Here is a 71,757-nt window from a genome sequence, read left to right as displayed (position 1 = left end):
GCGGAATCGGAGATGGGGAATCAGAGGCAGGGAATCAGAGGCGGGGAATCAGAGGCGGGGAATCAGACGCCGGGAATCAGATATGGGGAAACAGAGGCGGGGAATCCGAGGCGGGGAAACAGAGGCGGGGAATCAGATATGGGGAATCAGAAGTGGGGAATCAGAGGTTGGGAATCAGAGGCAGGGAATCAGAGGCTTGGAATCAGATGCAGGGAATCAGATGCGGGGAATCAGAGGCGGGGAATCAGAGCTGGGGAATCAGAGGTGGGGAATCAGATTTGGGGAATCAGAGGCGGGGACTCAGATATTGGGAAACAGAGGCGGGGAATCAGAGGCGGGGAAACCCAGGCGGGGAATCAGATATGGGGAATCAGAGGTGGGGAATCAGAGGCAAGGAATCAGATGTGCGGAATCAGAGATGGGGAATCAGAGGCAGGGAATCAGAATCAGAAGCAGGGAATCAGAGGCCGGGAATCAGAGGCCGGAATCAGATGCTGGGAATCAGAGGCCTGGAATCAGAGGCGGGGAATCAGAGGCAGGGAATCAGATGCGGGGAATCAGAGGCGGGGAATCAGAGCTGGGGAATCAGAGGCGGGGATTCAGAGTTGGGGAATCAGAGGCGGGGAATCAGAGGCGGGGAAACAGAGGCGGGGAATTAGATATGGGGAATCAGAGGTGGGGAATCAGAGGTGGTGAATCAGAGATGGGGAATCACAGGCGGGGAATCAGAGGCAGGGAATAGAAAGCGGGGAATCAGAGGTGGGGAATCAGAGGTTGGGAATCAGAAGCAGGGAATCAGAGGCGGGGAATCAGAGGCGGGGAATCAGAGGCAGGGAATCCGATGTGCGGAATCGGAGATGGGGAATCAGAGGCAGGGAATCAGAGGCGGGGAATCAGAGGCGGAGAATCAGAGGCCGGGAATCAGATATGGGGAAACAGACGCGGGGTATCAGAGGCGGGGATTCAGAGCTGGGGAATCAGAGGCGGGGAATCAGAGTTGGGGAATCAGAGGCGGGGAATCAGATGTGGGGAATCAGAGGCGGCGAATCAGAGGCGGGGAAACAGAGGCAGGGAATCAGATATGGGGAATCAGAGGTGGGGTATCAGGGGCAGGGAATCAGTGGCAGGGAATCAGAGGCGGGGAAACAGAGGCGGGGAATCAGAGGCAGGGAATCAGACACGGGGAATCAGATATGGGGAAACAGAGGCGGGGAATCAGAGGCGGGCAAACAGAGGCGGGGAATTAGATATGGAGAATCAGAGGTGGGGAATCAGAGGTGGTGAATCAGAGATGGGGAATCACAGGCGGGGAATCAGAGGCAGGGAATAGAAAGCGGGGAATCAGAGGCGGGGAATCAGAGCTGGGGAATCAGAGGCGGGGAATCATAGTTGGGAATCAGAGGCGGGGAATCAGATATGGGGAAACAGAGGCGTGGAATCAAAGGCGGGGAAACAGAGGCGGGGAATCAGATATGGGGAATAGGATGCGGGGAATCAGAGGTGGGGAATAGGAGCTGGGGATTCAGAGGCGGGGTATCAGAGTTGGGGCATCTGAGGTGGGGAATTAGATATGGGGAAACAGAGGCGGGGAATCAGAGGCGGGGAAACAGAGGCGAGGAATCAGATATGGGGAATCAGAGGTGGGGAATCAGAGCTAGGGAATCAGATGTGCGGAATCAGTGATGGGGAATCAGAGGCAGGGAATCAGAATCAGAAGCGGGGAATCAGAGGCCGGGAATCAGAGGCCGGGATTCAGATGCCGGGAATAAGAGGCCGGGAATCAGAGGTGGGGAATCAGAGTCCGGGAATCAGAGATGGGGATTCAGAGGCGGGGAATGATATATGGGGAATCAGAGGCGGGGAATCAGAGGCGGGGTAACAGAGGTGGGGAATCAGATATGGGGAATCAGAGGTGGCGAATCAAAGGCGGTGAATCAGAGATGGGGAATCAGAGGCGGGGAATCAGAGGCAGGGAATCAAACACGGGGAATCAGAGGCGGGGAATCAGAGCTGGGGAATCAGAGGCGGGGAATCAGAGTTGGGGAATCAGAGGCGGGGAATCAGATATGGGGAAACAGGGGCGGGGAATCAGAGGCAGGGAAACAGAGGCGGGGAATCAGATATGGGGAATCAGGGGTGGGGAATCAGAGGTTGGGAATCAGAGGCAGGGAATCAGAGGCGTAGAAACAGAGGCAGGGATTCAGATATGGGGAATCAGAGGTGGGGAATCAGGGGCGTGGAATCAGAGGCAGGGAATTAGATGTGGTGAATCAGAGATGGGGAATCAGAGGCAGGGAATCAGAATCAGAAGCGGGGTATCAGTGGCCGGGAATCAGAGGAAGGTAATCAGAGGCAGGGGATCAAACACGGGGAATCAGAGGCTGGGAATCAGAGCTGGGGAATCAGAGGCGGGGAATCAGAGCTGGGGAATCACAGGCGGGGAATCAGAGATGGGGAATCAGAGGCGGGGAATCAGAGGCAGGGAATCAGATGCGGGGAATCAGAGGCGGGGAATCAGAGCTGGCGAATCAGAGGCGGGGAATCAGAGGTGGGCAATCAGAGGATGGGAATCAGATATGGGGAATCAGAGGCGGGGAATCAGAGCTGGGGAATCACAGGCGGGGAATCAGAGGCGGGGAATCAGATATGGGGAAACAGAGGCGGGGAATCAGAGGCGGGGAAACAGAGGCGGGGAATCAGATATGGGGAATCGGATGCGGGGAATCAGAGGCGGGGAATCAGAGCTGGGGAATCAGAGGCGGGGAATCAGAGTTGGGGCATCAGAGGTGGGGAATTAGATATAGGGAAACAGAGGCGGGGAATCAGAGGCGGGGAAACAGAGGCGGGGAATCAGATATGGGGAATCAGAGGTGGGGAATCAGAGGCAGGGAATCAGATGTGCGGTATCAGAGATGGGGAATCAGAGGCAGGGAATCAGAATCAGAAGCGGGGAATCAGAGGCCGGAAATCAGAGGCCGGGAATCAGATGCTGGGAATAAGAGGACGGGAATCAGAGGTGGGGAATCAGAGTCCGGGAATCAGAGATGGGGATTCAGAGGCGGGGAATGAGATATGGAGAATCAGAGGCGGGGAATCAGAGGCCGGGAAACAGAGGTGGGGAATCAGATATGGGGAATCAGAGGTGGCGAATCAAAGGCGGTGAATCAGAGATGGGGAATCAGAGGCGGGGAATCAGAGGCAGGGAATCAGATGCGGGGAATCAGAGGCGGGGAATCAGAGGTGGGCAATCAGAGCCGGGGAATCAGATATGGGGAATCAGAGGCGGGGAATCAGAGGCGGGGAAACAGAGGTGGGGAATCAGATATGGGGAAACAGAGGTGGCGAATCAAAGGCGGTGAATCAGAGATGGGGAATCAGAGGCGGGGAATCAGAGGCAGGGAATCAAAAACGGAGAATCGGAGGCGGGGAATCAGAGCTGGGGAATCAGAGGCGGGGAAGCAGAGTAGGAGAATCAGAGGTGGGGAATCAGATATGGGGAAACAGGGGCGGGGAATCAGAGGCGGGGAAACAGAGGCGGGGAATCAGATATGGGGAATCAGAGGTGTGGAATCAGAGGTTTTGAATCAGAGGCGGGGAAACAGAGGAGGGGAATCAGATATGGGGAATCAGAGGTGGCGAATTAAAGGCGGTGAATCGGAGATGGGGAATCAGGGCAGGGAATCAGAGGCAGGGAATCAAACACGGGGAATCAGAGGCGTGGAATCAGAGCTGGGGAATCAGAGGCGGGGATTCAGAGTTGGGGAATCAGAGGCGGGGAATCAGAGGCGGGGAAACAGAGGCGGGGAATCAGATATGGGGAATCAGAGGTGGGGAATCAGAGGTTGGGAATCAGAAGCAGGGAATCAGAGGCGGGGAATCAGAGGCGGGGAATCAGAGGCAGGAAATCCGATGTGCGGAATCGGAGATGGGGAATCAGAGGCAGGGAATCAGAGGCGGGGAATCAGAGGCGGGGAATCAGAGGCCGGGAATCAGATATGGGGAAACAGAGGCGGGGAATCAGAGGCGGGGAAACAGAGGCGGGGAATCAGATATGGGGAATCAGAGGTGGGGAATCAGAGGTTGGGAATCAGAGGCAGGGAATCAGAGACTGGGAATCAGATGCAGGGAATCAGATGCGGGGAATCAGAGGCGGGGAATCAGAGCTGGGGAATCAGAGGTGGGGAATCAGAGTTGGGGAATCAGAGTCGGGGACTTAGATATGGGGAAACAGAGGCAGGGAATCAGAGGCGGGGAAACAGACGAGGGGAATCAGAGGCGGGTATCAGAGCTGGGGAATCAGAGGCGGGGAATCAGAGTTGGGGAATCAGAGGCGGGGAATCAGAGGCGGGGAATCAGAGGCGGGGAATCAGAGGCGGGGAAACAGAGGCGGGGAATCAGATATGGGGAATCAGAGGTGGGGTATCAGGGGCAGGGAATCAGTGGCAGGGAATCAGAGGCGGGGAATCAGAGGCGGGGAATCAGAGGCAGGGGATCAGACACGGGGAATCAGATATGGGGAAACAGAGGCGGGGAATCAGAGGCGGGCAAACAGAGGCAGGGAATTAGATAAGGGGAATCAGAGGTGGGGAATCAGAGGTGGTGAATCAGAGATGGGGAATCACAGGCGGGGAATCAGAGGCAGGGAATAGAACGCGGGGAATCAGAGGCGGGGAATCAGAGCTGGGGAATCAGAGGCGGGGAATCATAGTTGGGAATCAGAGGCGGGGAATCAGATATGGGGAAACAGAGGCGGGGAATCAAAGGCGGGGAAACAGAGGCGGGGAATCAGATATGGGGAATCGGATGCGGGGAATCAGAGGCGGGGAATCAGAGCTGGGGAATCAGAGGCGGGGTATCAGAGTTGGGGCATCAGAGGTGGGGAATTAGATATGGGGAAACAGAGGCGGGGAATCAGAGGCGGGGAAACAGAGGTGGGGAATCAGATATGGGGAATCAGAAGTGGGGAATCAGAGGCAGGGAATCAGATGTGCGGAATCAGAGATGGGGAATCAGAGGCAGGGAATCAGAATCAGAAGCAGGGAATCAGAGGCCGGGAATCAGAGGCCGGAATCAGATGCTGGGAATCAGAGGCCTGGAATCAGAGGCGGGGAATCAGAGGCAGGGAATCAGATGCGGGGAACCAGAGGCGGGGAATCAGAGCTGGGGAATCAGAGGCGGGGTATTAGAGTTGGGGAATCAGAGGTGGGGAATCAGATATGGGGAAACAGAGGTGGGGAAGCAGAGGCGGGGAAACAGAGGCAGGGAATCAGATATGGGGAATCAGAGGTGGGGCATCAGAGGTTGTGAATCACAGATGGGGAATCAGAGGCGGGGAATCAGAGGCAGGGAATCAGAGGCAGGGAATCAGACGCGGGGAATCTGAGGCGGGGAATCAGAGCTGGGGAATCAGAGGTGGGGAATCAGAGTTGGGGAATCAGAGGCAGGGAATTGGATGTGCGGAATCAGAGAGGGGGAATCAGAGGTGGGGAATCAGAGGAGGTGAATCAGAGATGGGGAATCAGAGGCGGGGAATCAGAGGCAGGAAATCAGACACGGGGATTCAGAGGCTGGGAATCAGACGGGGGGAATCAAAGGCGGGGAATCAGAGCTGGGGAATCTGAGGCAGGGAATCAGAGTTGGGGATTCAGAGGCGGGGAATCAGATATGGGGAAACAGAGGCGGGGAATCAGAGGCGGGCAAACAGAGGCGGGGAATTAGATATGGGGAATCAGAGGTAGGGAATCAGAGGTGGTGAATCAGTGATGGGGAATCACAGGCGGGGAATCAGAGGCAGGGAATAGAACGCGGGGAATCAGAGGCAGGGAATCAGAGCTGGGGAATCAGAGGAGGGGATTCATAGTTGGGAATCAGAGGCGGGAATCAGATATGGGGAAACAGAGGCGGGGAATCAGAGGCGGTGAAACAGAGGCGGGGAATCAGATATGGGGAATCGGATGCAGGGAATCAGAGGCGGGGAATCAGAGCTGGGGAATCAGATGCGGGGAATCAGAGTTGGGGCATCAGAGGTGGGGAATTAGATATAGGGAAACAGAGGCGGGGAATCAGAGGCGGGGAAACAGAGGCGGGGAATCAGATATGGGGAATCAGAGGTGGGGAATCAGAGGCAGGGAATCAGATGTGCGGAATCAGAGATGGGGAATAAGAGGCAGGGAATCAGAATCAGAAGCGGGGAATCAGAGGCCGGGAATCAGAGGCCGGGAATCAGATGCTGGGAATAAGAGGCCGGGAATCAGAGGTGGGGAATCAGATATGGGGAATCAGAGGTGGCGAATCAAAGGCGGTGAATCAGAGATGGGGAATCAGAGGCGGGGAATCAGAGGCAGGGAAACAGATGCGGGGAATCAGAGGCGGGTATCAGAGCTGGGGAATCAGAGGCGGGGAATCAGAGTTGGGGAATCAGAGGCGGGGAATCAGAGGCGGGGAATCAGAGGCGGGGAATCAGAGGCGGGGAAACAGAGGCAGGGAATCAGATATGGGGAATCAGAGGTGGGGTATCAGGGGCAGGGAATCAGTGGCAGGGAATCAGAGGCGGGGAATCAGAGGCGGGGAATCAGAGGCAGGGGATCAGACACGGGGAATCAGATATGGGGAAACAGAGGCGGGGAATCAGAGGCGGGCAAACAGAGGCAGGGAATTAGATAAGGGGAATCAGAGGTGGGGAATCAGAGGTGGTGAATCAGAGATGGGGAATCACAGGCGGGGAATCAGAGGCAGGGAATAGAACGCGGGGAATCAGAGGCGGGGAATCAGAGCTGGGGAATCAGAGGCAGGGAATCATAGTTGGGAATCAGAGGCGGGGAATCAGATATGGGGAAACAGAGGCGGGGAATCAAAGGCGGGGAAACAGAGGCGGGGAATCAGATATGGGGAATCGGATGCGGGGAATCAGAGGCGGGGAATCAGAGCTGGGGAATCAGAGGCGGGGTATCAGAGTTGGGGCATCAGAGGTGGGGTATTAGATATGGGGAAACAGAGGCGGGGAATCAGAGGCGGGGAAACAGAGGTGGGGAATCAGATATGGGGAATCAGAGGTGGGGAATCAGAGGCAGGGAATCAGATGTGCGGAATCAGAGATGGGGAATCAGAGGCAGGGAATCAGAATCAGAAGCAGGGAATCAGAGGCCGGGAATCAGAGGCCGGAATCAGATGCTGGGAATCAGAGGCCTGGAATCAGAGGCGGGGAATCAGAGGCAGGGAATCAGATGCGGGGAATCAGAGGCGGGGAATCAGAGCTGGGGAATCAGAGGCGGGGTATTAGAGTTGGGGAATCAGAGGTGGGGAATCAGATATGGGGAAACAGAGGTGGGGAATCAGAGGCGGGGAAACAGAGGCAGGGAATCAGATATGGGGAATCAGAGGTGGGGCATCAGAGGTTGTGAATCACAGATGGGGAATCAGAGGCGGGGAATCAGAGGCAGGGAATCAGACGCGGGGAATCAGAGTTGGGGAATCAGAGGCGGGGAATCAGATATGGGGAATCAGAGGCAGGGAATCAGAGGCGGGAATCAGAGGCAGGGAATCAGACGCGGGGAATCTGAGGCGGGGAATCAGAGCTGGGGAATCAGAGGTGGGGAATCAGAGTTGGGGAATCAGAGGCAGGGAATTGGATGTGCGGAATCAGAGAGGGGGAATCAGAGGTGGGGAATCAGAGGAGGTGAATCAGAGATGGGGAATCAGAGGCGGGGAATCAGAGGAAGGAAATCAGACACGGGGATTCAGAGGCTGGGAATCAGACGGGGGGAATCAAAGGCGGGGAATCAGAGCTGGGGAATCTGAGGCAGGGAATCAGAATTGGGGATTCAGAGGCGGGGAATCAGATATGGGGAAACAGAGGCGGGGAATCAGAGGCGGGCAAACAGAGGCGGGGAATTAGATATGGGGAATCAGAGGTAGGGAATCAGAGGTGGTGAATCAGTGATGGGGAATCACAGGCGGGGAATCAGAGGCAGGGAATAGAACGCGGGGAATCAGAGGCAGGGAATCAGAGCTGGGGAATCAGAGGAGGGGATTCATAGTTGGGAATCAGAGGCGGGAATCAGATATGGGGAAACAGAGGCGGGGAATCAGAGGCGGTGAAACAGAGGCGGGGAATCAGATATGGGGAATCGGATGCAGGGAATCAGAGGCGGGGAATCAGAGCTGGGGAATCAGAGGCGGGGAATCAGAGTTGGGGCATCAGAGGTGGGGAATTAGATATAGGGAAACAGAGGCGGGGAATCAGAGGCGGGGAAACAGAGGCGGGGAATCAGATATGGGGAATCAGAGGTGGGGAATCAGAGGCAGGGAATCAGATGTGCGGAATCAGAGATGGGGAATAAGAGGCAGGGAATCAGAATCAGAAGCGGGGAATCAGAGGCCGGGAATCAGAGGCCGGGAATCAGATGCTGGGAATAAGAGGCCGGGAATCAGAGGTGGGGAATCAGATATGGGGAATCAGAGGTGGCGAATCAAAGGCGGTGAATCAGAGATGGGGAATCAGAGGCGGGGAATCAGAGGCAGGGAAACAGACGCGGGGAATCAGAGGCGGGTATCAGAGCTGGGGAATCAGAGGCGGGGAATCAGAGTTGGGGAATCAGAGGCGGGGAATCAGAGGCGGGGAATCAGAGGCGGGGAATCAGAGGCGGGGAAACAGAGGCAGGGAATCAGATATGGGGAATCAGAGGTGGGGTATCAGGGGCAGGGAATCAGTGGCAGGGAATCAGAGGCGGGGAATCAGAGGCGGGGAATCAGAGGCAGGGGATCAGACACGGGGTATCAGATATGGGGAAACAGAGGCGGGGAATCAGAGGCGGGCAAACAGAGGTAGGGAATTAGATAAGGGGAATCAGAGGTGGGGAATCAGAGGTGGTGAATCAGAGATGGGGAATCACAGGCGGGGAATCAGAGGCAGGGAATAGAACGCGGGGAATCAGAGGCGGGGAATCAGAGCTGGGGAATCAGAGGCGGGGAATCATAGTTGGGAATCAGAGGCGGGGAATCAGATATGGGGAAACAGAGGCGGGGAATCAAAGGCGGGGAAACAGAGGCGGGGAATCAGATATGGGGAATCGGATGCGGGGAATCAGAGGCGGGGAATCAGAGCTGGGGAATCAGAGGCGGGGTATCAGAGTTGGGGCATCAGAGGTGGGGAATTAGATATGGGGAAACAGAGGCGGGGAATCAGAGGCGGGGAAACAGAGGTGGGGAATCAGATATGGGGAAACAGAGGTGGGGAATCAGAGGCAGGGAATCAGATGTGCGGAATCAGAGATGGGGAATCAGAGGCAGGGAATCAGAATCAGAAGCAGGGAATCAGAGGCCGGGAATCAGAGGCCGGAATCAGATGCTGGGAATCAGAGGCCTGGAATCAGAGGCGGGGAATCAGAGGCAGGGAATCAGATGCGGGGAATCAGAGGCGGGGAATCAGAGCTGGGGAATCAGAGGCGGGGTATTAGAGTTGGGGAATCAGAGGTGGGGAATCAGATATGGGGAAACAGAGGTGGGGAATCAGAGGCGGGGAAACAGAGGCAGGGAATCAGATATGGGGAATCAGAGGTGGGGCATCAGAGGTTGTGAATCACAGATGGGGAATCAGAGGCGGGGAATCAGAGGCAGGGAATCAGACGCGGGGTATCAGAGGCGGGGATTCAGAGCTGGGGAATCAGAAGCGGGGAATCAGAGTTGGGGAATCAGAGGCGGGGAATCAGATATGGGGAATCAGAGGCAGGGAATCAGAGGCGGGGAATCAGAGGCAGGGAATCAGACGCGGGGAATCTGAGGCGGGGAATCAGAGCTGGGGAATCAGAGGTGGGGAATCAGAGTTGGGGAATCAGAGGCAGGGAATTGGATGTGCGGAATCAGAGAGGAAAAATCAGAGGTGGGGAATCAGAGGAGGTGAATCAGAGATGGGGAATCAGAGGCGGGGAATCAGAGGCAGGAAATCAGACACGGGGATTCAGAGGCTGGGAATCAGACGGGGGGAATCAAAGGCGGGGAATCAGAGCTGGGGAATCTGAGGCAGGGAATCAGAGTTGGGGATTCAGAGGCGGGGAATCAGATATGGGGAAACAGAGGCGGGGAATCAGAGGCGGGCAAACAGAGGCGGGGAATTAGATATGGGGAATCAGAGGTAGGGAATCAGAGGTGGTGAATCAGTGATGGGGAATCACAGGCGGGGAATCAGAGGCAGGGAATAGAACGCGGGGAATCAGAGGCAGGGAATCAGAGCTGGGGAATCAGAGGAGGGGATTCATAGTTGGGAATCAGAGGCGGGAATCAGATATGGGGAATCGGATGCGGGGAATCAGATATGGGAAAACAGAGGCGGGGAATCAAAGGCGGGGAAACAGAGGCGGGGAATCAGATATGGGGAATCGGATGCGGGGAATCAGAGGCGGGGAATCAGAGCTGGGGAATCAGAGGCGGGGTATCAGAGTTGGGGCATCAGAGGTGGGGAATTAGATATGGGGAAACAGAGGCGGGGAATCAGAGGCGGGGAAACAGAGGTGGGGAATCAGATATGGGGAATCAGAGGTGGGGAATCAGAGGCAGGGAATCAGATGTGCGGAATCAGAGATGGGGAATCAGAGGCAGGGAATCAGAATCAGAAGCAGGGAATCAGAGGCCGGGAATCAGAGGCCGGAATCAGATGCTGGGAATCAGAGGCCTGGAATCAGAGGCGGGGAATCAGAGGCAGGGAATCAGATGCGGGGAATCAGAGGCGGGGAATCAGAGCTGGGGAATCAGAGGCGGGGTATTAGAGTTGGGGAATCAGAGGTGGGGAATCAGATATGGGGAAACAGAGGTGGGGAATCAGAGGCGGGGAAACAGAGGCAGGGAATCAGATATGGGGAATCAGAGGTGGGGCATCAGAGGTTGTGAATCACAGATGGGGAATCAGAGGCGGGGAATCAGAGGCAGGGAATCAGACGCGGGGAATCAGAGGCGGGGATTCAGAGCTGGGGAATCAGAAGCGGGGAATCAGAGTTGGGGAATCAGAGGCGGGGAATCAGATATGGGGAATCAGAGGCAGGGAATCAGAGGCGGGGAATCAGAGGCAGGGAATCAGACGCGGGGAATCTGAGGCGGGGAATCAGAGCTGGGGAATCAGAGGTGGGGAATCAGAGTTGGGGAATCAGAGGCAGGGAATTGGATGTGCGGAATCAGAGAGGGGGAATCAGAGGTGGGGAATCAGAGGAGGTGAATCAGAGATGGGGAATCAGAGGCGGGGAATCAGAGGCAGGAAATCAGACACGGGGATTCAGAGGCTGGGAATCAGACGGGGGGAATCAAAGGCGGGGAATCAGAGCTGGGGAATCTGAGGCAGGGAATCAGAGTTGGGGATTCAGAGGCGGGGAATCAGATATGGGGAAACAGAGGCGGGGAATCAGAGGCGGGCAAACAGAGGCGGGGAATTAGATATGGGGAATCAGAGGTAGGGAATAAGAGGTGGTGAATCAGTGATGGGGAATCACAGGCGGGGAATCAGAGGCAGGGAATAGAACGTGGGGAATCAGAGGCAGGGAATCAGAGCTGGGGAATCAGAGGAGGGGATTCATAGTTGGGAATCAGAGGCGGGAATCAGATATGGGGAAACAGAGGCGGGGAATCAGAGGCGGTGAAACAGAAGCGGGGAATCAGATATGGGGAATCGGATGCAGGGAATCAGAGGCGGGGAATCAGAGCTGGGGAATCAGAGGCGGGGAATCAGAGTTGGGGCATCAGAGGTGGGGAATTAGATATAGGGAAACAGAGGCGGGGAATCAGAGGCGGGGAAACAGAGGCGGGGAATCAGATATGGGGAATCAGAGGTGGGGAATCAGAGGCAGGGAATCAGATGTGCGGAATCAGAGATGGGGAATAAGAGGCAGGGAATCAGAATCAGAAGCGGGGAATCAGAGGTCGGGAATCAGAGGCCGGGAATCAGATGCTGGGAATAAGAGGCCGGGAATCAGAGGTGGGGAATCAGATATGGGGAATCAGAGGTGGCGAATCAAAGGCGGTGAATCAGAGATGGGGAATCAGAGGCGGGGAATCAGAGGCTGGGAATCAGAGGTGGGCAATCAGAGGCGGGGAATCAGATATGGGGAATCAGAGGCGGGGAATCAGAGGCGGGGAAACAGAGGCGGGGAATCAAATATAGGGAATCAGAGGTGGGGAATCAGAGGTTGTGAATCAGAGATGGGGAATCAAGGCGGGGAATCAGAGGCAGGGAATCAGACGCGGGGAATCAGAGGCGGGGATTCAGAGCTGGGGAATCAGAGGCGGGGAATCAGAGTTGGGGAATCAGAGGCAGGGAATCAGATATGGGGAATCAGAGGCGGGGTATCAGAGGCGGGGAAACAGAGGCGGGGAATCAGATGTGGGGAATCAGAGGTGGGGAATCAGGGGCAGGGAATCAGTGGCAGGGAAACAGAGGTGGGGAATCAGAGGCGGGGAATCAAAGGCAGGGAATCAGACACGGGGAATCAGAGGCGGGGAATCAGAGATGGGGAATCAGAGGCGGGGAATCAGAGGCAGGGAATCGGATGCCGGGAATCAGAGTCGGGGAATCAGAGCTGGGGAATCAGAGGCGGGGAATCAGAGTTGGGGAATCAGAGGCGGGGAATCAGATATGGGGAAATAGAGGCGGGGAATCAGATATGGGGAATCAGATGTGTGGAATCAGAGGTTGTGAATCAGAGGCAGGGAATCAGAGTCGGGGAAACAGAGGCGGGGAATCAGATATGGGGAATCAGAGGTGGCGAATCAAAGGCGGTGAAACAGAGATGGGGAATCAGGGCAGGGAATCAGAGGCAGGGAATCAAACACGGGGAATCAGAGCTGGGGAATCAGAGGCGGGGAATCAGAGTTGGGAATCAGAGGCGGGGAATCAGAGGCGGGGAAACAGAGGCGGGGAATCAGATATGGGGAATCAGAGGTGGGGAAGCCGAGGTTGGGAATCAGAGGTTGGGAATCAGAGGCAGGGAATCAGATGTGCGGAATCGGAGATGGGGAATCAGAGGCAGGGAATCAGATATGGGGAAACAGAGGCGGGGAATCCGAGGCGGGGAAACAGAGGCGGGGAATCAGATATGGGGAATCAGAGGTGGGGAATCAGAGGTTGGGAATCAGAGGCAGGGAATCAGAGGCTTGAAATCAGATGCAGGGAATCAGATGCGGGGAATCAGAGGCGGGGAATCAGAGCTGGGGAATCAGAGGTGGGGAATCAGATTTGGGGAATCAGAGGCGGGGACTTAGATATTGGGAAACAGAGGCGGGGAATCAGAGGCGGGGAAACCCAGGCGGGGAATCAGATATGGGGAATCAGAGGTGGGGAATCAGAGGCAAGGAATCAGATGTGCGGAATCAGAGATGGGGAATCAGAGGCAGGGAATCAGAATCAGAAGCAGGGAATCAGAGGCCGGGAATCAGAGGCCGGAATCAGATGCTGGGAATCAGAGGCCTGGAATCAGAGGCGGGGAATCAGAGGCAGGGAATCAGATGCGGGGAATCAGAGGCGGCGAATCAGAGCTGGGGAATCAGAGGCGGGGATTCAGAGTTGGGGAATCAGAGACGGGGAATCAGAGGCGGGGAAACAGAGGCGGGGAATCAGATATGGGGAATCAGAGGTGGGGAATCAGAGGTTGGGAATCAGAAGCAGGGAATCAGAGGCGGGGAATCAGAGGCGGGGAATCAGAGGCAGGGAATCCGATGTGCGGAATCGGAGATGGGGAATCAGAGGCAGGGAATCAGAGGCGGGGAATCAGAGGTGGAGAATCAGAGGCCGGGAATCAGATATGGGGAAACAGAGGCGGGGAATCAGAGGCGGGGAAACAGAGGCGGGGAATCAGATATGGGGAATCAGAGGTGGGGAATCAGAGGTTGGGAATCAGAGGCAGGGAATCAGAGGCTGGGAATCAGATGCAGGGAATCAGATGCGGGGAATCAGAGCTGGGGAATCAGAGCTGGGGAATCAGAGGTGGGGAATCAGAGTTGGGGAATCAGAGTCGGGGACTTAGATATGGGGAAACAGAGGCGGGGAATCAGAGGCGGGGAAACAGACGCGGGGTATCAGAGGCGGGGATTCAGAGCTGGGGAATCAGAGGCGGGGAATCAGAGTTGGGGAATCAGAGGCGGGGAATCAGATATGGGGAATCAGAGGCGGGGAATCAGAGGCGGGGAAACAGAGGCAGGGAATCAGATATGGGGAATCAGAGGTGGGGTATCAGGGGCAGGGAATCAGTGGCAGGGAATCAGAGGCGGGGAAACAGAGGCGGGGAATCAGAGGCAGGGAATCAGACACGGGGAATCAGATATGGGGAAACAGAGGCGGGGAATCAGAGGCGGGGAAACAGACGCGGGGTATCAGAGGCGGGGATTCAGAGCTGGGGAATCAGAGGCGGGGAATCAGAGTTGGGGAATCAGAGGCGGGGAATCAGATATGGGGAATCAGAGGCGGGGAATCAGAGGCGGGGAAACAGAGGCAGGGAATCAGATATGGGGAATCAGAGGTGGGGTATCAGGGGCAGGGAATCAGTGGCAGGGAATCAGAGGCGGGGAAACAGAGGCGGGGAATCAGAGGCAGGGAATCAGACACGGGGAATCAGATATGGGGAAACAGAGGCGGGGAATCAGAGGCGGGCAAACAGAGGCGGGGAATTAGATATGGGGAATCAGAGGTGGGGAATCAGAGGTGGTGAATCAGAGATGGGGAATCACAGGCGGGGAATCACAGGCGGGGAATCAGAGGCAAGGAATAGAACGCGGGGAATCAGAGGCGGTGAATCAGAGCTGGGGAATCAGAGGCGGGGAATCATAGTTGGGAATCAGAGGCGGGGAATCAGATATGGGGAAACAGAGGCGGGGAATCAAAGGCGGGGAAACAGAGGCAGGGAATCAGATATGGGGAATAGGATGCGGGGAATCAGAGGCGGGGAATAGGAGCTGGGGAATCAGAGGCGGGGTATCAGAGTTGGGGCATCTGAGGTGGGGAATTAGATATGGGGAAACAGAGGCGGGGAATCAGAGGCGGGGAAACAGAGGCGAGGAATCAGATATGGGGAATCAGAGGTGGGGAATCAGAGGCAGGGAATCAGATGTGCGGAATCAGAGATGGGGAATCAGAGGCAGGGAATCAGAGGCCGGGATTCAGATGCCGGGAATAAGAGGCCGGGAATCAGAGGTGGGGAATCAGAGTCCGGGAATCAGAGATGGGGATTCAGAGGCGGGGAATGATATATGGGGAATCAGAGGCGGGGAATCAGAGGCGGGGTAACAGAGGTGGGGAATCAGATATGGGGAATCAGAGGTGGCGAATCAAAGGCGGTGAATCAGAGATGGGGAATCAGAGGCGGGGAATCAGAGGCAGGGAATCAAACACGGGGAATCAGAGGCGGGGAATCAGAGCTGGGGAATCAGAGGCGGGGAATCAGAGTTGGGGAATCAGAGGCGGGGAATCAGATATGGGGAAACAGGGGCGGGGAATCAGAGGCAGGGAAACAGAGGCGGGGAATCAGATATGGGGAAACAGAGGCGGGGAAACAAAGGCGGGGAAACAGAGGCGGGGAATCAGATATGGGGAATAGGATGCGGGGAATCAGAGGCGGGGAATAGGAGCTGGGGAATCAGAGGCGGGGTATCAGAGTTGGGGCATCTGAGGTGGGGAATTAGATATGGGGAAACAGAGGCGGGGAATCAGAGGCGGGGAAACAGAGGCGAGGAATCAGATATGGGGAATCAGAGGTGGGGAATCAGAGGCAGGGAATCAGATGTGCGGAATCAGAGATGGGGAATCAGAGGCAGGGAATCAGAATCAGAAGCGGGGAATCAGAGGCCGGGAATCAGAGGCCGGGATTCAGATGCCGGGAATAAGAGGCCGGGAATCAGAGGTGGGGAATCAGAGTCCGGGAATCAGAGATGGGGATTCAGAGGCGGGGAATGATATATGGGGAATCAGAGGCGGGGAATCAGAGTCGGGGTAACAGAGGTGGGGAATCAGATATGGGGAATCAGAGGTGGCGAATCAAAGGCGGTGAATCAGAGATGGGGAATCAGAGGCGGGGAATCAGAGGCAGGGAATCAAACACGGGGAATCAGAGGCGGGGAATCAGAGCTGGGGAATCAGAGGCGGGGAATCAGAGTTGGGGAATCAGAGGCGGGGAATCAGATATGGGGAAACAGGGGCGGGGAATCAGAGGCAGGGAAACAGAGGCGGGGAATCAGATATGGGGAATCAGGGGTGGGGAATCAGAGGTTGGGAATCAGAGGCAGGGAATCAGAGGCGTGGAAACAGAGGCGGGGATTCAGATATGGGGAATCAGAGGTGGGGAATCAGGGGCGTGGAATCAGAGGCAGGGAATTAGATGTGGTGAATCAGAGATGGGGAATCAGAGGCAGGGAATCAGAATCAGAAGCGGGGTATCAGTGGCCGGGAATCAGAGGAAGGTAATCAGAGGCAGGGGATCAAACACGGGGAATCAGAGGCTGGGAATCAGAGCTGGGGAATCAGAGGCGGGGAATCAGAGCTGGGGAATCACAGGCGGGGAATCAGAGATGGGGAATCAGAGGCGGGGAATCAGAGGCAGGGAATCAGATGCGGGGAATCAGAGGCGGGGAATCAGAGCTGGCGAATCAGAGGCGGGGAATCAGAGGTGGGCAATCAGAGGATGGGAATCAGATTTGGGGAATCAGAGGCGGGGAATCAGAGCTGGGGAATCACAGGCGGGGAATCAGAGTTGGGGAATCAGAGGCGGGGAATCAGATATGGGGAAACAGAGGCGGGGAATCAGAGGCGGTGAAACAGAGGCGGGGAATCAGATATTGGGAATCAGAGGTGGGGAATCAGAGGTTGGGAATCAGAGGCCTGGAATCAGAGGCGGGGAATCAGAGGCAGGAAATCAGATGCAGGGAATCAGAGGAGGGGAATCAGAGCTGGGGAATCAGAGGCGGGGAATCAGACGCGGGGAATCAGAGGGGGGGAATCATAGCTGGCGAATCAGAGGCGGGGAATCAGAGGTGGGCAATCAGAGGCCGGGAATCAGAGGTATTGAATCAGAGATGGGGAATCAGAGGCGGGGAATCAGTGGCAGGGAATCAGATATGGGGAATCAGAGGCGTGGAATCAGAGGCAGGGAATCAGACACGGGGAATCAGACACGGGGAATCAGAGGTGGGGAATCAGAGGGGGAATCAGAGGCGGTGAATCAGAGGCGGGGAATCAGAGGCGGGGAATCAGAGGCAGGAAATCAGACACGGGGATTCAGAGGCTGGGAATCAGACGGGGGGAATCAAAGGCGGGGAATCAGAGCTGGGGAATCAGAGGCAGGGAATCAGAGGCGGGGAATCAGATATGGGGAATCAGAGGCTGGTATTCAGAGGCGGGGAATCAGAGGCAGGGAATCAGACACGGGGAATCAGAGGTGGGGAATCAGAGATGTGGAATCAGAGGCGGGGAATCAGAGTTCGGGAATCAGAGGCAGGGAATCGGATGTGCGGAATCAGAGATGGGGAATCAGAGGTGGGGAATCAGAGGCGGTGAATCAGAGATGGGGAATCAGAGGCGGGGAATCAGAGGCAGGAAATCAGACACGGGGATTCAGAGGCTGGGAATCAGACGGGGGGAATCAAAGGCGGGGAATCAGAGCTGGGGAATCAGAGGCAGGGAATCAGAGTTGGGGTTTCAGAGACGGGGAATCAGATATGGGGAAACAGAGGCGGGGAATCAGAGGCGGGCAAACAGAGGCGGGGAATTAGATATGGGGAATCAGATGTGGGGAATCAGAGGTGGTGAATCAGTGATGGGGAATCACAGGCGGGGAATCAGAGGCAGGGAATAGAACGCAGGGAATCAGAGGCAGGGAATCAGAGCTGGGGAATCAGAGGCGGGGAATCATAGTTGGGAATCAGAGGCGGGGAATCAGATATGGGGAAACAGAGGCGGGGAATCAGAGGCGGGGAAACAGAGGCGGGGAATCAGATATGGGGAATCGGATGCGGGGAATCAGAGGCGGGGAATCAGAGCTGGGGAATCAGAGGCGGGGAATCAGAGTTGGGGCATCAGAGGTGGGGAATTAGATATAGGGAAACAGAGGCGGGGAATCAGAGGCGGGGAAACAGAGGCGGGGAATCAGATATGGGGAATCAGAGGTGGGGAATCAGAGGCAGTGAATCAGATGTGCGGAATCCGAGATGGGGAATCAGAGGCAGGGAATCAGAATCAGAAGCAGGGAATCAGAGGCCGGGAATCAGAGGCCGGGAATCAGATGCTGGGAATAAGAGGACGGGAATCAGAGGTGGGGAATCAGAGTCCGGGAATCAGAGATGGGGATTCAGAGGCGGGGAATGAGATATGGAGAATCAGAGGCGGGGAATCAGAGGCCGGGAATCAGACGCGGGGAATCAGAGGCAGGGAATCAGACGCGGGGAATCAGAGGCGGGGATTCAGAGCTGGGGAATCAGAGGCGGGGAATCAGAGTTGGGGAATCAGAGGCAGGGAATCAGATATGGGGAATCAGAGGCGGGGTATCAGAGGCGGGGAAACAGAGGCGGGGAATCAGATGTGGGGAATCAGAGGTGGGGAATCAGGGGCAGGGAATCAGTGGCAGGGAAACAGAGGTGGGGAATCAGAGGCGGGGAATCAAAGGCAGGGAATCAGACACGGGGAATCAGAGGCGGGGAATCAGAGATGGGGAATCAGAGGCGGGGAATCAGAGGCAGGGAATCGGATGCCGGGAATCAGAGTCGGGGAATCAGAGCTGGGGAATCAGAGGCGGGGAATCAGAGTTGGGGAATCAGAGGCGGGGAATCAGATATGGGGAAATAGAGGCGGGGAATCAGATATGGGGAATCAGATGTGTGGAATCAGAGGTTGTGAATCAGAGGCAGGGAATCAGAGTCGGGGAAACAGAGGCGGGGAATCAGATATGGGGAATCAGAGGTGGCGAATCAAAGGCGGTGAAACAGAGATGGGGAATCAGGGCAGGGAATCAGAGGCAGGGAATCAAACACGGGGAATCAGAGCTGGGGAATCAGAGGCGGGGAATCAGAGTTGGGAATCAGAGGCGGGGAATCAGAGGCGGGGAAACAGAGGCGGGGAATCAGATATGGGGAATCAGAGGTGGGGAATCCGAGGTTGGGAATCAGAGGTTGGGAATCAGAGGCAGGGAATCAGATGTGCGGAATCGGAGATGGGGAATCAGAGGCAGGGAATCAGATATGGGGAAACAGAGGCGGGGAATCCGAGGCGGGGAAACAGAGGCGGGGAATCAGATATGGGGAATCAGAGGTGGGGAATCAGAGGTTGGGAATCAGAGGCAGGGAATCAGAGGCTTGAAATCAGATGCAGGGAATCAGATGCGGGGAATCAGAGGCGGGGAATCAGAGCTGGGGAATCAGAGGTGGGGAATCAGATTTGGGGAATCAGAGGCGGGGACTTAGATATTGGGAAACAGAGGCGGGGAATCAGAGGCGGGGAAACCCAGGCGGGGAATCAGATATGGGGAATCAGAGGTGGGGAATCAGAGGCAAGGAATCATATGTGCGGAATCAGAGATGGGGAATCAGAGGCAGGGAATCAGAATCAGAAGCAGGGAATCAGAGGCCGGGAATCAGAGGCCGGAATCAGATGCTGGGAATCAGAGGCCTGGAATCAGAGGCGGGGAATCAGAGGCAGGGAATCAGATGCGGGGAATCAGAGGCGGCGAATCAGAGCTGGGGAATCAGAGGCGGGGATTCAGAGTTGGGGAATCAGAGACGGGGAATCAGAGGCGGGGAAACAGAGGCGGGGAATCAGATATGGGGAATCAGAGGTGGGGAATCAGAGGTTGGGAATCAGAAGCAGGGAATCAGAGGCGGGGAATCAGAGGCGGGGAATCAGAGGCAGGGAATCCGATGTGCGGAATCGGAGATGGGGAATCAGAGGCAGGGAATCAGAGGCGGGGAATCAGAGGTGGAGAATCAGAGGCCGGGAATCAGATATGGGGAAACAGAGGCGGGGAATCAGAGGCGGGGAAACAGAGGCGGGGAATCAGATATGGGGAATCAGAGGTGGGGAATCAGAGGTTGGGAATCAGAGGCAGGGAATCAGAGGCTGGGAATCAGATGCAGGGAATCAGATGCGGGGAATCAGAGGTGGGGAATCAGAGCTGGGGAATCAGAGGTGGGGAATCAGAGTTGGGGAATCAGAGTCGGGGACTTAGATATGGGGAAACAGAGGCGGGGAATCAGAGGCGGGGAAACAGACGCGGGGTATCAGAGGCGGGGATTCAGAGCTGGGGAATCAGAGGCGGGGAATCAGAGTTGGGGAATCAGAGGCGGGGAATCAGATATGGGGAATCAGAGGCGGGGAATCAGAGGCGGGGAAACAGAGGCAGGGAATCAGATATGGGGAATCAGAGGTGGGGTATCAGGGGCAGGGAATCAGTGGCAGGGAATCAGAGGCGGGGAAACAGAGGCGGGGAATCAGAGGCAGGGAATCAGACACGGGGAATCAGATATGGGGAAACAGAGGCGGGGAATCAGAGGCGGGGAAACAGAGATGGGGAATCAGAGGCGGGGAATCAGAGGCAGGGAATCGGATGCCGGGAATCAGAGTCGGGGAATCAGAGCTGGGGAATCAGAGGCGGGGAATCAGAGTTGGGGAATCAGAGGCGGGGAATCAGATATGGGGAAATAGAGGCGGGGAATCAGATATGGGGAATCAGATGTGTGGAATCAGAGGTTGTGAATCAGAGGCAGGGAATCAGAGTCGGGGAAACAGAGGCGGGGAATCAGATATGGGGAATCAGAGGTGGCGAATCAAAGGCGGTGAAACAGAGATGGGGAATCAGGGCAGGGAATCAGAGGCAGGGAATCAAACACGGGGAATCAGAGCTGGGGAATCAGAGGCGGGGAATCAGAGTTGGGAATCAGAGGCGGGGAATCAGAGGCGGGGAAACAGAGGCGGGGAATCAGATATGGGGAATCAGAGGTGGGGAATCCGAGGTTGGGAATCAGAGGTTGGGAATCAGAGGCAGGGAATCAGATGTGCGGAATCGGAGATGGGGAATCAGAGGCAGGGAATCAGATATGGGGAAACAGAGGCGGGGAATCCGAGGCGGGGAAACAGAGGCGGGGAATCAGATATGGGGAATCAGAGGTGGGGAATCAGAGGTTGGGAATCAGAGGCAGGGAATCAGAGGCTTGAAATCAGATGCAGGGAATCAGATGCGGGGAATCAGAGGCGGGGAATCAGAGCTGGGGAATCAGAGGTGGGGAATCAGATTTGGGGAATCAGAGGCGGGGACTTAGATATTGGGAAACAGAGGCGGGGAATCAGAGGCGGGGAAACCCAGGCGGGGAATCAGATATGGGGAATCAGAGGTGGGGAATCAGAGGCAAGGAATCAGATGTGCGGAATCAGAGATGGGGAATCAGAGGCAGGGAATCAGAATCAGAAGCAGGGAATCAGAGGCCGGGAATCAGAGGCCGGAATCAGATGCTGGGAATCAGAGGCCTGGAATCAGAGGCGGGGAATCAGAGGCAGGGAATCAGATGCGGGGAATCAGAGGCGGCGAATCAGAGCTGGGGAATCAGAGGCGGGGATTCAGAGTTGGGGAATCAGAGACGGGGAATCAGAGGCGGGGAAACAGAGGCGGGGAATCAGATATGGGGAATCAGAGGTGGGGAATCAGAGGTTGGGAATCAGAAGCAGGGAATCAGAGGCGGGGAATCAGAGGCGGGGAATCAGAGGCAGGGAATCCGATGTGCGGAATCGGAGATGGGGAATCAGAGGCAGGGAATCAGAGGCGGGGAATCAGAGGTGGAGAATCAGAGGCCGGGAATCAGATATGGGGAAACAGAGGCGGGGAATCAGAGGCGGGGAAACAGAGGCGGGGAATCAGATATGGGGAATCAGAGGTGGGGAATCAGAGGTTGGGAATCAGAGGCAGGGAATCAGAGGCTGGGAATCAGATGCAGGGAATCAGATGCGGGGAATCAGAGGTGGGGAATCAGAGCTGGGGAATCAGAGGTGGGGAATCAGAGTTGGGGAATCAGAGTCGGGGACTTAGATATGGGGAAACAGAGGCGGGGAATCAGAGGCGGGGAAACAGACGCGGGGTATCAGAGGCGGGGATTCAGAGCTGGGGAATCAGAGGCGGGGAATCAGAGTTGGGGAATCAGAGGCGGGGAATCAGATATGGGGAATCAGAGGCGGGGAATCAGAGGCGGGGAAACAGAGGCAGGGAATCAGATATGGGGAATCAGAGGTGGGGTATCAGGGGCAGGGAATCAGTGGCAGGGAATCAGAGGCGGGGAAACAGAGGCGGGGAATCAGAGGCAGGGAATCAGACACGGGGAATCAGATATGGGGAAACAGAGGCGGGGAATCAGAGGCGGGGAAACAGACGCGGGGTATCAGAGGCGGGGATTCAGAGCTGGGGAATCAGAGGCGGGGAATCAGAGTTGGGGAATCAGAGGCAGGGAATCAGATATGGGGAATCAGAGGCGGGGAATCAGAGGCGGGGAAACAGAGGCAGGGAATCAGATATGGGGAATCAGAGGTGGGGTATCAGGGGCAGGGAATCAGTGGCAGGGAATCAGAGGCGGGGAAACAGAGGCGGGGAATCAGAGGCAGGGAATCAGACACGGGGAATCAGATATGGGGAAACAGAGGCGGGGAATCAGAGGCGGGCAAACAGAGGCGGGGAATTAGATATGGGGAATCAGAGGTGGGGAATCAGAGGTGGTGAATCAGAGATGGGGAATCACAGGCGGGGAATCAGAGGCAGGGAATAGAACGCGGGGAATCAGAGGCGGTGAATCAGAGCTGGGGAATCAGAGGCGGGGAATCATAGTTGGGAATCAGAGGCGGGGAATCAGATATGGGGAAACAGAGGCGGGGAATCAAAGGCGGGGAAACAGAGGCAGGGAATCAGATATGGGGAATAGGATGCGGGGAATCAGAGGCGGGGAATAGGAGCTGGGGAATCAGAGGCGGGGTATCAGAGTTGGGGCATCTGAGGTGGGGAATTAGATATGGGGAAACAGAGGCGGGGAATCAGAGGCGGGGAAACAGAGGCGAGGAATCAGATATGGGGAATCAGAGGTGGGGAATCAGAGGCAGGGAATCAGATGTGCGGAATCAGAGATGGGGAATCAGAGGCAGGGAATCAGAGGCCGGGATTCAGATGCCGGGAATAAGAGGCCGGGAATCAGAGGTGGGGAATCAGAGTCCGGGAATCAGAGATGGGGATTCAGAGGCGGGGAATGATATATGGGGAATCAGAGGCGGGGAATCAGAGGCGGGGTAACAGAGGTGGGGAATCAGATATGGGGAATCAGAGGTGGCGAATCAAAGGCGGTGAATCAGAGATGGGGAATCAGAGGCGGGGAATCAGAGGCAGGGAATCAAACACGGGGAATCAGAGGCGGGGAATCAGAGCTGGGGAATCAGAGGCGGGGAATCAGAGTTGGGGAATCAGAGGCGGGGAATCAGATATGGGGAAACAGGGGCGGGGAATCAGAGGCAGGGAAACAGAGGCGGGGAATCAGATATGGGGAAACAGAGGCGGGGAAACAAAGGCGGGGAAACAGAGGCGGGGAATCAGATATGGGGAATAGGATGCGGGGAATCAGAGGCGGGGAATAGGAGCTGGGGAATCAGAGGCGGGGTATCAGAGTTGGGGCATCTGAGGTGGGGAATTAGATATGGGGAAACAGAGGCGGGGAATCAGAGGCGGGGAAACAGAGGCGAGGAATCAGATATGGGGAATCAGAGGTGGGGAATCAGAGGCAGGGAATCAGATGTGCGGAATCAGAGATGGGGAATCAGAGGCAGGGAATCAGAATCAGAAGCGGGGAATCAGAGGCCGGGAATCAGAGGCCGGGATTCAGATGCCGGGAATAAGAGGCCGGGAATCAGAGGTGGGGAATCAGAGTCCGGGAATCAGAGATGGGGATTCAGAGGCGGGGAATGATATATGGGGAATCAGAGGCGGGGAATCAGAGTCGGGGTAACAGAGGTGGGGAATCAGATATGGGGAATCAGAGGTGGCGAATCAAAGGCGGTGAATCAGAGATGGGGAATCAGAGGCGGGGAATCAGAGGCAGGGAATCAAACACGGGGAATCAGAGGCGGGGAATCAGAGCTGGGGAATCAGAGGCGGGGAATCAGAGTTGGGGAATCAGAGGCGGGGAATCAGATATGGGGAAACAGGGGCGGGGAATCAGAGGCAGGGAAACAGAGGCGGGGAATCAGATATGGGGAATCAGGGGTGGGGAATCAGAGGTTGGGAATCAGAGGCAGGGAATCAGAGGCGTGGAAACAGAGGCGGGGATTCAGATATGGGGAATCAGAGGTGGGGAATCAGGGGCGTGGAATCAGAGGCAGGGAATTAGATGTGGTGAATCAGAGATGGGGAATCAGAGGCAGGGAATCAGAATCAGAAGCGGGGTATCAGTGGCCGGGAATCAGAGGAAGGTAATCAGAGGCAGGGGATCAAACACGGGGAATCAGAGGCTGGGAATCAGAGCTGGGGAATCAGAGGCGGGGAATCAGAGCTGGGGAATCACAGGCGGGGAATCAGAGATGGGGAATCAGAGGCGGGGAATCAGAGGCAGGGAATCAGATGCGGGGAATCAGAGGCGGGGAATCAGAGCTGGCGAATCAGAGGCGGGGAATCAGAGGTGGGCAATCAGAGGATGGGAATCAGATTTGGGGAATCAGAGGCGGGGAATCAGAGCTGGGGAATCACAGGCGGGGAATCAGAGTTGGGGAATCAGAGGCGGGGAATCAGATATGGGGAAACAGAGGCGGGGAATCAGAGGCGGTGAAACAGAGGCGGGGAATCAGATATTGGGAATCAGAGGTGGGGAATCAGAGGTTGGGAATCAGAGGCCTGGAATCAGAGGCGGGGAATCAGAGGCAGGAAATCAGATGCAGGGAATCAGAGGAGGGGAATCAGAGCTGGGGAATCAGAGGCGGGGAATCAGACGCGGGGAATCAGAGGGGGGGAATCATAGCTGGCGAATCAGAGGCGGGGAATCAGAGGTGGGCAATCAGAGGCCGGGAATCAGAGGTATTGAATCAGAGATGGGGAATCAGAGGCGGGGAATCAGTGGCAGGGAATCAGATATGGGGAATCAGAGGCGTGGAATCAGAGGCAGGGAATCAGACACGGGGAATCAGACACGGGGAATCAGAGGTGGGGAATCAGAGGGGGAATCAGAGGCGGTGAATCAGAGGCGGGGAATCAGAGGCGGGGAATCAGAGGCAGGAAATCAGACACGGGGATTCAGAGGCTGGGAATCAGACGGGGGGAATCAAAGGCGGGGAATCAGAGCTGGGGAATCAGAGGCAGGGAATCAGAGGCGGGGAATCAGATATGGGGAATCAGAGGCTGGTATTCAGAGGCGGGGAATCAGAGGCAGGGAATCAGACACGGGGAATCAGAGGTGGGGAATCAGAGATGTGGAATCAGAGGCGGGGAATCAGAGTTCGGGAATCAGAGGCAGGGAATCGGATGTGCGGAATCAGAGATGGGGAATCAGAGGTGGGGAATCAGAGGCGGTGAATCAGAGATGGGGAATCAGAGGCGGGGAATCAGAGGCAGGAAATCAGACACGGGGATTCAGAGGCTGGGAATCAGACGGGGGGAATCAAAGGCGGGGAATCAGAGCTGGGGAATCAGAGACAGGGAATCAGAGTTGGGGTTTCAGAGACGGGGAATCAGATATGGGGAAACAGAGGCGGGGAATCAGAGGCGGGCAAACAGAGGCGGGGAATTAGATATGGGGAATCAGATGTGGGGAATCAGAGGTGGTGAATCAGTGATGGGGAATCACAGGCGGGGAATCAGAGGCAGGGAATAGAACGCAGGGAATCAGAGGCAGGGAATCAGAGCTGGGGAATCAGAGGCGGGGAATCATAGTTGGGAATCAGAGGCGGGGAATCAGATATGGGGAAACAGAGGCGGGGAATCAGAGGCGGGGAAACAGAGGCGGGGAATCAGATATGGGGAATCGGATGCGGGGAATCAGAGGCGGGGAATCAGAGCTGGGGAATCAGAGGCGGGGAATCAGAGTTGGGGCATCAGAGGTGGGGAATTAGATATAGGGAAACAGAGGTGGGGAATCAGAGGCGGGGAAACAGAGGCGGGGAATCAGATATGGGGAATCAGAGGTGGGGAATCAGAGGCAGTGAATCAGATGTGCGGAATCCGAGATGGGGAATCAGAGGCAGGGAATCAGAATCAGAAGCAGGGAATCAGAGGCCGGGAATCAGAGGCCGGGAATCAGATGCTGGGAATAAGAGGACGGGAATCAGAGGTGGGGAATCAGAGTCCGGGAATCAGAGATGGGGATTCAGAGGCGGGGAATGAGATATGGAGAATCAGAGGCGGGGAATCAGAGGCCGGGAAACAGAGGTGGGGAATCAGATATGGGGAATCAGAGGTGGCGAATCAAAGGCTGTGAATCAGAGATGGGGAATCAGAGGCGGGGAATCAGAGGCAGGGAATCAGATGCGGGGAATCAGAGGCGGGGAATCAGAGGTGGGCAATCAGAGCCGGGGAATCAGATATGGGGAATCAGAGGCGGGGAATCAGAGGCGGGGAAACAGAGGTGGGGAATCAGATATGGGGAAACAGAGGTGGCGAATCAAAGGCGGTGAATCAGAGATGGGGAATCAGAGGCGGGGAATCAGAGGCAGGGAATCAAAAACGGGGAATCGGAGGCGGGGAATCAGAGCTGGGGAATCAGAGGCGGGGAAGCAGAGTAGGAGAATCAGAGGTCGGGAATCAGATATGGGGAAACGGGCGGGGAATCAGAGGTGGGGAAACAGAGGCGGGGAATCAGATATGGGGAATCAGAGGTGTGGAATCAGAGGTTGGGAATCAGAGGCGGGGAAACAGAGGAGGGGAATCAGATATGGGGAATCAGAGGTGGCGAATTAAAGGCGGTGAATCAGAGATGGGGAATCAGGGCAGGGAATCAGAGGCAGGGAATCAAACACGGGGAATCAGAGGCGTGGAATCAGAGCTGGGGAATCAGAGGCGGGGATTCAGAGTTGGGGAATCAGAGGCGGGGAATCAGAGGCGGGGAAACAGAGGCGGGGAATCAGATATGGGGAATCAGAGGTGGGGAATCAGAGGTTGGGAATCAGAAGCAGGGAATCAGAGGCGGGGAATCAGAGGCGGGGAATCAGAGGCAGGAAATCCGATGTGCGGAATCGGAGATGGGGAATCAGAGACAGGGAATCAGAGGTGGGGAATCAGAGGCGGGGAATCAGAGGCCGGGAATCAGATATGGGGAAACAGAGGTGGGGAATCAGAGGCGGGGAAACAGAGGCGGGGAATCAGATATGGGGAATCAGAGGTGGGGAATCAGAGGTTGGGAATCAGAGGCAGGGAATCAGAGACTGGGAATCAGATGCAGGGAATCAGATGCGGGGAATCAGAGGCGGGGAATCAGAGCTGGGGAATCAGAGGTGGGGAATCAGAGTTGGGGAATCAGAGTCGGGGACTTAGATATGGGGAAACAGAGGCAGGGAATCAGAGGCGGGGAAACAGACGCGGGGAATCAGAGGCGGGTATCAGAGCTGGGGAATCAGAGGCGGGGAATCAGAGTTGAAGAATCAGAGGCGGGGAATCAGAGGCGGGGAATCAGAGGCGGGGAATCAGAGGCGGGGAAACAGAGGCAGGGAATCAGATATGGGGAATCAGAGGTGGGGTATCAGGGGCAGGGAATCACTGGCAGGGAATCAGAGGCGGGGAAACAGAGGCGGGGAATCAGAGGCGGGCAAACAGAGGCAGGGAATTAGATAAGGGGAATCAGAGGTGGGGAATCAGAGGTGGTGAATCAGAGATGGGGAATCACAGGCGGGGAATCAGAGGCAGGGAATAGAACGCGGGGAATCAGAGGCGGGGAATCAGAGCTGGGGAATCAGAGGCGGGGTATCATAGTTGGGAATCAGAGGCGGGGAATCAGATATGGGGAAACAGAGGCGGGGAATCAAAGGCGGGGAAACAGAGGCGGGGAATCAGATATGGGGAATCGGATGCGGGGAATCAGAGGCGGGGAATCAGAGCTGGGGAATCAGAGGCGGGGTATCAGAGTTGGGGCATCAGAGGTGGGGAATTAGATATGGGGAAACAGAGGCGGGGAATCAGAGGCGGGGAAACAGAGGTGGGGAATCAGATATGGGGAATCAGAGGTGGGGAATCAGAAGCAGGGAATCAGATGTGCGGAATCAGAGATGGGGAATCAGAGGCAGGGAATCAGAATCAGAAGCGGGGAATCAGAGGCCGGGAATCAGAGGCCGGGATTCAGATGCCGGGAATAAGAGGCCGGGAATCAGAGGTGGGGAATCAGAGTCCGGGAATCAGAGATGGGGATTCAGAGGCGGGGAATGATATATGGGGAATCAGAGGCGGGGAATCAGAGGCGGGGCAACAGAGGTGGGGAATCAGATATGGGGAATCAGAGGTGTCGAATCAAAGGCGGTGAATCAGAGATGGAGAATCAGAGGCGGGGAATCAGAGGCAGGGAATCAAACACGGGGAATCAAAGGCGGGGAATCAGAGCTGGGGAATCAGAGGTGGGGAATCAGAGTTGGGGAATCAGAGGCGGGGAATCAGGGGTGGGGAATCAGAGGTTGGGAATCAGAGGCAGGGAATCAGAGGCGTGGAAACAGAGGCGGGGATTCAGATATGGGGAATCAGAGGTGGGGAATCAGGGGCGTGGAATCAGAGGCAGGGAATTAGATGTGGTGAATCAGAGATGGGGAATCAGAGGCAGGGAATCAGAATCAGAAGCGGGGTATCAGAGGCCGGGAATCAGAGGAAGGTAATCAGAGGCAGGGGATCAAACACGGGGAATCAGAGGCTGGGAATCAGAGCTGGGGAATCACAGGCGGGGAATCAGAGATGGGGAATCAGAGGCGGGGAATCAGAGGCAGGGAATCAGATGCGGGGAAACAGAGGCGGGGAATCAGAGCTGGCGAATCAGAGGCGGGGAATCAGAGGTGGGCAATCAGAGGATGGGAATCAGATATGGGGAATCAGAGGCGGGGAATTAGAGCTGGGGAATCACAGGCGGGGTATCAGAGTTGGGGAATCAGAGGCGGGGAATCAGATATGGGGAAACAGAGTCGGGGAATCAGAGGCGGTGAAACAGAGGCGGGGAATCAGATATGGGGAATCAGAGGTGGGGAATCAGAGGTTGGGAATCAGAGGCCTTGAATCAGAGGCGGGGAATCAGAGGCAGGGAATCAGATGCGGGGAATCAGAGGAGGGGAATCAGAGCTGGGGAATCAGAGGCAGGGTATTAGCGTTGGGGAATCAGAGGCGGGGAATCAGACGCGGGGAATCAGAGGGGGGGAATCATAGCTGGCGAATCAGAGGCGGGGAATCAGAGGTGGGCAATCAAAGGCCGGGAATCAGAGGTGGTGAATCAGAGATGGGGAATCAGAGGCGGGGAATCAGTGGCAGGGAATCAGATATGGGGAATCAGAGGCGTGGAATCAGAGGCAGGGAATCAGACACGGGGAATCAGACACGGGGAATCAGAGGTGGGGAATCAGAGATGGGGAATCAGAGGCGGTGAATCAGAGATGGGGAATCAGAGGCGGGGAATCAGAGGCAGGAAATCAGACACGGGGATTCAGAGGCTGGGAATTAGACGGGGGGAATCAAAGGCGGGGAATCAGAACTGGGGAATCAGAGGCAGGGAATCAGAGGCGGGGAATCAGATATGGGGAATCAGAGGCTGGGATTCAGAGGCGGGGAATCAGAGGCAGGGAATCAGACGCAGGGAATCAGAGGTGGGGAATCAGAGATGGGGAATCAGAGGCGGGGAATCAGAGGCAGTGAATCAGACGTGGGGAATCTGAGGCGGGGAATCAGAGCTGGGGAATCAGAGGTGGGGAATCAGAGTTGGGGAATCAGAGGCAGGGAATCGGATGTGCGGAATCAGAGATGGGGAATCAGATGTGGGGAATCAGAGGAATCAGAGATGGGGAATCAGAGGCGGGGAATCAGAGGCAGGAAATCAGACACGGGGATTCAGAGGCTGGGAATCAGACGGGGGGAATCAAATGCGGGGAATCAGAGCTGGGGAATCAGAGGCAGGGAATCAGAGTTGGGGATTCAGAGACGGGGAATCAGATATGGGGAAACAGAGGCGGGGAATCAGAGGCGGGCAAACAGAGGCGGGGAATTAGATATGGGGAATCAGAGGTGGGGAATCAGAGGTGGTGAATCAGTGATGGGGAATCACAGGCGGGGAAACAGAGGCAGGGAATAGAACGCAGGGAATCAGACGCAGGGAATCAGAGCTGGGGAATCAGAGGTGGGGAATCATAGTTGGGAATCAGAGGCGGGGAATCAGATATGGGGAAACAGAGGCGGGGAATCAGAGGCGGGGAAACAGAGGCGGGGAATCAGATATGGGGAATCGGATGCGGGGAATCAGAGGCGGGGAATCAGAGCTGGGGAATCAGAGGCGGGGAATCAGAGTTGGGGCATCAGAGGTGGGGAATTAGATATAGGGAAACAGAGGTGGGGAATCAGAGGCGGGGAAACAGAGGCGGGGAATCAGATATGGGGAATCAGAGGTGGGGAATCAGAGGCAGGGAATCAGAGGCCGGGAATCAGATGCTGGGAATAAGAGGCCGGGAATCAGAGGTGGGGAATCAGAGTCCGGGAATCAGAGATGGGGATTCTGAGGCGGGGAATGAGATATGGAGAATCAGAGGCGGGGAATCAGAGGCCGGGAAACAGAGGTGGGGAATCAGATATGGGGAATCAGAGGTGGCGAATCAAAGGCGGTGAATCAGAGATGGGGAATCAGAGGCGGGGAATCAGAGGCAGGGAATCAGATGCGGGGAATCAGAGGCGGGGAATCAGAGCTGGCGAATCAGCGGCGGGGAATCAGAGGTGGGCAATCAGAGGCGGGGAATCAGATATGGGGAATCAGAGGCGGGGAATCAGAGGCGGGGAAACAGAGGCGGGGAATCAAATATAGGGAATCAGAGGTGGGGAATCAGAGGTTGTGAATCAGAGATGGGGAATCAAGGCGGGGAATCAGAGGCAGGGAATCAGACACGGGGAATCAGAGGCGGGGATTCAGAGCTGGGGAATCAGAGGCGGGGAATCAGAGTTGGGGAATCAGAGGCAGGGAATCATATATGGGGAATCAGAGGTGGGGTATCAGGGGCAGGGAATCAGTGGCAGGGAATCTGAGGCGGGGAATCAGAGGCGGGGAATCAGAGGCAGGGAATCAGACACGGGGAATCAGATATGGGGAAACAGAGGCGGGGAATCAGAGGCGGGCAAACAGAGGCAGGGAATTAGATAAGGGGAATCAGAGGTGGGGAATCAGAGGTGGTGAATCAGAGATGGGGAATCACAGGCGGGGAATCAGAGGCAGGGAATAGAACGCGGGGAATCAGAGGCGGGGAATCAGAGCTGGGGAATCGGAGGCGGGGAATCATAGTTGGGAATCAGAGGCGGGGAATCAGATATGGGGAAACAGAGGCGGGGAATCAAAGGCGGTGAAACAGAGGCGGGGAATCAGATATGGGGAATCGGATGCGGGGAATCAGAGGCGGGGAATCAGAGCTGGGGAATCAGAGGCGGGGTATCAGAGTTGGGGCATCAGAGGTGGGGAATTAGATATGGGGAAACAGAGGCGGGGAATCAGAGGCGGGGAAACAGAGGTGGGGAATCAGATATGGGGAATCAGAGGTGGGGAATCAGAGGCAGGGAATCAGATGTGCGGAATCAGAGATGGGGAATCAGAGGCAGGGAATCAGAATCAGAAGCGGGGTATCAGAGGCCGGGAATCAGAGGCCGGGATTCAGATGCCGGGAATAAGAGGCCGGGAATCAGAGGTGGGGAATCAGAGTCCGGGAATCAGAGATGGGGATTCAGAGGCGGGGAATGATATATGGGGAATCAGAGGCGGGGAATCAGAGGCGGGGTTACAGAGGTGGGGAATCAGATATGGGGAATCAGAGGTGTCGAATCAAAGGCGGGGAATCAGATATGGGGAAACAGGGGCGGAGAATCAGAGGCAGGGAAACAGAGGCGGGGAATCAGATATGGGGAATCAGGGGTGGGGAATCAGAGGTTGGGAATCAGAGGCAGGGAATCAGAGGCGTGGAAACAGAGGCGGGGATTCAGATATGGGGAATCAGAGGTGGGGAATCAGGGGCGTGGAATCAGAGGCAGGGAATTAGATGTGGTGAATCAGAGATGGGGAATCAGAGGCAGGGAATCAGAATCAGAAGCGGGGTATCAGAGGCCGGGAATCAGAGGAAGGTAATCAGAGGCAGGGGATCAAACACGGGGAATCAGAGGCTGGGAATCAGAGCTGGGGAATCACAGGCGGGGAATCAGAGATGGGGAATCAGAGGCGGGGAATCAGAGGCAGGGAATCAGATGCGGGGAATCAGAGGCGGGGAATCAGAGCTGGCGAATCAGAGGCGGGGAATCAGAGGTGGGCAATCAGAGGATGGGAATCAGATATGGGGAATCAGAGGCGGGGAATTAGAGCTGGGGAATCACAGGCGGGGAATCAGAGTTGGGGAATCAGAGGCGGGGAATCAGATATGGGGAAACAGAGTCGGGGAATCAGAGGCGGTGAAACAGAGGCGGGGAATCAAATATGGGGAATCAGAGGTGGGGAATCAGAGGTTGGGAATCAGAGGCCTGGAATCAGAGGCGGGGAATCAGAGGCAGGGAATCGGATGCGGGGAATCAGAGGAGGGGAATCAGAGCTGGGGAATCAGAGGCGGGGTATTAGAGTTGGGGAATCAGAGGCGGGGAATCAGACGCGGGGAATCAGAGGGGGGGAATCATAGCTGGCGAATCAGAGGCGGGGAATCAGAGGTGGGCAATCAGAGGCCGGGAATCAGAGGTGGTGAATCAGAGATGGGGAATCAGAGGCGGGGAATCAGTGGCAGGGAATCAGATATGGGGAATCAGAGGCGTGGAATCAGAGGCAGGGAATCAGACACGGGGAATCAGACACGGGGAATCAGAGGTGGGGAATCAGAGATGGGGAATCAGAGGCAGTGAATCAGAGATGGGGAATCAGAGGCGGGGAATCAGAGGCAGGAAATCAGACACGGGGATTCAGAGGCTGGGAATTAGACGGGGGGAATCAAAGGCGGGGAATCAGAGCTGGGGAATCAGAGGCAGGGAATCAGAGGCGGGGAATCAGATATGGGGAATCAGTGGCTGGGATTCAGAGGCGGGGAATCAGAGGCAGGGAATCAGACGCGGGGAATCAGAGGTGGGGAATCAGAGATGGGGAATCAGAGGTGGGGAATCAGAGGCAGGGAATCAGACGTGGGGAATCTGAGGCGGGGAATCAGAGCTGGGGAATCAGACGTGGGGAATCAGAGTTGGGGAATCAGAGGCAGGGAATCGGATGTGCGGAATCAGAGATGGGGAATCAGATGTGGGGAATCAGAGGAATCAGAGATGGGGAATCAGAGGCGGGGAATCAGAGGCAGGAAATCAGACACGGGGATTCAGAGGCTGGGAATCAGACGGGGGGAATGAAATGCGGGGAATCAGAGCTGGGGAATCAGAGGCAGGGAATCAGAGTTGGGGATTAAGAGACGGGGAATCAGATATGGGGAAACAGAGGCGGGGAATCAGAGGTGGGCAAACAGAGGCGGGGAATTAGATATGGGAAATCAGAGGTGGGGAATCAGAGGTGGTGAATCAGTGATGGGGAATCACAGGTGGGGAATCAGAGGCAGGGAATAGAACGCAGGGAATCAGACGCAGGGAATCAGAGCTGGGGAATCAGAGGCGGGGAATCATAGTTGGGAATCAGAGGCGGGGAATCAGATATGGGGAAACAGAGGCGGGGAATCAGAGGCGGGGAAACAGAGGCGGGGAATCAGATATGGGGAATCGGATGCGGGGAATCAGAGGCGGGGAATCAGAGCTGGGGAATCAGAGGCGGGGAATCAGAGTTGGGGCATCAGAGGTGGGGAATTAGATATAGGGAAACAGAGGTGGGGAATCAGAGGCGGGGAAACAGAGGCGGGGAATCAGATATGGGGAATCAGAGGTGGGGAATCAGAGGCAGGGAATCAGATGTGCGGAATCAGAGATGGGGAATCAGAGGCAGGGAATCAGAATCAGAAGCGGGGAATCAGAGGCCGGGAATCAGAGGCCGGGAATCAGATGCTGGGAATAAGAGGCCGGGAATCAGAGGTGGGGAATCAGAGTCCGGGAATCAGAGATGGGGATTCAGAGGCGGGGAATGAGATATGGAGAATCAGAGGCGGGGAATCAGAGGCCGGGAAACAGAGGTGGGGAATCAGATATGGGGAATCAGAGGTGGCGAATCAAAGGCGGTGAATCAGAGATGGGGAATCAGAGGCGGGGAATCAGAGGCAGGGAATCAGATGCGGGGAATCAAAGGCGGTGAATCAGAGATGGGGAATCAGAGGCGGGGAATCAGAGGCAGGGAATCAGATGCGGGGAATCAGAGGCGGGGAATCAGAGGTGGGCAATCAGAGCCGGGGAATCAGATATGGGGAATCAGAGGCGGGGAATCAGAGGCGGGGAAACAGAGGTGGGGAATCAGATATGGGGAAACAGAGGTGGCGAATCAAAGGCGGTGAATCAGAGATGGGGAATCAGAGGCGGGGAATCAGAGGCAGGGAATCAAAAACGGGGAATCGGAGGCGGGGAATCAGAGCTGGGGAATCAGAGGCGGGGAAGCAGAGTAGGAGAATCAGAGGTGGGGAATCAGATATGGGGAAACAGGGGCGGGGAATCAGAGGCGGGGAAACAGAGGCGGGGAATCAGATATGGGGAATCAGAGGTGTGGAATCAGAGGTTGGGAATCAGAGGCGGGGAAACAGAGGAGGGGAATCAGATATGGGGAATCAGAGGTGGCGAATTAAAGGCGGTGAATCAAAGATGGGGAATCAGGGCAGGGAATCAGAGGCAGGGAATCAAACACGGGGAATCAGAGGCGTGGAATCAGAGCTGGTGAATCAGAGGCGGGGATTCAGAGTTGGGGAATCAGAGGCGGGGAATCAGAGGCGGGGAAACAGAGGCGGGGAATCAGATATGGGGAATCAGAGGTGGGGAATCAGAGGTTGGGAATCAGAAGCAGGGAATCAGAGGCGGGGAATCAGAGGCGGGGAATCAGAGGCAGGAAATCCGATGTGCGGAATCGGAGATGGGGAATCAGAGGCAGGGAATCAGAGGCGGGGAATCAGAGGCGGGGAATCAGAGGCCGGGAATCAGATATGGGGAAACAGAGGTGGGGAATCAGAGGCGGGGAAACAGAGGCGGGGAATCAGATATGGGGAATCAGAGGTGGGGAATCAGAGGTTGGGAATCAGAGGCAGGGAATCAGAGACTGGGAATCAGATGCAGGGAATCAGATGCGGGGAATCAGAGGCGGGGAATCAGAGCTGGGGAATCAGAGGTGGGGAATCAGAGTCGGGGAATCAGAGTCGGGGACTTAGATATGGGGAAACAGAGGCAGGGAATCAGAGGCGGGGAAACAGACTCGGGGAATCAGAGGCGGGTATCAGAGCTGGGGAATCAGAGGCGGGGAATCAGAGTTGGGGAATCAGAGGCGGGGAATCAGAGGCGGGGAATCAGAGGCGGGGAATCAGAGGCGGGGAAACAGAGGCAGGGAATCAGATATGGGGAATCAGAGGTGGGGTATCAGGGGCAGGGAATCAGTGGCAGGGAATCAGAGGCGGGGAATCAGAGGCGGGGAATCAGAGGCAGGGAATCAGACACGGGGAATCAGATATGGGGAAACAGAGGCGGGGAATCAGAGGCGGGCAAACAGAGGCAGGGAATTAGATAAGGGGAATCAGAGGTGGGGAATCAGAGGTGGTGAATCAGAGATGGGGAATCACAGGCGGGGAATCAGAGGCAGGGAATAGAACGCGGGGAATCAGAGGCGGGGAATCAGAGCTGGGGAATCAGAGGCGGGGAACCATAGTTGGGAATCAGAGGCGGGGAATCAGATATGGGGAATCGGATGCAGGGAATCAGAGGCGGGGAATCAGAGCTGGGGAATCAGAGGCGGGGTATCAGAGTTGGGGCATCAGAGGTGGGGAATTAGATATGGGGAAACAGAGGCGGGGAATCAGAGGCGGGGAAACAGAGGTGGGGAATCAGATATGGGGAATCAGAGGTGGGGAATCAGAAGCAGGGAATCAGATGTGCGGAATCAGAGATGGGGAATCAGAGGCAGGGAATCAGAATCAGAAGCGGGGAATCAGAGGCCGGGAATCAGAGGCCGGGATTCAGATGCCGGGAATAAGAGGCCGGGAATCAGAGGTGGGGAATCAGAGTCCGGGAATCAGAGATGGGGATTCAGAGGCGGGGAATGATATATGGGGAATCAGAGGCGGGGAATCAGAGGCGGGGCAACAGAGGTGGGGAATCAGATATGGGGAATCAGAGGTGTCGAATCAAAGGCGGTGAATCAGAGATGGAGAATCAGAGGCGGGGAATCAGAGGCAGGGAATCAAACACGGGGAATCAAAGGCGGGGAATCAGAGCTGGGGAATCAGAGGTGGGGAATCAGAGTTGGGGAATCAGAGGCGGGGAATCAGATATGGGGAAACAGGGGCGGAGAATCAGAGGCAGGGAAACAGAGGCGGGGAATCAGATATGGGGAATCAGGGGTGGGGAATCAGAGGTTGGGAATCAGAGGCAGGGAATCAGAGGCGTGGAAACAGAGGCGGGGATTCAGATATGGGGAATCAGAGGTGGGGAATCAGGGGCGTGGAATCAGAGGCAGGGAATTAGATGTGGTGAATCAGAGATGGGGAATCAGAGGCAGGGAATCAGAATCAGAAGCGGGGTATCAGAGTCCGGGAATCAGAGGAAGGTAATCAGAGGCAGGGGATCAAACACGGGGAATCAGAGGCTGGGAATCAGAGCTGGGGAATCACAGGCGGCGAATCAGAGATGGGGAATCAGAGGCGGGGAATCAGAGGCAGGGAATCAGATGCGGGGAAAGAGAGGCGGGGAATCAGAGCTGGCGAATCAGAGGCGGGGAATCAGAGGTGGGCAATCAGAGGATGGGAATCAGATATGGGGAATCAGAGGCGGGGAATTAGAGCTGGGGAATCACAGGCGGGGAATCAGAGTTGGGGAATCAGAGGCGGGGAATCAGATATGGGGAAACAGAGTCGGGGAATCAGAGGCGGTGAAACAGAGGCGGGGAATCAGATATGGGGAATCAGAGGTGGGGAATCAGAGGTTGGGAATCAGAGGCCTGGAATCAGAGGCGGGGAATCAGAGGCAGGGAATCAGATGCGGGGAATCAGAGGAGGGGAATCAGAGCTGGGGAATCTGAGGCGGGGTATTAGAGTTGGGGAATCAGAGGCGGGGAATCAGACGCGGGGAATCAGAGGGGGGGAATCATAGCTGGCGAATCAGAGGCGGGGAATCAGAGGTGGGCAATCAGAGGCCGGGAATCAGAGGTGGTGAATCAGAGATGGGGAATCAGAGGCGGGGAATCAGTGGCAGGGAATCAGATATGGGGAATCAGAGGCGTGGAATCAGAGGCAGGGAATCAGACACGGGGAATCAGACACGGGGAATCAGAGGTGGGGAATCAGAGATGGGGAATCAGAGGCGGTGAATCAGAGATGGGGAATCAGAGGCGGGGAATCAGAGGCAGGAAATCAGACACGGGGATTCAGAGGCTGGGAATTAGACGGGGGGAATCAAAGGCGGGGAATCAGAACTGGGGAATCAGAGGCAGGGAATCAGAGGCGGGGAATCAGATATGGGGAATCAGAGGCTGGGATTCAGAGGCGGGGAATCAGAGGCAGGGAATCAGACGCGGGGAATCAGAGGTGGGGAATCAGAGATGGGGAATCAGAGGCGGGGAATCAGAGGCAGCGAATCAGACGTGGGGAATCTGAGGCGGGGAATCAGAGCTGGGGAATCAGAGGTGGGGAATCAGAGTTGGGGAATCAGAGGCAGGGAATCGGATGTGCGGAATCAGAGATGGGGAATCAGATGTGGGGAATCAGAGGAATCAGAGATGGGGAATCAGAGGAGGGGAATCAGAGGCAGGAAATCAGACACGGGGATTCAGAGGCTGGGAATCAGACGGGGGGAATCAAAGGTGGGGAATCAGAGCTGGGGAATCAGAGGCAGGGAATCAGAGTTGGGGATTCAGAGACGGGGAATCAGATATGGGGAAACAGAGGCGGGGAATCAGAGGCGGGCAAACAGAGGCGGGGAATTAGATATGGGGAATCAGAGGTGGGGAATCAGAGGTGGTGAATCAGTGATGGGGAATCACAGGCGGGGAAACAGAGGCAGGGAATAGAACGCAGGGAATCAGACGCAGGGAATCAGAGCTGGGGAATCAGAGGCGGGGAATCATAGTTGGGAATCAGAGGCGGGGAATCAGATATGGGGAAACAGAGGCGGGGAATCAGAGGCGGGGAAACAGAGGCGGGGAATCAGATATGGGGAATCGGATGCGGGGAATCAGAGGCGGGGAATCAGAGCTGGGGAATCAGAGATGGGGAATCAGAGGTGGGGAATTAGATATAGGGAAACAGAGGTGGGGAATCAGAGGCGGGGACACAGAGGCGGGGAATCAGATATGGGGAATCAGAGGTGGGGAATCAGAGGCAGGGAATCAGATGTGCGGAATCAGAGATGGGGAATCAGAGGCAGGGAATCAGAATCAGAAGCGGGGAATCAGAGGCCGGGAATCAGAGGCCGGGAATCAGATGCTGGGAATAAGAGGCCGGGAATCAGAGGTGGGGAATCAGAGTCCGGGAATCAGAGATGGGGATTCAGAGGCGGGGAATGAGATATGGAGAATCAGAGGCGGGGAATCAGAGGCCGGGAAACAGAGGTGGGGAATCAGATATGGGGAATCAGAGGTGGCGAATCAAAGGCGGTGAATCAGAGATGTGGAATCAGAGGCGGGGAATCAGAGGCAGGGAATCAGATGCGGGGAATCAGAGGCGGGGAATCAGATCTGGCGAATCAGAGGCGGGGAATCAGAGGTGGGCAATCAGAGGCGGGGAATCAGATATCGGGAATCAGAGGCGGGGAATCAGAGGCGGGGAAACAGAGGCGGGGAATCAAATATAGGGAATCAGAGGCGGGGAATCAGAGGTTGTGAATCAGAGATGGGGAATCAAGGCGGGGAATCAGAGGCAGGGAATCAGACACGGGGAATCAGAGGCGGGGATTCAGAGCTGGGGAATCAGAGGCGGGGAATCAGAGTTGGGGAATCAGAGGCAGGGAATCAGATATGGGGAATCAGAGGTGGGGTATCAGGGGCAGGGAATCAGTGGCAGGGAATCTGAGGCGGGGAATCAGAGGCGGGGAATCAGAGGCAGGGAATCAGACACGGGGAATCAGATATGGGGAAACAGAGGCGGGGAATCAGAGGCGGGCAAACAGAGGCAGGGAATTAGATAAGGGGAATCAGAGGTGGGGAATCAGAGGTGGTGAATCAGAGATGGGGAATCACAGGCGGGGAATCAGAGGCAGGGAATAGAACGCGGGGAATCAGAGGCGGGGAATCAGAGCTGGGGAATCAGAGGCGGGGAATCATAGTTGGGAATCAGAGGCGGTGAATCAGATATGGGGAAACAGAGGCGGGGAATCAAAGGCGGGGAAACAGAGGCTGGGAATCAGATATGGGGAATCGGATGCGGGGAATCAGAGGCGGGGAATCAGAGCTGGGGAATCAGAGGCGGTGTATCAGAGTTGGGGCATCAGAGGTGGGGAATTAGATATGGGGAAACAGAGGCGGGGAATCAGAGGCGGGGAAACAGAGGTGGGGAATCAGATATGGGGAATCAGAGGTGGGGAATCAGAGGCAGGGAATCAGATGTGCGGAATCAGAGATGGGGAATCAGAGGCAGGGAATCAGAATCAGAAGCGGGGTATCAGAGGCCGGGAATCAGAGGCCGGGATTCAGATGCCGGGAATAAGAGGCCGGGAATCAGAGGTGGGGAATCAGAGTCCGGGAATCAGAGATGGGGATTCAGAGGCGGGGAATGATATATGGGGAATCAGAGGCGGGGAATCAGAGGCGGGGAATCAGAGCTGGGGAATCAGATATGGGGAATCAGAGGTGTCGAATCAAAGGCGGGGAATCAGATATGGGGAAACAGGGGCGGAGAATCAGAGGCAGGGAAACAGAGGCGGGGAATCAGATATGGGGAATCAGGGGTGGGGAATCAGAGGTTGGGAATCAGAGGCAGGGAATCAGAGGCGTGGAAACAGAGGCGGGGATTCAGATATGGGGAATCAGAGGTGGGGAATCAGGGGCGTGGAATCAGAGGCAGGGAATTAGATGTGGTGAATCAGAGATGGGGAATCAGAGGCAGGGAATCAGAATCAGAAGCGGGGTATCAGAGGCCGGGAATCAGAGGAAGGTAATCAGAGGCAGGGTATCAAACACGGGGAATCAGATGCTGGGAATCAGAGCTGGGGAATCACAGGCGGGGAATCAGAGATGGGGAATCAGAGGCGGGGAATCAGAGGCAGGGAATCAGATGCGGGGAATCAGAGGCGGGGAATCAGAGCTGGCGAATCAGAGGCGGGGAATCAGAGGTGGGCAATCAGAGGATGGGAATCAGATATGGGGAATCAGAGGCGGGGAATTAGAGCTGGGGAATCACAGGCGGGGAATCAGAGTTGGGGAATCAGAGGCGGGGAATCAGATATGGGGAAACAGAGTCGGGGAATCAGAGGCGGTGAAACAGAGGCGGGGAATCAGATATGGGGAATCAGAGGTGGGGAATCAGAGGTTGGGAATCAGAGGCCTGGAATCAGAGGCGGGGAATCAGAGGCAGGGAATCAGATGCGGGGAATCAGAGGAGGGGAATCAGAGCTGGGGAATCAGAGGCGGGGTATTAGAGTTGGGGAATCAGAGGCGGGGAATCAGACGCGGGGAATCAGAGGGGGGGAATCATAGCTGGCGAATCAGAGGCGGGGAATCAGAGGTGGGCAATCAGAGGCCGGGAATCAGAGGTGGTGAATCAGAGATGGGGAATCAGAGGCGGGGAATCAGTGGCAGGGAATCAGATATGGGGAATCAGAGGCGTGGAATCAGAGGCAGGGAATCAGACACGGGGAATCAGACACGGGGAATCAGAGGTGGGGAATCAGAGATGGGGAATCAGAGGCGGTGAATCAGAGATGGGGAATCAGAGGCGGGGAATCAGAGGCAGGAAATCAGACACGGGGATTCAGAGGCTGGGAATTAGACGGGGGGAATCAAAGGCGGGGAATCAGAGCTGGGGAATCAGAGGCAGGGAATCAGAGGCTGGGAATAAGATATGGGGAATCAGAGGCTGGGATTCAGAGGCGGGGAATCAGAGGCAGGGAATCAGACGCGGGGAATCAGAGGTGGGGAATCAGAGATGGGGAATCAGAGGCGGGGAATCAGAGGCAGGGAATCAGATGTGGGGAATCTGAGGCGGGGAATCAGAGCTGGGGAATCAGAGGTGGGGAATCAGAGTTGGGGAATCAGAGGCAGGGAATCGGATGTGCGGAATCAGAGATGGGGAATCAGATGTGGGGAATCAGAGGAATCAGAGATGGGGAATCAGAGGCGGGGAATCAGAGGCAGGAAATCAGACACGGGGATTCAGAGGCTGGGAATCAGACGGGGGGAATCAAATGCGGGGAATCAGAGCTGGGGAATCAGAGGCAGGGAATCAGAGTTGGGGATTCAGAGACGGGGAATCAGATATGGGGAAACAGAGGCGGGGAATCAGAGGCGGGCAAACAGAGGCGGGGAATTAGATATGGGGAATCAGAGGTGGGGAATCAGAGGTGGTGAATCAGTGATGGGGAATCACAGGCGGGGAATCAGAGGCAGGGAATAGAACGCAGGGAATCAGACGCAGGGAATCAGAGCTGGGGAATCAGAGGCGGGGAATCATAGTTGGGAATCAGAGGCGGGGAATCAGATATGGGGAAACAGAGGCGGGGAATCAGAGGCGCGGAAACAGAGGCGGGGAATCAGATATGGGGAATCGGATGCGGGGAATCAGAGGCGGGGAATCAGAGCTGGGGAATAAGAGGCGGGGAATCAGAGTTGGGGCATCAGAGGTGGGGAATTAGATATAGGGAAACAGAGGTGGGGAATCAGAGGCGGGGAAACAGAGGCGGGGAATCAGATATGGGGAATCAGAGGTGGGGAATCAGAGGCAGGGAATCAGATGTGCGGAATCAGAGATGGGGAATCAGAGGCAGGGAATCAGAATCAGAAGCGGGGAATCAGAGGCCGGGAATCAGAGGCCGGGAATCAGATGCTGGGAATAAGAGGCCGGGAATCAGAGGTGGAGAATCAGAGTCCGGGAATCAGAGATGGGGATTCAGAGGCGGGGAATGAGATATGGAGAATCAGAGACGGGGAATCAGAGGCCGGGAAACAGAGGTGGGGAATCAGATATGGGGAATCAGAGGTGGCAAATCAAAGGCGGTGAATCAGAGATGGGGAATCAGAGGCGGGGAATCAGAGGCAGGGAATCAGATGCGGGGAATCAGAGGCGGGGAATCAGAGCTGGCGAATCAGAGGCGGGGAATCAGAGGTGGGCAATCAGAGGCGGGGAATCAGATATGGGGAATCAGAGGCGGGGAATCAGAGGCGGGGAAACAGAGGCGGGGAATCAAATATAGGGAATCAGAGGTGGGGAATCAGAGGTTGTGAATCAGAGATGGGGAATCAAGGCGGGGAATCAGAGGCAGGGAATCAGACGGGGAATCAGAGGCGGGGATTCAGAGCTGGGGAATCAGAGGCGGGGAATCAGAGTTGGGGAATCAGTGGCAGGGAATCAGATATGGGGAATCAGAGGCGGGGAATCAGAGGCGGGGAAACAGAGGCGGGGAAACAGATATGGGGATTCAGAGGTGGGGAATCAGGGGCAGGGAATCAGTGGCAGGGAATCAGAGGCGGGGAATCAGAGGCGGGGAATCAGAGGCAGGGATCAGACACGGGGAATCAGAGGCGGGGAATCAGAGATGGGGAATCAGAGGCGGGGAATCAGAGGCAGGGAATTGGACGCCGGGAATCAGAGTCGGGGAATCAGAGCTGGGGAATCAGAGGCGGGGAATCAGAGTTGGGGAATCAGAGGCGGGGAATCAGATATGGGGAAATAGAGGCGGGGAATCAGATATGTGGAATCAGAGGTGTGGAATCAGAGGTTGGGAATCAGAGGAAGGGAATCAGAGTCGGGGAAACAGAGGCGGGGAATCAGATATGTGGAATCAGAGGTGGCGAATCAGAGGCGGGGAATCAGAGTTGGGAATCAGAGGCGGGGAATCAGAGGCGGGGAAACAGAGGCGGGGAATCAGATATGGGGAATCAGAGGTGGGGAATCAGAGGTTGGGAATCAGAGGCAGGGAATCAGAGGTGGGGAATCAGAGGCGGGGAATCAGAGGAAGGGAATCAGATGTGCGGAATCGGAGATGGGGAATCAGAGGCAGGGAATCAGAGGCGGGGAATCAGAGGCGGGGAATCAGAGGCCGGGAATCAGATATGGGGAAACTGAGGCGGGGAATCCGAGGCGGGGAAACAGAGGCGGGGAATCAGATATGGGGAATCAGAGGTGGGGAATCAGAGGTTGGGAATCAGAGGCAGGGAATCAGAGGCTTGGAATCAGATGCAGGGAATCAGATGCGGGGAATCAGAGGCGGGGAATCAGAGCTGGGGAATCAGAGGTGGGGAATCAGATTTGGCGAATCAGAGGTGGGTACTTAGATATTGGGAAACAGAGGCGGGGTATCAGAGGCGGGGAAACAGAGGTGGGGAATCAGATATGGGGAATTAGAGGTGGGGAATCAGAGGCAGGGAATCAGATGTGCGGAATCAGAGATGGGGAATCAGAGGCAGGGACACAGAATCAGAAGCAGGGAATCAGAGGCCGGGAATCAGAGGCCGGAATCAGATGCTGGGAATCAGAGGCCTGGAATCAGAGGCGGGGAATCAGAGGCAGGGAATCAGATGCGGGGAATCAGAGGCGGGGAATCAGAGCTGGGGAATCAGAGGCGGGGTATTAGAGTTGGGGAATCAGAGGCGGGGAATCAGATATGGGGAAACAGAGGTAGGGAATCAGAGGCGGGGAAACAGAGGCAGGGAATCAGATATGGGGAATCAGAGGCGGGGAATCAGAGGTGGGGAATCATAGGCAGGGAATCGGATGTGCGGAATCAGAGATGGGGAATCAGAGGGCGGGAATCAGAGGTGGTGAATCAGAGATGGGGAATCAGAGGCGGGGAATCAGAGGCAGGGTATCAGACGCGGGGAATCAGAGGTGGGCAATCAGAGGCGGGGAATCAGATATGGGGAATCAGAGGCGGGGAATCAGAGGCGGGGAAACAGAGGCCGGGAATCAGATATGGGGAATCAGAGGTGGGGCATCAGAGGTTGTGAATCACAGATGGGGAATCAGAGGCGGGGAATCAGAGGCAGGGAATCAGATGCGGGGAATCAGAGGCGGGGATTCAGAGCTGGGGAATCAGAAGCGGGGAATCAGAGTTGGGGAATCAGAAGTGGGGAATCAGATATGGGGAATCAGAGGCAGGGAATCAGAGGCGGGGAATCAGAGATGGGGAATCAGAGGCAGGGAATCAGAGGCTTGGAATCAGATGCAGGGAATCAGATGCGGGGAATCAGAGGCGGGGAATCAGAGCTGGGGAATCAGAGGTGGGGAATCAGATTTGGGGAATCAGAGGTGGGTACTTAGATATTGGGAAACAGAGGCGGGGAATCAGAGGCGGGGAAACAGAGGCGGGGAATCAGATATGGGTAATTAGAGGTGGGGAATCAGAGGCAGGGAATCAGATGTGCGGAATCAGAGATGGGGAATCAGAGGCAGGGAAACAGAATCAGAAGCAGGGAATCAGAGGCCGGGAATCAGAGGCCGGAATCAGATGCTGGGAATCAGAGGCCTGGAATCAGAGGCGGGGAATCAGAGGCAGGGAATCAGATGCGGGGAATCAGAGGCGGGGAATCAGAGCTGGGGAATCAGAGGCGGGGTATTAGAGTTGGGGAATCAGAGGCGGGGAATCAGATATGGGGAAACAGAGGTAGGGAATCAGAGGCGGGGAAACAGAGGCAGGGAATCAGATATGGGGAATCAGAGGCGGGGAATCAGAGGTGGGGAATCATAGGCAGGGAATCGGATGTGCGGAATCAGAGATGGGGAATCAGAGGCCGGGAATCAGAGGTGGTGAATCAGAGATGGGGAATCAGAGGCGGGGAATCAGAGGCAGGGTATCAGACGCGGGGAATCAGAGGTGGGCAATCAGAGGCGGGGAATCAGATATGGGGAATCAGAGGCGGGGAATCAGAGGCGGGGAAACAGAGGCGGGGAATCAGATATGGGGAATCAGAGGTGGGGCATCAGAGGTTGTGAATCACAGATGGGGAATCAGAGGCGGGGAATCAGAGGCAGGGAATCAGATGCGGGGAATCAGAGGCGGGGATTCAGAGCTGGGGAATCAGAAGCGGGGAATCAGAGTTGGGGAATCAGAAGTGGGGAATCAGATATGGGGAATCAGAGGCAGGGAATCAGAGGCGGGGAATCAGAGATGGGGAATCAGAGGCGGGGAATCAGTGGCAGGGAATCAGATATGGGGAATCAGAGGCGTGGAATCAGAGGCAGGGTATCAGACACGGGGAATCAGACACGGGGAATCAGAGGTGGGGAATCAGAGATGGGGAATCAGAGGCGGTGAATCAGAGATGGGGAATCAGAGGCGGGGAATCAGAGGCAGGAAATCAGACACGGGGATTCAGAGGCTGGGAATTAGACGGGGGGAATCAAAGGCGGGGAATCAGAGCTGGGGAATCAGAGGCAGGGACTCAGAGGCGGGGAATCAGATATGGGGAATCAGAGGCTGGGATTCAGAGGCGGGGAATCAGAGGCAGGGAATCAGACGCGGGGAATCAGAGGTGGGGAATCAGAGATGGGGAATCAGAGGCGGGGAATCAGAGGCAGGGAATCAGACGTGGGGAATCTGAGGCGGGGAATCAGAGCTGGGGAATCAGAGGTGGGGAATCAGAGTTGGGGAATCAGAGGCAGGGAATCAGATGTGCGGAATCAGAGATGGGGAATCAGATGTGGGGAATCAGAGGAATCAGAGATGGGGAATCAGAGGCGGGGAATCAGAGGCAGGAAATCAGACACGGGGATTCAGAGGCTGGGAATCAGACGGGGGGAATCAAATGCGGGGAATCAGAGCTGGGGAATCAGAGGCAGGGAATCAGAGTTGGGGATTCAGAGACGGGGAATCAGATATGGGGAAACAGAGGCGGGGAATCAGAGGCGGGCAAACAGAGGCGGGGAATTAGATATGGGGAATCAGAGGTGGGGAATCAGAGGTGGTGAATCAGTGATGGGGAATCACAGGCGGGGAATCAGAGGCAGGGAATAGAACGCAGGGAATCAGACGCAGGGAATCAGAGCTGGGGAATCAGAGGCGGGGAATCATAGTTGGGAATCAGAGGCGGGGAATCAGATATGGGGAAACAGAGGCGGGGAATCAGAGGCGGGGAAACAGAGGCGGGGAATCAGATATGTGGAATCGGATGCGGGGAATCAGAGGCGGGGAATCAGAGCTGGGGAATCAGAGGCGGGGAATCAGAGTTGGGGCATCAGAGGTGGGGAATTAGATATAGGGAAACAGAGGTGGGGAATCAGAGGCGGGGAAACAGAGGCGGGGAATCAGATATGGGGAAACAGAGGTGGGGAATCAGAGGCAGGGAATCAGATGTGCGGAATCAGAGATGGGGAATCAGAGGCAGGGAATCAGAATCAGAAGCGGGGAATCAGAGGACGGGAATCAGAGGCCGGGAATCAGAAGCTGGGAATAAGAGGCCGGGTATCAGAGGTGGGGAATCAGAGTCCGGGAATCAGAGATGGGGATTCAGAGGCGGGGAATGAGATATGGAGAATCAGAGGCGGGGAATCAGAGGCCGGGAAACAGAGGTGGGGAATCAGATATGGGGAATCAGAGGTGGCGAATCAAAGGCGGTGAATCAGAGAAGGGGAATCAGAGGCGGGGAATCAGAGGCAGGGAATCAGATGCGGGGAATCAGAGGCGGGGAATCAGAGCTGGCGAATCAGAGGCGGGGAATCAGAGGTGGGCAATCAGAGGCGGGGAATCAGATATGGGGAATCAGAGGCGGGGAATCAGAGGCGGGGAAACAGAGGCGGGGAATCAAATATAGGGAATCAGAGGTGGGGAATCAGAGGTTGTGAATCAGAGATGGGGAATCAAGGCGGGGAATCAGAGGCAGGGAATCAGACACGGGGAATCAGAGGCGGGGATTCAGAGCTGGGGAATCAGAGGCGGGGAATCAGAGTTGGGGAATCAGAGGCAGGGAATCAGATATGGGGAATCAGAGGCGGGGAATCAGAGGCGGGGAAACAGAGGCGGGGAAACAGATATGGGGAATCAGAGGTGGGGAATCAGGGGCAGGGAATCAGTGGCAGGGAATCAGAGGCGGGGAATCAGAGGCGGGGAATCAGAGGCAGGGAATCAGACACGGGGAATCAGAGGCGGGGAATCAGAGATGGGGAATCAGAGGCGGGGAATCAGAGGCAGGGAATTGGACGCCGGGAATTAGAGTCGGGGAATCAGAGCTGGGGAATCAGAGGCGGGGAATAAGAGGCAGGGAATGAAACACGGGGAAATAGAGCTGGGGAATCAGAGGCGGGGAATCAGAGTTGGGAATCAGAGGCGGGGAATCAGAGGCAGGGAATCAAACACGGGGAAATAGAGCTGGGGAATCAGAGGCGGGGAATCAGAGTTGGGAATCAGAGTTGGGAATCAGAGGCGGGGAATCAGAGGCGGGGAAACAGAGGCGGGGAATCAGATATGGGGAATCAGAGGTGGGGAATCAGAGGTTGGGAATCAGAGGCAGGGAATCAGAGGCGGGGAATCAGAGGCGGGGAATCAGAGGAAGGGAATCAGATGTGCGGAATCGGAGATGGGGAATCAGAGGCAGGGAATCAGAGGCGGGGAATCAGAGGTGGGGACTTAGATATTGGATAACAGAGGCGGGGAATCAGAGGCGGGGAAACAGAGGCGGGGAATCAGATATGGGGAATCAGAGGTGTGGAATCAGAGGCAGGGAATCAGATGTGCGGAATCAGAGATGGGGAATCAGAGGCAGGGAAACAGAATCAGAAGCAGGGAATCAGAGGCCGGGAATCAGAGGCCGGAATCAGATGCTGGGAATCAGAGGCCTGGAATCAGAGGCGGGGAATCAGAGGCAGGGAATCAGATGCGGGGAATCAGAGGCGGGGAATCAGAGCTTGGGAATCAGAGGCGGGGTATTAGAGTTGGGGAATCAGAGGCGGGGAATCAGATATGGGGAAACAGAGGTAGGGAATCAGAGGCGGGGAAACAGAGGCAGGGAATCAGATATGGGGAATCAGAGGCGGGGAATCAGAGGTGGGGAATCATAGGCAGGGAATCGGATGTGCGGAATCAGAGATGGGGAATCAGAGGCTGGGAATCAGAGGTGGTGAATCAGAGATGGGGAATCAGAGGCGGGGAATCAGAGGCAGGGTATCAGACGCGGGGAATCAGAGGTGGGCAATCAGAGGCGGGGAATCAGATATGGGGAATCAGAGGCGGGGAATCAGAGGCGGGGAAACAGAGGCGGGGAATCAGATATGGGGAATCAGAGGTGGGGCATCAGAGGTTGTGAATCACAGATGGGGAATCAGAGGCGGGGAATCAGAGGCAGGGAATCAGATGCGGGGAATCAGAGGCGGGGATTCAGAGCTGGGGAATCAGAAGTGGGGAATCAGAGTTGGGGAATCAGAAGCGGGGAATCAGATATGGGGAATCAGAGGCAGGGAATCAGAGGCGAGGAATCAGAGGCAGGGAATCAGACGCGGGGAATCTGAGGCGGGGAATCAGAGCTGGGGAATCAGAGGTGGGGAATCAGAGTTGGGGAATCAGAGGCAGGGAATTGGATGTGCGGAATCAGAGATGGGGAATCAGAGGTGGGGAATCAGAGGCGGTGAATCAGAGATGGGGAATCAGAGGCGGGGAATCAGAGGCAGGAAATCAGACACGGGGATTCAGAGGCTGGGAATCAGACGGGGGGAATGAAAGGCGGGGAATCAGAGCTGGGTAATCTGAGGCAGGGAATCAGAGTTGGGGATTCAGAGGCGGGGAATCAGATATGGGGAAACAGAGGCGGGGAATCAGAGGCGGGCAAACAGAGGCGGGGAATTAGATATGGGGAATCAGAGGTAGGGAATCAGAGGTGGTGAATCAGTGATGGGGAATCACAGGCGGGGAATCAGAGGCAGGGAATAGAACGCGGGGAATCAGAGGCAGGGAATCAGAGCTGGGGAATCAGAGGCGGGGAATCATAGTTGGGAATCAGAGGCGGGAATCAGATATGGGGAAACAGAGGCGGGGAATCAGAGGCGGGGAAACAGAGGCGGGGAATCAGATATGGGGAATCGGATGCAGGGAATCAGAGGCGGGGAATCAGAGCTGGGGAATCAGAGGCGGGGAATCAGAGTTGGGGCATCAGAGGTGGGGAATTAGATATAGGGAAACAGAGGCGGGGAATCAGAGGCGGGGAAACAGAGGCGGGGAATCAGATATGGCGAATCAGAGGTGGGGAATCAGAGGCAGGGAATCAGATGTGCGGAATCAGAGATGGGGAATCAGAGGCAGGGAATCAGAATCAGAAGCCGGGAATCAGAGGCCGGGAATCAGAGGCCGGGAATCAGATGCTGGGAATAAGAGGGCGGGAATCAGAGGAGTGGAATCAGAGTCCGGGAATCAGAGATGGGGATTCAGAGGCGGGGAATCAGAGGCAGGGAATCGGACGCCGGGAATCAGAGGCGGGGAATCAGAGCTGGGGAATCAGAGGCGGGGAATCAGAGTTGGGGAATCAGAGGCGGGGAATCAGATATGGGGAAATAGAGGCGGGGAATCAGATATGGGGAATCAGAGGTGTGGAATCAGAGGTTGGGAATCAGAGGCAGGGAATCAGAGGCGGGGAAATAGAGGCGGGGAATCAGATATGGGGAATCAGAGGTGGCGAATCAAAGGCGGTGAAACAGAGATCGGGAATCAGGGCAGGGAATCAGAGGCAGGGAATCAGAGCTGGGGAAACAGAGGCGGGGAATCAGATATGGGAAATCAGAGGTGTGGAATCAGGGGCGGGGAATCAGTGGCAGGGAATCAGAGCTGGGGAATCAGAGGTGGTGAATCAGAGCTGGGGAAACAGAGGCGGGGAATCAGATATGGGGAATCAGAGGTGGGGAATCAGGGGCGGGGAATCAGTGGCAGGGAATCAGAGGCCGGGAATAAAATGCGGGGAATCAGAGCTGGGGAATCAGAGGCGGGGAATCAGAGTTGGGGAATCAGAGGAGGGGAATCAGATATGGGGAAACAGAGGCCGGGAATCAGAGGCAGGGTAACAGAGGCGGGGAATCAGATATGGGGAATCAGAGGTGGGGAATTAGAGGTTGCGAATCAGAGGTGGGGAAACAGAGGTGGGGAATCAAATATAGGGAATCAGAGGTGGCGAATCAAAGGCGGTGAAACAGAGATCGGGAATCAGGGCAGGGAATCAGACGCGGGGAATCAGAGGCGGGGATTCAGAGCTGGGGAATCAGAGGCGGTGAATCAGAGTTGGGGAATCAGAGGCAGGGAATCAGATATGGGGAATCAGAGGCGGGGATTCAGAGGCGGGGAAACAGAGGCGGGGAATCAGATATGGGGAATCAGAATTGGGGAAACAGGGGCAGGGAATCAGTGGCAGGGAATCAGAGGCGGGGAATCAGAGGCGGGGAATCAGAGGCAGGGAATCAGACACGGGGAATCGGAGGCGGGGAATCAGAGATGGGGAATCAGAGGCGGGGAATCAGAGGCAGGGAATCGGACTCCGGGAATCAGAGTCGGGGAATCAGAGCTGGGGAATCAGAGGCGGGGAATCAGAGTTGGGGAATCAGAGGCGGGGAATCAGATATGGGGAAATAGAGGCGGGGAATCAGATAATGGGAATCAGAGGTGTGGAATCAGAGGTTGGGAATCAGAGGCAGGGAATCAGAGTCGGGGAAACAGAGGCGGGGAATCAGATATGGGGAATCAGAGGTGGCGAATCAAAGGCGGTGAAACAGAGATGGGGAATCAGGGCAGGGAATCAGAGGCAGGGAATCAAACACGGGGAATCAGAGCTGGGGAATCAGTGGCGGGGAATCAGAGTTGGGAATCAGAGGCGGGGAATCAAAGTCGGGGAAACAGAGGCGGGGAATCAGATATGGGGAATCAGAGGTGGGGAATCCGAGGTTGGGAATCAGAGGCAGGGAATCAGAGGCGGGGAATCAGAGGCGGGGAATCAGAGGAAGGGAATCAGATGTGCGGAATCGGAGATGGGGAATCAGAGGCAGGGAATCAGAGGCGGGGAATCAGAGGCGGGGAATCAGAGGCCGGGAATCAGATATGGGGAAACAGAGGCGGGGAATCCGAGGCGGGGAAACAGAGGCGGGGAATCAGATATGGGGAATCAGAGGTGGGGAATCAGAGGTTGGGAATCAGAGGCAGGGAATCAGAGGCTTGGAATCAGATGCAGGGAATCAGATGCGGGGAATCAGAGGCGGGGAATCAGAGCTGGGGAATCAGAGGTGGGGAATCAGATTTGGGGAATCAGAGGCGGGGACTTAGATATTGGGAAACAGAGGCGGGGAATCAGAGGCGGGGAAACCCAGGCGGGGAATCAGATATGGGGAATCAGAGGTGGGGAATCAGAGGCAAGGAATCAGATGTGCGGAATCAGAGATGGGGAATCAGAGGCAGGGAATCAGAATCAGAAGCAGGGAATCAGAGGCCGGGAATCAGAGGCCGGAATCAGATGCTGGGAATCAGAGGCCTGGAATCAGAGGCGGGGAATCAGAGGCAGGGAATCAGATGCGGGGAATCAGAGGCGGGGAATCAGAGCTGGGGAATCAGAGGTGGGGTATTAGAGTTGGGGAATCAGAGGCGGGGAATCAGATATGGGGAAACAGAGGTGGGGAATCAGAGGCAGGGAAACAGAGGAAGGGAATCAGATATGGGGAATCAGAGGTGGGGAATCAGAGATGGGGAATCAGAGGCGGTGAATCAGAAATGGGGAATCAGAGGCGGGGAATCAGAGGCAGGAAATCAGACACGGGGATTCAGAGGCTGGGAATCAGACGGGGGGAATCAAAGGCGGGGAATCAGAGCTGGGGAATCAGAGGCAGGGAATCAGAGGCGGGGAATCAGATATGGGGAATCAGAGGCTGGGATTCAGAGGCGGGGAATCAGAGGCAGGGAATCAGACACTGGGAATCAGAGGTGGGGAATCAGAGATGGGGAATCAGAGGCGGGGAATCAGAGGCAGGGAATCAGACGCGATGAATATGAGGCGGGGAATCAGAGCTGGGGAATCAGAGGTGGGGAATCAGAGTTGGGGAATCAGAGGCAGGGAATCGGATGTGCGGAATCAGAGATGCGGAATCAGATGTGGGGAATCAGAGGAATCAGAGATGGGGAATCAGAGGCGGGGAATCAGAGGCAGGAAATCAGACACGGGGATTCAGAGGCTGGGAATCAGACGGGGGGAATCAAAGGCGGGGAATCAGAGCTGGGGAATCAGAGGCAGGGAATCAGAGTTGGGGATTCAGAGACGGGGAATCAGATATGGGGAAGCAGAGGCGGGGAATCAGAGGCGGGCAAACAGAGGCGGGGAATTAGATATGGGGAATCAGAGGTGGGGAATCAGAGGTGGTGAATCAGTGATGGGGAATCACAGGCGGGGAATCAGAGGCAGGGAATAGAACGCAGGGAATCAGACGCAGGGAATCAGAGCTGGGGAATCAGAGGCGGGGAATCATAGTTGGGAATCAGAGGCGGGGAATCAGATATGGGGAAACAGAGGCGGGGAATCAGAGGCGGGGAAACAGAGGCGGGGAATCAGATATGGGGAATCGGATGCGGGGAATCAGAGGCGGGGAATCAGAGCTGGGGAATCAGAGGCGGGGAATCAGAGTTGGGGCATCAGAGGTGGGGAATTAGATATAGGGAAACAGAGGCGGGGAATCAGAGGCGGGGAAACAGAGGCGGGGAATCAGATATGGGGAATCAGAGGTGGGGAATCAGAGGCAGGGAATCAGATGTGCGGAATCAGAGATGGGGAATCAGAGGCAGGGAATCAGAATCAGAAGCGGGGAATCAGAGGCCGGGAATCAGAGGCCGGGAATCAGATGCTGGGAATAAGAGGCCGGGAATCAGAGGTGGGGAATCAGAGTCCGGGAATCAGAGATGGGGATTCAGAGGCGGGGAATGAGATATGGAGTTTCAGAGGCGGGGAATCAGAGGCCGGGAAACAGAGGTGGGGAATCAGATATGGGGAATCAGAGGTGGCGAATCAAAGGCGGTGAATCAGAGATGGGGAATCAGAGGCGGGGAATCAGAGGCAGGGAATCGGATGCGGGGAATCATAGGCGGGGAATCAGAGCTGGCGAATCAGAGGCAGGGAATCAGAGGTGGGCAATCAGAGGCGGGGAATCAGATATGGGGAATCAGAGGCGGGGAATCAGAGGCGGGGAAACAGAGGCGGGGAATCAAATATAGGGAATCAGAGGTGGGGAATCAGAGGTTGTGAATCAGAGATGGGGAATCAAGGCGGGGAATCAGAGGCAGGGAATCAGACACGGGGAATCAGAGGCGGGGATTCAGAGCTGGGGAATCAGAGGCGGGGAATCAGAGTTGGGGAATCAGAGGCAGGGAATCAGATAAGGGGAATCAGAGGCGGGGACTCAGAGGCGGGGAAACAGAGGCGGGGAATCAGATATGGGGAATCAGAGGTGGGGAATCAGGGGAAGTGAATCAGTGGCAGGGAATCAGAGGCGGGGAATCAGAGGCGGGGAATCAGAGGCAGGGAATCAGACACGCGGAATCAGAGGCGGGGAATCAGAGATTGGGAATCAGAGGCGGGGAATCAGAGGCAGGGAATCGGACGCCGGGAATCAGAGTCGGGGAATCAGAGCTGGGGAATCAGAGGCGGGGAATCAGAGTTGGGGAATCAGAGGCGGGGATTCAGATATGGGGAAATAGAGGCGGGGAATCAGATATGGGGAATCAGAGGTGTGGAATCAGAGGTTGGGAATCAGAGGAAGGGAATCAGAGTCGGGGAAACAGAGGCGGGGAATCAGATATGTGGAATCAGAGGTGGCGAATCAAAGGCGGTGAAACAGAGATGGGGAATCAGGGCAGGGAATCAGAGGCAGGGAATCAAACACGGGGAATCAGAGCTGGGGAATCAGAGGCGGGGAATCAGAGTTGGGAATCAGAGGCGGGGAATCAGAGGCGGGGAAACAGAGGCGGGGAATCAGATATGGGGAATCAGAGGTGGGGAATCAGAGGTTGGGAATCAGAGGCAGGAAATCAGAGGCGGGGAATCAGAGGCGGGGAATCAGAGGAAGGGAATCAGATGTGCGGAATCGGAGATGGGGAATCAGAGGCAGGGAATCAGAGGCGGGGAATCAGAGGCGGGGAATCAGAGGCCGGGAATCAGATATGGGGAAACTGAGGCGGGGAATCCGAGGCGGGGAAACAGAGGCAGGGAATCAGATATGGGGAATCAGAGGTGGGGAATCAGATGCAGGGAATCAGATGCGGGGCATCAGAGGCGGGGAATCAGAGCTGGGGAATCAGAGGTGGGGAATCAGATTTGGGGAATCAGAGGTGGGGACTTAGATATTGGGAAACAGAGGCGGGGAATCAGAGGCGGGGAAACAGAGGCGGGGAATCAGATATGGGGAATCAGAGGTGGGGAATCAGAGGCAGGGAATCAGATGTGCGGAATCAGAGATGGGGAATCAGAGGCAGGGAATCAGAATCAGAAGCAGGGAATCAGAGGCCGGGAATCAGAGGCCGGAATCAGATGATGGGAATCAGAGGCCTGGAATCAGAGGCGGGGAATCAGAGGCAGGGAATCAGATGCGGGGAATCAGAGGCGGGGAATAAGAGCTGGGGAATCAGAGGCGGGGTATTAGAGTTGGGGAATCAGAGGCGGGGAATCAGATATGGGGAAACAGAGGTAGGGAATCAGAGGCGGGGAAACAGAAGCAGGGAATCAGATATGGGGAATCAGAGGCGGGGAATCAGAGGTGGGGAAACATAGGCAGGGAATCGGATGTGCGGAATCAGAGATGGGGAATCAGAGGGCGGGAATCAGAGGTGGTGAATCAGAGATGGGGAATCAGAGGCGGGGAATCAGAGGCAGGGTATCAGACGCGGGGAATCAGAGGTGGGCAATCAGAGGCGGGGAATCAGATATGGGGAATCAGAGGCGGGGAATCAGAGGCGGGGAAACAGAGGCGGGGAATCAGATATGGGGAATCAGAGGTGGGGCATCAGAGGTTGTGAATCACAGATGGGGAATCAGAGGCGGGGAATCAGAGGCAGGGAATCAGACGCGGGGAATCAGAGGCGGGGATTCAGAGCTGGGGAATCAGAAGCGGGAATCAGAGTTGGGGAATCAGAGGCGGGGAATCAGATATGGGGAATCAGAGGCAGGGAATCAGAGGCGGGGAATCAGAGGCAGGGAATCAGATGCGGGGAATCTGAGGCGGGGAATCAGAGCTGGGGAATCAGAGGTGGGGAATCAGAGTTGGGGAATCAGAGGCAGGGAATTGGATGTGCGGAATCAGAGATGGGGAATCAGAGGTGGGGAATCAGAGGCGGTGAATCAGAGATGGGGAATCAGAGGCGGGGAATCAGAGGCAGGAAATCAGACACGGGGATTCAGAGGCTGGGAATCAGACGGGGGGAATCAAAGGCGGGGAATCAGAGCTGGGGAATCTGAGGCAGGGAATCAGAGTTGGGGATTCAGAGGCGGGGAATCAGATATGGGGAAACAGAGGCGGGGAATCAGAGGCGGGCAAACAGAGGCGGGGAATTAGATATGGGGAATCAGAGGTAGGGAATCAGAGGTGGTGAATCAGTGATGGGGAATCACAGGCGGGGAATCAGAGGCAGGGAATAGAATGCGGGGAATCAGAGGCAGGGAATCAGAGCTGGGGAATCAGAGGCGGGGAATCATAGTTGGGAATCAGAGTCGGGAATCAGATATGGGGAAACAGAGGCGGGGAATCAGAGGCGGGGAAACAGAGGCAGGGAATCAGATATGGGGAATCGGATGCAGGGAATCAGAGGCGGGGAATTAGAGCTGGGGAATCAGAGGCGGGGAATCAGAGTTGGGGCATCAGAGGTGGGGAATTAGATATAGGGAAACAGAGGCGGTGAATCAGAGGCGGGGAAACAGAGGCGGGGAATCAGATATGGGGAATCAGATGTGGGGAATCAGAGGCAGGGAATCAGATGTGCGGAATCAGAGATGGGGAATCAGAGGCAGGGAATCAGAAGCGGGGAATCAGAGGCCGGGAATCAGAGGCCGGGAATCAGATGCTGGGAATAAGAGGCCGGGAATCAGAGGAGGGGAATCAGAGTCCGGGAATCAGAGATGGGGATTCAGAGGCGGGGAATGAGATATGGAGAATCAGAGGCGGGGAATCAGAGGCGGGGAAACAGAGGTGGGGAATCAGATATGGGGAATCAGAGGTGGCGAATCAAAGGCGGTGAATCAGAGATGGGGAATCAGAGGCGGGGAATCAGAGGCAGGGAATCAGATGCGGGGAATCAGATGCGGGGAATCAGAGCTGGCGAATCAGAGGCTGGGAATCAGAGGTGGGCAATCAGAGGCGGGGAATCAGATATGGGGAATCAGAGGCGGGGAATCAGAGGCGGGGAAACAGAGGCGGGGAATCAAATATAGGGAATCAGAGGTGGGGAATCAGAGGTTGTGAATCAGAGATGGGGAATCAAGGCGGGGAATCAGAGCCAGGGAATCAGACGCGGGGAAACAGAGGCGGGGATTCAGAGCTGGGGAATCAGAGGCGGGGAATCACAGTTGGGGAATCAGAGGCAGGGAATCAGATATGGGGAATCAGAGGCGGGGAATCAGAGGCCGGGAATCAGATATGGGGAAACAGAGGCGGGGAATCCGAGGCGGGGAAACAGAGGCGGGGAATCAGATATGGGGAATCAGAGGTGGGGAATCAGAGGTTGGGAATCAGAGGCAGGGAATCAGAGGCTTGGAATCAGATGCAGGGTATCAGATGCGGGGAATCAGAGGCGGGGAATCAGAGCTGGGGAATCAGAGGTGGGGAATCAGATTTGGGGAATCAGAGGTGGGGACTTAGATATTGGGAAACTGAGGCGGGGAATCAGAGGCGGGGAAACAGAGGCGGGGAATCAGATATGGGGAATCAGAGGTGGTGATCAGAGGCAGGGAATCAGATGTGCGGAATCAGAGATGGGGAATCAGAGGCAGGGAATCAGAATCAGAAGAAGGGAATCAGAGGCCGGGAATCAGAGGCCGGAATCAGATGCTGGGAATCAGAGTCCTGGAATCAGAGGCGGGGAATCAGAGGCAGGGAATCAGATGCGGGGAATCAGAGGCGGGGAATCAGAGCTGGGGAATCAGAGGCGGGGTATTAGAGTTGGGGAATCAGAGGCGGGGAATCAGATATGGGGAAACAGAGGTGGGGAATCAGAGGCGGGGAAACAGAGGCAGGGAATCAGATATGGGGAATCAGAGGTGGGGCATCAGAGGTTGTGAATCACAGATGGGGAATCAGAGGCAGGGAATCAGAGGCAGGGAATCAGACGCGGGGAATCAGAGGCGGGGATTCAGAGCTGGGGAATCAGAAGCGGGGAATCAGAGTTGGGGAATCAGAGGCGGGGAATGAGATATGGAGTTTCAGAGGCGGGGAATCAGAGGCCGGGAATCAGAGGCGGGGAATCAGAGGTGGGCAATCAGAGGCGGGGAATCAGATATGGGGAATCAGAGGCGGGGAATCAGAGGCGGGGAAACAGAGGCGGGGAATCAAATATAGGGAATCAGAGGTGGGGAATCAGAGGTTGTGAATCAGAGGTGGGCAATCAGAGGCGGGGAATCAGATATGGGGAATCAGAGGCGGGGAATCAGAGGCGGGGAAACAGAGGCGGGGAATCAAATATAGGGAATCAGAGGTGGGGAATCAGAGGTTGTGAATCAGAGATGGGGAATCAAGGCGGGGAATCAGAGGCAGGGAATCAGACACGGGGAATCAGAGGCGGGGATTCAGAGCTGGGGAATCAGAGGCGGGGAATCAGAGTTGGGGAATCAGAGGCAGGGAATCAGATATGGGGAATCAGAGGCGGGGACTCAGAGGCGGGGAAACAGAGGCGGGGAATCAGATATGGGGAATCAGAGGTGGGGAATCAGGGGAAGTGAATCAGTGGCAGGGAATCAGAGGCGGGGAATCAGAGGCGGGGAATCAGAGGCAGGGAATCAGACACGCGGAATCAGAGGCGGGGAATCAGAGATTGGGAATCAGAGGCGGGGAATCAGAGGCAGGGAATCGGACGCCGGGAATCAGAGTCAGGGAATCAGAGCTGGGGAATCAGAGGCGGGGAATCAGAGTTGGGGAATCAGAGGTGGGGATTCAGATATGGGGAAATAGAGGCGGGGAATCAGATATGGGGAATCAGAGGTGTGGAATCAGAGGTTGGGAATCAGAGGAAGGGAATCAGAGTCGGGGAAACTGAGGCGGGGAATCAGATACGTGGAATCAGAGGTGGCGAATCAAAGGCGGTGAAACAGAGATGGGGAATCAGGGCAGGGAATCAGAGGCAGGGAATCAAACACGGGGAATCAGAGCTGGGGAATCAGAGGCGGGGAATCAGAGTTGGGAATCAGAGGCGGGGAATCAGAGGCGGGGAAACAGAGGCGGGGAATCAGATATGGGGAATCAGAGGTGGGGAATCAGAGGTTGGGAATCAGATGCAGGAAATCAGAGGCGGGGAATCAGAGGCGGGGAATCAGAGGAAGGGAATACGATGTGCGGAATCGGAGATGGGGAATCAGAGGCAGGGAATCAGAGGCGGGGAATCAGAGGCGGGGAATCAGAGGCCGGGAATCAGATATGGGGAAACTGAGGCGGGGAATACGAGGCGGGGAAACAGAGGCGGGGAATCAGATATGGGGAATCAGAGGTGGGGAATCAGAGGTTGGGAATCAGAGGCAGGGAATCAGAGGCTTGGAATCAGATGCAGGGAATCAGATGCGGGGCATCAGAGGCGGGGAATCAGAGCTGGGGAATCAGAGGTGGGGAATCAGATTTGGGGAATCAGAGGTGGGGACTTAGATATTGGGAAACAGAGGCGGGGAATCAGAGGCGGGGAAACAGAGGCGGGGAATCAGATATGGGGAATCAGAGGTGGGGAATCAGAGGCAGGGAATCAGATGTGCGGAATCAGAGATGGGGAATCAGAGGCAGGGAATCAGAATCAGAAGCAGGGAATCAGAGGCCGGGAATCAGAGGCCGGAATCAGATGATGGGAATCAGAGGCCTGGAATCAGAGGCGGGGAATCAGAGGCAGGGAATCAGATGCGGGGAATCAGAGGCGGGGAATCAGAGCTGGGGAATCAGAGGCGGGGTATTAGAGTTGGGGAATCAGAGGAGGGGAATCAGATATGGGGAAACAGAGGTAGGGAATCAGAGGCGGGGAAACAGAGGCAGGGAATCAGATATGGGGAGTCAGAGGCGGGGAATCAGAGGTGGGGAAACATAGGCAGGGAATCGGATGTGCGGAATCAGAGATGGGGAATCAGAGGGCGGGAATCAGAGGTGGTGAATCAGAGATGGGGAATCAGAGGCGGGGAATCAGAGGCAGGGTATCAGACGCGGGGAATCAGAGGTGGGCAATCAGAGGCGGGGAATCAGATATGGGGAATCAGAGGCGGGGAATCAGAGGCGGGGAAACAGAGGCGGGGAATCAGATATGGGGAATCAGAGGTGGGGCATCAGAGGTTGTGAATCACAGATGGGGAATCAGAGGCGTGGAATCAGAGGCAGGGAATCAGACGCGGGGAATCAGAGGCGGGGATTCAGAGCTGGGGAATCAGAAGCGGGAATCAGAGTTGGGGAATCAGAGGCGGGGAATCAGATATGGGGAATCAGAGGCAGGGAATCAGAGGCGGGGAATCAGAGGCAGGGAATCAGACGCGGGGAATCTGAGGCGGGGAATCAGAGCTGGGGAATCAGAGGTGGGGAATCAGAGTTGGGGAATCAGAGGCAGGGAATTGGATGTGCGGAATCAGAGATGGGGAATCAGAGGTGGGGAATCAGAGGCGGTGAATCAGAGATGGGGAATCAGAGGCGGGGAATCAGAGGCAGGAAATCAGACACGGGGATTCAGAGGCTGGGAATCAGACGGGGGGAATCAAAGGCGGGGAATCAGAGCTGGGGAATCTGAGGCAGCGAATCAGAGTTGGGGATTCAGAGGCGGGGAATCAGATATGGGGAAACAGAGGCGGGGAATCAGAGGCGGGCAAACAGAGGCGGGGAATTAGATATGGGGAATCAGAGGTAGGGAATCAGAGGTGGTGAATCAGTGATGGGGAATCACAGGCGGGGAATCAGAGGCAGGGAATAGAACGCGGGGAATCAGAGGCAGGGAATCAGAGCTGGGGAATCAGAGGCGGGGAATCATAGTTGGGAATCAGAGGCGGGAATCAGATATGGGGAAACAGAGGCGGGGAATCAGAGGCGGGGAAACAGAGGCAGGGAATCAGATATGGGGAATCGGATGCAGGGAATCAGAGGCGGGGAATCAGAGCTGGGGAATCAGAGGCGGGGAATCAGAGTTGGGGCATCAGAGGTGGGGAATTAGATATAGGGAAACAGAGGCGGGGAATCAGAGGCGGGGAAACAGAGGCGGGGAATCAGATATGGGGAATCAGAGGTGGGGAATCAGAGGCAGGGAATCAGATGTGCGGAATCAGAGATGGGGAATCAGAGGCAGGGAATCAGAAGCGGGGAATCAGAGGCCGGGAATCAGAGGCCGGGAATCAGATGCTGGGAATAAGAGGCCGGGAATCAGAGGAGGGGAATCAGAGTCCGGGAATCAGAGATGGGGATTCAGAGGCGGGGAATGAGATATGGAGAATCAGAGGCGGGGAATCAGAGGCGGGGAAACAGAGGTGGGGAATCAGATATGGGGAATCAGAGGTGGCGAATCAAAGGCGGTGAATCAGAGATGGGGAATCAGAGGCGGGGAATCAGAGGCAGGGAATCAGATGCGGGGAATCAGAGGTGGGGAATCAGAGCTGGCGAATCAGAGGCTGGGAATCAGAGGTGGGCAATCAGAGGCGGGGAATCAGATATGGGGAATCAGAGGCGGGGAATCAGAGGCGGGGAAACAGAGGCGGGGAATCAAATATAGGGAATCAGAGGTGGGGAATCAGAGGTTGTGAATCAGAGATGGGGAATCAAGGCGGGGAATCAGAGCCAGGGAATCAGACGCGGGGAAACAGAGGCGGGGAATCAGAGTTGGGGAATCAGAGGCAGGGAATCAGATATGGGGAATCAGAGGCGGGGAATCAGAGGCCGGGAATCAGATATGGGGAAACAGAGGCGGGGAATCCGAGGCGGGGAAACAGAGGCGGGGAATCAGATATGGGGAATCAGAGGTGGGGAATCAGAGGTTGGGAATCAGAGGCAGGGAATCAGAGGCTTGGAATCAGATGCAGGGTATCAGATGCGGGGAATCAGAGGCGGGGAATCAGAGCTGGGGAATCAGAGGTGGGGAATCAGATTTGGGGAATCAGAGGTGGGGACTTAGATATTGGGAAACTGAGGCGGGGAATCAGAGGCGGGGAAACAGAGGCGGGGAATCAGATATGGGGAATCAGAGGTGGGGAATCAGAGGCAGGGAATCAGATGTGCGGAATCAGAGATGGGGAATCAGAGGCAGGGAATCAGAATCAGAAGAAGGGAATCAGAGGCCGGGAATCAGAGGCCGGAATCAGATGCTGGGAATCAGAGACCTGGAATCAGAGGCGGGGAATCAGAGGCAGGGAATCAGATGCGGGGAATCAGAGGCGGGGAATCAGAGCTGGGGAATCAGAGGCGGGGTATTAGAGTTGGGGAATCAGAGGCGGGGAATCAGATATGGGGAAACAGAGGTGGGGAATCAGAGGCAGGGAAACAGAGGCAGGGAATCAGATATGGGGAATCAGTGGTGGGGCATCAGAGGTTGTGAATCACAGATGGGGAATCAGAGGCGGGGAATCAGAGGCAGGGAATCAGACGCGGGGAATCAGAGGAGGGGATTCAGAGCTGGGGAATCAGAAGCGGGGAATCAGAGTTGGGTAATCAGAGGCGGGGAATCAGATATGGGGAATCAGAGGCAGGGAATCAGAGGCGGGGAATCAGAGGCAGGGAATCAGACGCGGGGAATCTGAGGCGGGGAATCAGAGCTGGGGAATCAGAGATGGGGAATCAGAGTTGGGGAATCAGAGGCAGGGAATTGGATGTGCGGAATCAGAGAGGGGGAATCAGAGGTGGGGAATCAGAGGCGGTGAATCAGAGATGGGGAATCAGAGGCGGGGAATCAGAGGCAGGAAATCAGACACGGGGATTCAGAGGCTGGGAATCAGACGGGGGGAATCAAAGGCGGGGAATCAGAGCTGGGGAATCTGAGGCAGGGAATCAGAGTTGGGGATTCAGAGGCGGGGAATCAGATATGGGGAAACAGAGGCGGGGAATCAGAGGCGGGCAAACAGAGGCGGGGAATTAGATATGGGGAATCAGAGGTAGGGAATCAGAGGTGGTGAATCAGTGATGGGGAATCACAGGCGGGGAATCAGAGGCAGGGAATAGGATGCGGGGAATCAGAGGCAGGGAATCAGAGCTGGGGAATCAGAGGAGGAGATTCATAGTTGGGAATCAGAGGCGGGAATCAGATATGGGGAAACAGAGGCGGGGAATCAGAGGCGGTGAAACAGAGGCGGGGAATCAGATATGGGGAATCGGATGCAGGGAATCAGAGGCGGGGAATCAGAGCTGGGGAATCAGAGGCGGGGAATCAGAGTTGGGGCATCAGAGGTGGGGAATTAGATATAGGGAAACAGAGGCGGGGAATCAGATGCGGGGAAACAGATGTGCGGAATCAGAGATGGGGAATAAGAGGCAGGGAAACAGAATCAGAAGCGGGGAATCAGAGGCCGGGAATCAGAGGCCGGGAATCAGATGCTGGGAATAAGAGACCGGGAATCAGAGGTGGGGAATCAGATATGGGGAATCAGAGGTGGCGAATCAAAGGCGGTGAATCAGAGATGGGGAATCAGAGGCGGGGAATCAGAGGCAGGGAATCAGAAGTGGGGAATCAGAGGTGGGGAATCAGAGGTGGGGAATCAGAGGCGGGGAATCAGAGGCGGAGAAACAGAGGCGGGCAATGAAATGCAGGGAATCAGAGGCAGGGAATCAGAGGCAGGGAATCAGAGGCAGGGAATCTGAGGCAGGGAATCTGAGGTGGGGAATCAGAGGCGGGGAAACAGGTGGGTAAACAGAGGCGGGTAAACATAGGCGGGGAATCAGAGGCGCGGAATCTGAGGCGGGGAATCAGAGGCAGGGAATCAGAGGCGGGGAATCAGAGGCGGGGAATCAGATGCGGGGAATCAGAGGTGGGGAATCAGAGGCGGGGTATCAGAGGAGGGGAATCAGAGGCGGGGAATCAGAGGCGGGGATTCAGAGGCGGGGAATCAGAATCAGCGAATCAGATGCGGGGCAATCAGAGGTGGGGAATCAGAGGCGGGGAATCAGAGGCGGGGAATCAGAGGCGGTGAATCAGAGGCGGGGAATCAGACGCGGGGAATCAGAGGCGGGGAATCAGAAGTGGGGAATCAGAGGTGGGGAATCAGAGGCGGGGAATCAGAGGCAGGTAATCAGAGTCGGGCAATCAGATGCAGGGTATCAGAGGCAGGGAATCAGAGGCAGGGAATCTGAGGCAGGGAATCTGAGGCAGGGAATCTGACGTGGGCAATCAGAGGTGGGAAAACAGGCGGGTAAACAGAGGCGGGTAAACATAGGCGGGGAATCAGAGGCGGGGAATCAGAGGCGGGCAATCAGATGCAGGGAATCAGAGGCAGGGAATCAGAGGCAGGGAATCAGAGGCAGGGAATCAGAGGCGGGCAATCAGATGCAGGGAATCAGAGGCAGGGAATCAGAGGCAGGGAATCAGAGGCAGGGAATCTGAGGCAGGGAATCTGTGTTGGGGAACCAGAGGCGGGAAAACAGGCGGGTAATCAGAGGTGGGAAATCAGAGGCGGGTAATCAGAGTCGGGGAATCAGAGGCGGGGAATCAGAGCCGGGAAATCAGAGGCGGGGAATCTGAGGCGGGGAATCAGATGCAGGGAATCAGAAGCGGGGCATCAGAGGCGCGGTATCAGAGGCGGGGAATTAGAGGCGGGGAATCAGAGGCGGGGAATCAGAGGCGTGGAATCAGAGGCGGGGAATCAGAGGCAGTGAATCAGAAGTGGGGAATCAGAGGTGGGGAATCAGAGGCGGGGAATCAGAGGCGGGGAATCAGAGGCAGTGAATCAGAAGTGGGGAATCAGAGGTGGGGAATCAGAGGCGGGGAATCAGAGGCGGAGAATCAGAGGCGGGCAATCAGATGCAGGGAATCAGAGGCAGGGAATCAGAGGCAGGGAATCAGAGGCATGGAATCTGAGTCAGGGAATCTGAGGTGGGGAATCAGAGGCGGGGAAACAGGTGGGTAAACAGAGGCGGGTAAACATAGGCGGGGAATCAGAGGCGCGGAATCAGAGGCGGGGAATCAGAGGCAGGGAATCAGAGGCGGGGAATCAGAGGCGGGGAATCAGATGCGGGGAATCAGAGGTGGGGAATCAGAGGCGGGGTATCAGAGGAGGGGAATCAGAGGCGGGGAATCAGAGGCGGGGATTCAGAGGCGGGGAATCAGAATCAGCGAATCAGATGCGGGGCAATCAGAGGTGGGGAATCAGAGGCGGGGAATCAGAGGCGGGGAATCAGAGGCGGTGAATCAGAGGCGGGGAATCAGACGCGGGGAATCAGAGGCGGGGATTCAGAAGTGGCGAATCAGAGGTGGGGAATCAGAGACGGGGAATCAGAGGCAGGTAATCAGAGGCGGGCAATCAGATGCAGGGTATCAGAGGCAGGGAATCAGAGGCAGGGAATCTGAGGCAGGGAATCTGAGGCAGGGAATCTGAGATTGGCAATCAGAGGCGGGAAAACAGGCGGGTAAACAGAGGCGGGTAAACATAGGCTGGGAATCAGAGGCGGGGAATCAGAGGCGGGGAATCAGAGGCGGGGAATCAGAGTCGGGGAATCAGAGGCGGGGAATCTGAGGCGGGGAATCAGATGCATGGAATCAGAGGCGGGGAATCAGAGGCGGGGTATCAGAGGCGGGGAATCAGATGCGCGGAATCAGAGGCGGGGAATCAGAGGCGTGGAATCAGAGACGGGGAATCAGAGGCGGGGAATCAGAAGTGGGGAATCAGAGGTGGGAAATCAGAGGCGGGGAATCAGAGGCGGGGAGTCAGAGGCGGGGAATCAGAGGCAGGGAATCAGATGAAGGGAATCTGATGCAGGGAATCTGAGGCAGGGAATCTGAGGCAGGGAATCGGAGGCAGGGAATCTGATGCGGGTTATCAGAAGAGGGAAATGAGATGTTGGAAACGAGATGCGGAGAAAGAGGCACGGAAATAGAGGCAGGGAAAGAGAGGCAGGGTATCAGAGGCAGGTAATCAGAGGCGTGGAATCAGAGGCGGGGAATCAGAGACACAGAAAGAGAGGCGTGGAATCAGAGGTGCGGAATCAGAGCCGGTGAATCTGAGCCGGGAAATAAGAAGCAGAGCAACAGAGGCGGTGAAACGTGGGTGCGGAATCGGACGTGGGGAATCAGAAGTGGGGACTCAGAGGCAGGGAATCAGAGGCTGGTTATCAGAGGCAAGGAATCAGAGGCGTGGAATCAGAGGCGAGGAATCAGAGGCGGGGAATCAGAGGCGGGGAATCAGAGGCGGGGAATCAGAGGTGGAGAATCAGAGGCGGGCAATCAGATGCAGGGAATCAGAGGCAGGGAATCAGAGGCAGAGAATCAGAGGCAGGGAATCTGAGGCAGGGACTCAGAGGTGGGGAATCAGAGGCGGGTAATCAGAGGCAGGGAATCAGAGGCGGGGAATCAGAGGTGGGGAATCAGAGGCGGGGAATCAGAGGCAGGGAATCAGAGGGGGGCAATCAGAAGCGGCGAATCATAGGCGGGGAATCAGAGGCGGGGAATCAGAAGTGGGGAATCAGAGGTAGGGAAACAGAGGCGGGGAATCAGAGGCGGGGAATCAGAGGCGGGGAATCAGAGGCAGGGAATCAGAGGCAGGGAATCTGAGGCAGGGAGTCTGTGGCAGGGATTCCGATGCGGGTTATCAGAAGGGGGAAATGAGATGTGGGAAACGAGATGCAGAGAAAGAGGCACGGAAATAGAGGCAGGGAAAGAGAGGCAGGGTATCTAGGCGGGTAATCAGAGGCGTGAAATCAGAGGCGGGGAATCAGAGACACAGAAAGAGAGGCGTGGAATCAGAGGTGCGGAATCAGAGCGGGTGAATCTGAGCCTGGAAATCAGAGGCGGTGAAAAATGGGTGCGGAATCGGATGCGGGGAATCAGAGGCGGGGAATCAGAGGCGTGGAATCAGAGGCAGAGAATCAGAGGCGGGCAATCAGATGCAGGGAATCAGGGGCAGGGAATCAGAGGCAGAGAATCATAGGCAGGGAATCTGAGGCAGGGACTCAGAGGTGGGGAATCAGAGGCGGGGAATCAGAGGCAGGGAATCAGATGAAGGGAATCTGATGCAGGGAATCTGAGGCAGGGAATCTGAGGCAGGGAATCTGTTGCAGGGAATCTGATGCGGGTTATCAGAAGGGGGAAATGAGATGTGGGAAACGAGATGTAGAGAAAGAGGCACGGAAATAGAGGAAGGGAAAGAGAGGCATGGAATCAGACGCGGGGAATCAGAGGCGGGGAATCGGAGGCGGGGAATCAGAGGCGGGGAATCAGAGGGGGGAATCAGAGGTGGGGAATCAGAGGCGGGGAATCAGAGGCGGGGAATCAGAGGCAGGGAATCAGAGGCACGGAATCAGATTAAAGGAATCTGATGCAGGGAATCTGAGGCAGGGAATCTGAGGCAGGGAAACAGGCGGGTAAACAGAGGCGGGTAAACATAGGCGGGGAATAAGAGGCGGGGAATCAGAGGCGGGGAATCAGAGGCGGGGAATATGAGGCGGGGAATCAGAGGCGGGGAATCAGATGCGGGGAATCAGATGCAGGGAATCAGAGGCGGGGAATCAGAGGCGGGGTATCAGAGGAGGGGAATCAGAGGCGGGGAATCAGAGGCGGGGAATCAGAGGCGGGGAATCAGAGGCGTGGAATCAGAGGCGGGAAATCAGAGGCGGGAAAGATATGTGGGGAAAAGTAGGCCAGGAAAGTTGAGCGGAAAGGGAGGCAGAGAATCAGAGGTGGGGAATCAGAGGCTGGGAATCAGAGGCGGGGAATCAGAGGCGGGGAATCAGAGGCGGGGAATCAGAAGCGGGGAATCAGAGGTGGGGAATCAGAGGCGGGGAATCAGAGGCGGAGAATCAGAGGCGGGCAATCAGATGCAGGGAATCAGAGGCAGGGAATCAGAGGCAGGGAATCAGAGGCAGGGAATCTGAGGCAGGGAATCTGAGGTGGGGAATCAGAGGCGGGGAAACAGGTGGGTAAACAGAGGCGGGTAAACATAGGCGGGGAATCAGAGGTGCGGAATCAGAGGCGGGGAATCAGAGGCGGGGAATCAGAGGCGGGGAATCAGAGGCGGGCAATCAGATGCAGGGAATCAGAGGTGCGGAATCAGAGGCGGGGAATCAGAGGCAGGGAATCAGAGCTGGGGAATCAGAGGCGGGGAATCATAGTTGGGAATCAGAGGCGGGAATCAGATATGGGGAAACAGAGGCGGGGAATCAGAGGCGGGGAAACAGAGGCAGGGAATCAGATATGGGGAATCGGATGCAGGGAATCAGAGGCGGGGAATCAGAGCTGGGGAATCAGAGGCGGGGAATCAGAGTTGGGGCATCAGAGGTGGGGAATTAGATATAGGGAAACAGAGGCGGGGAATCAGAGGCGGGGAAACAGAGGCGGGGAATCAGATATGGGGAATCAGATGTGGGGAATCAGAGGCAGGGAATCAGATGTGCGGAATCAGAGATGGGGAATCAGAGGCAGGGAATCAGAAGCGGGGAATCAGAGGCCGGGAATCAGAGGCCGGGAATCAGATGCTGGGAATAAGAGGCCGGGAATCAGAGGAGGGGAATCAGAGTCCGGGAATCAGAGATGGGGATTCAGAGGCGGGGAATGAGATATGGAGAATCAGAGGCGGGGAATCAGAGGCGGGGAAACAGAGGTGGGGAATCAGATATGGGGAATCATAGGTGGCGAATCAAAGGCGGTGAATCAGAGATGGGGAATCAGAGGCGGGGAATCAGAGGCAGGGAATCAGATGCGGGGAATCAGAGGCGGGGAATCAGAGCTGGCGAATCAGAGGCTGGGAATCAGAGGTGGGCAATCAGAGGCGGGGAATCAGATATGGGGAATCAGAGGCGGGGAATCAGAGGCGGGGAAACAGAGGCGGGGAATCAAATATAGGGAATCAGAGGTGGGGAATCAGAGGTTGTGAATCAGAGATGGGGAATCAAGGCGGGGAATCACAGTTGGGGAATCAGAGGCAGGGAATCAGATATGGGGAATCAGAGGCGGGGAATCAGAGGCCGGGAATCAGATATGGGGAAACAGAGGCGGGGAATCCGAGGCGGGGAAACAGAGGCGGGGAATCAGATATGGGGAATCAGAGGTGGGGAATCAGAGGTTGGGAATCAGAGGCAGGGAATCAGAGGCTTGGAATCAGATGCAGGGTATCAGATGCGGGGAATCAGAGGCGGGGAATCAGAGCTGGGGAATCAGAGGTGGGGAATCAGATTTGGGGAATCAGAGGTGGGGACTTAGATATTGGGAAACTGAGGCGGGGAATCAGAGGCGGGGAAACAGAGGCGGGGAATCAGATATGGGGAATCAGAGGTGGTGATCAGAGGCAGGGAATCAGATGTGCGGAATCAGAGATGGGGAATCAGAGGCAGGGAATCAGAATCAGAAGAAGGGAATCAGAGGCCGGGAATCAGAGGCCGGAATCAGATGCTGGGAATCAGAGTCCTGGAATCAGAGGCGGGGAATCAGAGGCAGGGAATCAGATGCGGGGAATCAGAGGCGGGGAATCAGAGCTGGGGAATCAGAGGCGGGGTATTAGAGTTGGGGAATCAGAGGCGGGGAATGAGATATGGAGTTTCAGAGGCGGGGAATCAGAGGCCGGGAAACAGAGGTGGGGAATCAGATATGGGGAATCAGAGGTGGCGAATCAAAGGCGGTGAATCAGAGATGGGGAATCAGAGGCGGGGAATCAGAGGCAGGGAATCAGATGCGGGGAATCAGAGGCGGGGAATCAGAACTGGCGAATCAGAGGCGGGGAATCAGAGGTGGGCAATCAGAGGCGGGGAATCAGATATGGGGAATCAGAGGCGGGGAATCAGAGGCGGGGAAACAGAGGCGGGGAATCAAATATAGGGAATCAGAGGTGGGGAATCAGAGGTTGTGAATCAGAGATGGGGAATCAAGGCGGGGAATCAGAGGCAGGGAATCAGACACGGGGAATCAGAGGCGGGGATTCAGAGCTGGGGAATCAGAGGCGGGGAATCAGAGTTGGGGAATCAGAGGCAGGGAATCAGATATGGGGAATCAGAGGCGGGGACTCAGAGGCGGGGAAACAGAGGCGGGGAATCAGATATGGGGAATCAGAGGTGGGGAATCATGGGAAGTGAATCAGTGGCAGGGAATCAGAGGCGGGGAATCAGAGGCGGGGAATCAGAGGCAGGGAATCAGACACGCGGAATCAGAGGCGGGGAATCAGAGATTGGGAATCAGAGGCGGGGAATCAGAGGCAGGGAATCGGACGCCGGGAATCAGAGTCAGGGAATCAGAGCTGGGGAATCAGAGGCGGGGAATCAGAGTTGGGGAATCAGAGGTGGGGATTCAGATATGGGGAAATAGAGGCGGGGAATCAGATATGGGGAATCAGAGGTGTGGAATCAGAGGTTGGGAATCAGAGGAAGGGAATCAGAGTCGGGGAAACTGAGGCGGGGAATCAGATACGTGGAATCAGAGGTGGCGAATCAAAGGCGGTGAAACAGAGATGGGGAATCAGGGCAGGGAATCAGAGGCAGGGAATCAAACACGGGGAATCAGAGCTGGGGAATCAGAGGCGGGGAATCAGAGTTGGGAATCAGAGGCGGGGAATCAGAGGCGGGGAAACAGAGGCGGGGAATCAGATATGGGGAATCAGAGGTGGGGAATCAGAGGTTGGGAATCAGATGCAGGAAATCAGAGGCGGGGAATCAGAGGCGGGGAATCAGAGGAAGGGAATACGATGTGCGGAATCGGAGATGGGGAATCAGAGGCAGGGAATCAGAGGCGGGGAATCAGAGGCGGGGAATCAGAGGCCGGGAATCAGATATGGGGAAACTGAGGCGGGGAATCCGAGGCGGGGAAACAGAGGCGGGGAATCAGATATGGGGAATCAGAGGTGGGGAATCAGAGGTTGGGAATCAGAGGCAGGGAATCAGAGGCTTGGAATCAGATGCAGGGAATCAGATGCGGGGCATCAGAGGCTGGGAATCAGAGCTGGGGAATCAGAGGTGGGGAATCAGATTTGGGGAATCAGAGGTGGGGACTTAGATATTGGGAAACAGAGGCGGGGAATCAGATATGGGGAATCAGAGGTGGGGAATCAGAGGCAGGGAATCAGATGTGCGGAATCAGAGATGGGGAATCAGAGGCAGGGAATCAGAATCAGAAGCAGGGAATCAGAGGCCGGGAATCAGAGGCCGGAATCAGATGATGGGAATCAGAGGCCTGGAATCAGAGGCGGGGAATCAGAGGCAGGGAATCAGATGCGGGGAATCAGAGGCGGGGAATCAGAGCTGGGGAATCAGAGGCGGGGTATTAGAGTTGGGGAATCAGAGGCGGGGAATCAGATATGGGGAAACAGAGGTAGGGAATCAGAGGCGGGGAAACAGAGGCAGGGAATCAGATATGGGGAGTCAGAGGCGGGGAATCAGAGGTGGGGAAACATAGGCAGGGAATCGGATGTGCGGAATCAGAGATGGGGAATCAGAGGGCGGGAATCAGAGGTGGTGAATCAGAGATGGGGAATCAGAGGCGGGGAATCAGAGGCAGGGTATCAGACGCGGGGAATCAGAGGTGGGCAATCAGAGGCGGGGAATCAGATATGGGGAATCAGAGGCGGGGAATCAGAGGCGGGGAAACAGAGGCGGGGAATCAGATATGGGGAATCAGAGGTGGGGCATCAGAGGTTGTGAATCACAGATGGGGAATCAGAGGCGTGGAATCAGAGGCAGGGAATCAGACGCGGGGAATCAGAGGCGGGGATTCAGAGCTGGGGAATCAGAAGCGGGAATCAGAGTTGGGGAATCAGAGGCGGGGAATCAGATATGGGGAATCAGAGGCAGGGAATCAGAGGCGGGGAATCAGAGGCAGGGAATCAGACGCGGGGAATCTGAGGCGGGGAATCAGAGCTGGGGAATCAGAGGTGGGGAATCAGAGTTGGGGAATCAGAGGCAGGGAATTGGATGTGCGGAATCAGAGATGGGGAATCAGAGGTGGGGAATCAGAGGCGGTGAATCAGAGATGGGGAATCAGAGGCGGGGAATCAGAGGCAGGAAATCAGACACGGGGATTCAGAGGCTGGGAATCAGACGGGGGGAATCAA

The sequence above is a fragment of the Narcine bancroftii genome, chromosome 8 (assembly GCF_036971445.1).
Source record: "Narcine bancroftii isolate sNarBan1 chromosome 8, sNarBan1.hap1, whole genome shotgun sequence".
NCBI classification, from domain to species: Eukaryota; Metazoa; Chordata; class Chondrichthyes; order Torpediniformes; family Narcinidae; genus Narcine; species Narcine bancroftii.
Note: the sequence above shows the minus strand (reverse complement) of the source record.